Source organism: Oryctolagus cuniculus, chromosome 14 (genome assembly GCF_964237555.1).
Source record: "Oryctolagus cuniculus chromosome 14, mOryCun1.1, whole genome shotgun sequence".
NCBI lineage: Eukaryota > Metazoa > Chordata > Mammalia > Lagomorpha > Leporidae > Oryctolagus > Oryctolagus cuniculus.
In genome coordinates, this window is record NC_091445.1 from 34,619,127 (window position 1) to 34,691,215 (window position 72,089).

General features: G+C 39.8%; 1 protein-coding gene across 1 annotated transcript; it reads left to right on the plus strand.

The window, feature by feature from the left end:
• Positions 1 to 400: 400 nt before the first annotated feature.
• Positions 401 to 50,432, plus strand: BTNL9 (butyrophilin like 9). The gene is made up of 11 exons (XM_051853899.2): positions 401 to 882; positions 4,608 to 4,739; positions 7,419 to 7,766; positions 9,440 to 9,721; positions 16,817 to 16,945; positions 17,151 to 17,183; positions 17,461 to 17,481; positions 19,823 to 19,843; positions 20,069 to 20,095; positions 47,471 to 47,497; positions 48,848 to 50,432. Exons 2-11 carry the CDS (start codon positions 4,631 to 4,633, stop codon positions 49,468 to 49,470), a joined length of 1,620 nt encoding a protein of 539 aa, XP_051709859.2. The 5' UTR covers positions 401 to 882; positions 4,608 to 4,630; the 3' UTR covers positions 49,471 to 50,432.
• Positions 50,433 to 72,089: the final 21,657 nt, after the last annotated feature.

A 72,089-nucleotide genomic window follows, 5' to 3' on the forward strand; every position in this document is an offset into this window, starting at 1 on the left:
TAGCTAGACACGTGGATCATGGCACCTTTCTCTAAAAATCAGGCATTTCTAGGAGCCACTGGAGTGTCGTGCATGTGCTTGACTACCCTGTGTCATAGCTCTGACATATCCCCTAAGGAGGATGCCAGTGCCCAATGCAGCCAGATGGCTGGAGGATTGGTCTCTTGCACATTTCCACAAATTCCAAAATGGCACCAGGGCTTATGGCAACATTATATAGAGCATGATACTGATTGCTCCTTTACTCCAATGCACTATAGAAATCCCAGTACAAGACCTCCCTGTATATGAACAGGCCTTACAGATTTTACTCATGGCAATACTTGCAGGTTATCATTCCTGCAGACCTACAAAGAAGGGTATAGAGGGTTAAAAATTGTTAAAAACTCCTTTCTAACCCTTGGTGGATATTGCAATCCAGTTTCTGTCAATGAGAGGAAGGGGAATGCTCACTTTGCTTTCATGGACCTCCTGCTCAGCATTCCTTGAAATTCTGGCAGCCGGTGAGTACTACCCTTGCTCTGTTTCTCTGCAGCTTGCAGTCTACAAAATTCTCAAATACCTTTCCCCTTCTTCAAAGACCCTGGAGAGACATTTTCCATGGGAATTCAATTCACAGAGACAGGATGTGACGGGAACTTCCTCGTTTTGTTCTATCCATCTCGGTTTATATAGCAAAGGGCAGAGCAAATAGTATGAGTCTTAGAAGAAAGTAAATGAATAGTTCCATAACAAACAAGGTGAAAACCCTGGATTCAGCTGCCAGTCATGTCTAGAATATCATAGCATCTGGAACCAAAACACTTTGCAAGAATCATCACCCTTTTCAGAGATCTGTAGGACTCACCCATCCATCTGGACCTGTTGCTGCTACCTGCCCAGGTATGTGAATCATTCTTAATTCCTGTCTAAACCTTTACCTTTCAGAAACAGGAAGCAGAAATTAATTATAACAATGAGAGCCGTTGAGGAAAGCATGCTATGGGTGGCAATATTTTATCAGCTTCATGAGCTTGGCTGTGGAATTTGGTGTTTGAAGTACAGCCCAAAAGATTTAACTCTTCAGATAAGTCCCACCTGAGGAAGTAGATTTCTAATTTATTTCATTTCCCACTCAAATTAAAAGTATTTCAAGCCTCAGTAAGCCTTTCTTCGTGGGGTTGTCTATCTCCATTAGAGATTAGGGGTTGAAATTTTCTCTTGGGCAAATTGAAATCAAACCAGTCCTGGCTGGTTTAGAAGTCAGCGATAACTGACTTCTAAGGTCAGCATTGCAGTCTGAGTTGGAAAGAGAGAGGGTGAAGGCAGTCAAAAGCCCTATTTGCCTCTTGGGACTCATAGATTAGGATCTGAGGAATTAGAAAAGAGTAAAATAAATATCCTGAGCTTACAAAGGTAGCAGAAGCAAAATATAATTAAGTCAGATGCAAGGGCTGAGGGGCAGAAATCAAAAGAAATCAAGCTTTGTTCAAGAATTGGAGATGTAGAAGGAGAGAACAAGGGCTGGGGGCAGGGGAGAATCAGAAGGGAAGGGGAGGAGTAAAATTAGGAGGGAGAGGTAGGAATGTGTTTCCTGCAAGGGAGAGCATGGCATTTCCCCGGCATCATGACCCCTCATTCCTCCCTGGGACCCCAGGGAAAGCAGAGAATGCACTCCTCTGACAAACCTGAACTTTGGCCTGAAAGTCCTTTTCTGGGTTCTCCATCTTCCCCAAATACCTAACATGTCCAGCCTTTTCATTCCTTCCCCTAGGAATACCCCCTCCCTGGAAACAGAATCTGAAATCCATTTCAACTGTGATATGAAGAGCTGAAATAGGAAAGTGTTTCCTGTAATGGGTACTTGCAATTCCATAAGAAATGGAGCTGAATAAACAGAACATTGAGGTTGGAAAGGGTGTGCTTCTGGCAACAAATGGGAGCAGGGTGCTGTTCAGGGCATGAAAAGGTGTTCACCCCTCTGAAGTCACAGACTTTACCCTTCAGGATATTGCCAGACTACCTCTCTGTGATGAAAGGTTTTCAAGGCTGTGTCCTTGAGCACTTGAGCATATGCACCATCCATATGAAAAGCTGCTAACTCTGGGTTAAGTTGTTTTACCTGGCAGTGGGACTTTGTCATTTGTATTTATTTGTTTGTTTTGTAGTTGATACATTGTGATCCAGCCTTCTGTTTTGTGCATATGTGAGATGGTGTGTCAATGTAAGGGTGAGTGCTACAGTCTGTGGCCAGGAATTTCCTGATAGTGTTCATGAGTTGGGATAACAGGAGTGACTAATGGGTGAACCCAGACCAAACACATGTTCTGGTTGGGGATGAGTCTTTATCCATAGAGGCACAGAACCAGACAGCATAGCTGGAACTTCACTGTACCACCTAACAGCTGTATGTGCAAAGACAAGTTCTTAGCCTTCTGTTCTTCAGTTTCCTTATCAGTAATTTGGACCAATTAGTAATGATACAGTGGTAAAGTAAGTGCTTGGCAGATAGTAAGTTTCAAGTTCTTGTCAGTTTTTATTACTTTAGGCAAATATTCTGTGTGTGTGTGTGTGTGTTTACAACACACTCCCTGGCAGCTTCAGGCACAGGCATCACTATAGAAAACTATTATCCCTCTAGCAATTCCATGGTTCTGTACACAAAGCTCTAATATTCTGCCCCCTGAAAAATGACAATTTCCTCCAGTCTAGGGAGGAGTAAGGGCTCCTGTTGTGGGACCAAACTGCCCCTGTATAGCCTTTCTAATGGTCATCACTGTCTCATGAGAGAATCCAGGTTATCAGCTACCATATGTTGACCAACACCTCGGAATCTAGCCTAACCAAACACAGTCTGATTCCTTTGTGTATTGGAAGGTGCTACCTGGATTCTGATTCACTCCTCGTGACTCTGCCATTATGGGGCTCTAACCTCTACTGGAGGTTCAGGAAAAAAAAGACAAGGGCACAAAAGAGAAGAGAAGGGAGGAGAGTAAGAAAACCAAAAGCAATGTGGGCTTTCTGCTGAAGAGCCTTTAGCTGCTGAATTTCTGGCCTGCCACAGATAGATTCCAACTTTTGTCACAGAGAGTGAGAGGCCAGGTAGTCCACTCATAGCAACGACCACTTCTCAAGGTCCCCGCCCATACTAATTATTGCATGGACAATAGTTAAAGCAACTGCTAGTCATCAAAATGGCTAGGCACCATCCAGAGGGAACTCTGACCTCCTCCCTCTGAGGCCCTTTCTGAAGTATGAATAGAGTTTCCCCAACTTTCTCTGCTGCCTCCTGAGTTTGGGCTCCAAGAGTGGCAACCACTATCTATCCACTCACTTCTTAGACCATTCCCTTTTCCTTTCATTGTATTCCCATCAGCTCAAGCCCTTCCTGGCTCTGGATCACTTAAGATCCTCTCCATTAATTCCTTTCACCCCATGACTCGTCTTCTGTGGTGTGAGCCAGCACAGCTTTTAATGTCTATCATCTACATCATGCTGCTGGTAGTGCTGACCCTAAGGTGGGATTCAGTAGCTGCAGGTCACCAGGAGCAATTGCCATGCCAAGGGCCACAGAAAGAAGACCAAAAATGGGGATGCAGAGGGCAAAGGCAGGAGACGAGGACATGGAAAGGGCTAGAGAGTAAAGGCCCATGGTGGACTTTCCCTCCAACCTGGGGTTTTCTAAGGAGGGAAAGAAGGAAGAAGTAGTTTCTGGAAAAATATGGAGTGATATTTGGAAGATGGAGGGACAAGGAAGTTCTGACTTCTATTTAACGAACACCCAATGAGCTCATGGTGGAGTGGCATTGATTTTTTTTCTACCGTCCAGAAGAGATCAAAGCTCTGTCAGTTACAAAATCTGACTAAAACCTCACAACTAGATGGAGAATCTTGTCTTAATTCAAATATGTGTTGCCCACACCACACTTAATGGCCTAATATTGGACTGTGAGATAAGGATGGGCATTGTCTAGGCTGTGATTAGTGCCTTTGAAGGATAGATAGAAAGCATGACTCCATCACTGAGGCCTCGAAGATACTATAGATGCAGGGATAGTGATCAGCCAACAACTGTGGGTGACATGTGAGGTCTTAGCAACCCCAGAAGTCTTAAAACTGAAGGGAAGAGACCCAGAATGTCATTGGAGTTAGCAGGAACTCTCAACTTCTGAAAAAAACAGGGCTGTGTTTTTTTCCTCTGTTTTGTGGACCTGATGTTCCAGGGACAAAGGAAATAAGAGCAATGTTGGGCAGGTGGCTGAGCTACCAGGAGAATAAAAATACATCTGAAATTCCAGAGGAGGGTGGTGCTGAGCCCCCATACAATGTATGGCTCTATTCCTGTCTCAAAACAATATGCAGCTCAGAGGCTGTTTCCCCTGGGATCCCTAAGTCCTGGCCCTCTACAGCTTTGTGACTTAGAGCAATGCCAATGATGCTATCAACAGCACCATAAAATTAGAAGCAGCTGTCATATCCTGCCATAATTTGAAAGAATGCAGGTGTGATGCTGCTTAGGAATTTGAGAACCAGACCAAAAAATGACCGAGACAATAACAGACCTAAGGTCCACTGGGACATATTCCAGCTCCCCTGTGTCACTCCAGCCTCACTTTGTCATTCTCCAGGTAGCCTCCTCTGATGACAAGAGATGGCAGATTTCCCAGTCTCCATGGATTTCTCACTGACAGCACCTCTGTCGAGCAGTCTCTTCCTCAGCCACCTTCTCCTCCTATTCCAGCCTGGGAAGCTGAACTCAGGTAGGATGTCTGCTCTTCTGCCATCTGTAGCCCAGCCAGCCTGAGCCTGGATGTGAATACCTCAACTCTTTCCACCCTTACTAAGAAGTCCTCCCCAGGCCTGTGATCTTGTAACATGGCAATAAGTCTTGCTAGCTGTCAAAATAAAAAGAGATTTCCAACACAGTTGTTAAAGAGTAACTTCCTCTGGCCACCATCTAGTCCCTTAATGGTCCTCCACTGTTTCTCCAGTGATCAATGCCTCTGAGCCACTTGTTAAAGTTCACAAGAATATCAGGAAGCATAGTAGGAGAGCATTCCAGGAGACTCTTTTTTTTTTTGACTTTTATTTAATGAATATAGATTTCCAAAGTACAGCTTATGGATTACATTGGCTCCCCCCCCCCAATGACTTCCCTCCCATCCACAACCCTCCCCTTTCCCGCTCTCTCTCCCCTTCCCCGCTCTCTCTCCCCTTCCATTCTTATCAAGATTCATTTTCAATTTTCTTTATATACAGAAGATCAGTTTAGTATACATTAAGAAAAGATTTCAACAGTTTGCACCCACATAGAAATACAAAGTGAAAAATACTGTTTGAGTACTCATTATAGCATTAAATTTCAATGTACAGCACATTAAGGACAGAGATCCTACATGAGGAGTAAGTGCACAATGACTTCTGTTGTTGACTTTACAAATTGATACTCCTGTTTATGGCATCAGTAATCTTCCAGGAGACTCTTAATGGTCTGTGATTGTGCTGAACTAGTGAGAAACATTTTTATCTCCATGTAGTTTTTGAGGGACTTGAAAGACCTCACTCCATCCCACTATCTTTCGTGAAAAAAGCAGATAAAAGAGAGTATAAATTAATCATACAAACACAATTTCTAGACTAGGAACAAAAGAAATATGGGTGACAAGGATAACCTAAGCAGTTTGTGGTAAAGGGAGGGGGACAGACGTCACATAAATAGCTGCAAAAGAACCATGTCCAAAGATTTGTAGCTTAGCAGGTTAAGCCATAGCTTACAATACCAACATACCATATTGGAGCACCAGTTTGAGTCCCAGCTGCTCTACTTCTGATCCAGCTTCCTTCTAATGCTCATTGGAAAGCAGCAGATGATGATCCAAGCGCTTTGACCCTTGGCACCTGCGAGGGAGACCAAGATGGGATGAGATTCTGGGGTGCTGTCTTCTGTGTCAGCTATTCATTGCAGCCATTTGGGGAGTGAACTATTAGGATGGAAGATCTTCTTTGTCTCTCCTTCTCTCTCTGTTACTCTGTCTTTCAAATGAATAAATAAATCTTTCCTTTTATATAAAGGAAGCAAACTTTATGCATTCATATACACAATTTTAAGAACATAATGATTTTCCCACCCTGCCCTCCCTCCAACTTCCCTCCTACCTTTTACTTCTTTTCTTATTTTTCTTTTAATTTCTACAATGACATACTTTCAAGTTAGCTTATAAGTTCAAGCTTAATTCTCCACTAAATAAAGAATTCAACAAGTAGTATATGGGAAAAACCATTGTTCCTCAAGAGTATAGACAAGGGCTATGCCCAATAACCAAATCAAAAAATGTCAATTTCCCTAATATACATTACATTTTTGTACTCTGTGTACTATCATAAATTGGAGAAAACATGATATTTGTCTTGAGGGGACTGACTTAGTGAAATAAATCTTTTTAAAAAAGACAAATAAGTACAGCCAAAAGCAACTCATTTTCCCTGGAAAACCAATGAAAGTTATGGAGAGGTACCAGTATTTGAGCAGGATACATAGTCTCCAGGAAAATGCAGGTGAAAGGTGTAATGAGGCACGGTGTTCCCAGGCAGCCAGCTAGAAATCAGGTGTGTGGGGAGACAGCTGGAGAAGGCAGGCAGTAGAAAAGTGAATGCCAACAGGCAACCAAGAGGCCCAGGTGGGACTAAGAAAGCCAACTCCATGTTCTATGGGAAAAGTTAAGGATGGGAAGAGATTCACAAAGATTGAACTTTGATAAAGGGGTTTTAGCTGAGCTTGACAGGCAGGAAGCAGACTACTTTTGAGGTAAAAGAATGGCCACATACAGACAACAATGAAGAAGAGAATGATCAAGGGAAAGACCTTGATAGATAATTCTAAACAACAGGATTTGGTTGGTTTCTAGCCATAAAAACCTTCAGAGCAGAGAGCCTCCATGGAATATATATTTTTTGTTTTTATGTAATTCTTATATATGCATTACTGTAAAAACTGGAAAATCAGATAGGCAAAAATAAGAAAATATCTATGTCCATTGAGCAGAAATTACCATCTACAATTTGGTGCCTCTCATTTCAGATATTTTTTCTGCACATGTAAAGTATTTTTTCACTCAAAATTATTGTGGACATGTTGTTTTGAAACTTCCTTTTTTGGTGAAGTATTGCTGTTATCACATTTACAAAATTGTCATCAAAATAAACTTTGTACCTAATTGGTTCAAACCAATAACTAGTACTGTACTACCTACTATAGCTGGTTATATTTTTAAGTTTAGAATTTTTTTTCATGACAGTTGCTTGCTCAAAATAATCAGGCTGATTCTCCAAGGAAGTCATTGGGATGACTTATTGTAGAATTCTGGCCTACAAATTGAGGTAACTAAAAGTTAAATTTAAGAAGGAATGATTTGGGTCATTGCTCTTGCTTTTCATTCTAGAGGAGGTTAAGGTGTTAGGCCCTGACCGTTCCATGCTGGCCCTTGTTGGAGAAGAGGTGGAGTTCTCATGCCACCTGTCACCATACCTGGATGCAGAGCACATGGAGATCCGCTGGTTCCGGAGCCAGACCTCAGAGGTGGTGCACCTATATCAGCATGGACAGGAACTATACCACCAGCAGATGACACAATTCCATAACAGGACCAAACTCCTGAAGGATGACATTGCTGTTGGCAGCATGGTCCTGGAACTCCACAGCATCGTCCCATCTGATGAGGGTCCATATGGGTGTCGCTTCCTCTCCAGTGACTTCTCTGGTGAAGCTGTGTGGGAACTGGAGGTAGCAGGTATGTGATCCAGTCAAGTCACAGAGAAGAAAGGAAAAAGGGGTCAGTTTAGATAGAATTGCTTTACTCAGGAATAGAGAATGACAGAGGATCACAGAAAAAGAAGAATAACCCTAATTTTAAAATACACACACACACACACACACACACACACACATGCATTATTTAAAACAGAGGGCCAGATTCTTGAGCAAATTAATAAAAGAGATAAGCGGTGTACCAAAAAATATATTAGTGACCCTTAAGCATAGAAAAAAGGTCATTTTTACTTATAATAAAAAGGATTAACACAACTTCAAGTGCAAATGTTACCTATCAGATTGGCAAAAATTCAAAAGTTCCACCACATACTTTTGGTACAGCTTTGGGAAATGGGTCTCCTCCTGTCTAGTTAATGGAGTTCAAAGATGTAAAGCACCAGGGAAGAACGATTTGGCAACAGTAAAGATGAACACTTGCACATCTATCAGTGACACAGGAATCGTATCTTTGGGAATTTGCCACAAAGATATATACCCAACACTTACAATATGTAAAAGGCATATGTGTAAGTTTAATCTTTGTAGAATTATTTGTAATTACAAAATAATGGAAGCTATCTAACTGTTCACACATGAGAGATGAGTATTTTCCACCCACACAATGCATTGACCCATACTTTAAAGCTGGAAAAAAATGAGGAGAAACTCTATGAATGAGTGTGGAACAATTTCTAGGATGTGTTGTTAACAGAAAAAAATCAAGGATCAGGCATTTGGCCTATCAGTTAAGACCTCCATTGGTATTCCTGCATTCTGTCAGAGTATCTGAGTTGGAGTGGTGACTCCAAACCTGACTCCAGCTTCCTGACAATGCAGACCCTAGAAGGTAGTGGTGATGATTCAAGCTGGGATCCCTGCCACATACTTGGGAAGTTCTAGTTGAGTTCCCAACTCCTGACTTTGGTCTGGCCCAGCTGCAGATGTTGCAGGAATTTGGGAGTGAGCCAGTGGGTGGGATCTCTTTTTCCTCTTCACTCTCTAAAATAACTAAAAAATGCTTTTAAAAAACACAAAAAATGCAAAATAGTTCAAAAATATATTTTTTGTGTGTAAGTGAGAAGAACCATTTCAATGTAAAACATAGGAAGAATAAAACAGAAATTAATGAAATGAATTACCTAAGGATGAGAAGGTAATAGGACGCAAAGGATACAAAAAGGCCTGGAGATTTTCTGATATAGATTTAATAATAACAACATTTATCTTTAAACCATGTTAATGTTTTGCATATTCAAAATATAAACCTAATCCAGCAGTACAAGGCAACAATGGAGTGCATATAAAAGGCATTTTGGCTTTAATGAAAATCAAGAAAGGAAAATCTCTTGGAATTTATGGTGAGACAATTTTTCATTCCAGGGAAACTGTCCCCTTTATGTCTAAATGACTACAGCTTTTCACAAAATATTCCCCTTCATATTTCCAAACGTCCCTTAAGGTAGCACCGTAGCCACATGGCACTGGTAATCTAGACTGCCATTCATAAATGGGAGCTGTGAGCCCATACCTGTGTGAAGAGCAGCTCCCAGTTCATGATCCCTCATAGTGACTGTGCATGGAAAGGGTGAAATAGACTTTCTGCACAACTTGTAAAAAGGGTCTGATCTTTCCCACTCCTCCTGTCTCTCACAGGGCTGGGCTCTGACCCTCACATCTCCCTGGAAGTATTCAAGGAAGGAGGCATTCAGCTGAGGTGCAGCTCCCATGGCTGGTACCCAAAGCCCAAGGTTCAGTGGAAAGACCATCAGGGAAACTGCCTGTCTCCAAAGTCCGAAGCCATCAACCAGGATGCCCAGGGCCTGTTCAGTCTGGAAACATCTGTGGTTGTCAAAGGGGGTGCTCATAGAAATGTGTCCTGTTTCATTCAGAACCCTTTACTGGTGCAGAAAAAAGAATTTGTAGTCCAGATAGCAGGTGAGTAGGTGACAGCTCACATTCATTTTTCTCATCATCATGTTCTTCATGTCCACCGGCCCTAAAGTGGTCTATAATGAAACAATAGTACTGGGGCCTGGATATATACAGGGCTGGTTTACTCTGACACCTGGAAAGTCAGCAAATTCAAAATCAGGAACCTACTAAGAGTACAACTAACTACTCAAACAGTAAGTGTGGAAAGTTCCAGAGAGCTACATCAGTTGTTCCAATCGTCATAAGATACCCATTAGATGTCATCATGAGAGCCCATATGTCCTTAATTTCATCTCTCAAATGATACCCACTGACCACCCATAATATACCCTAATCCCTGCTCTCAGGTCCTCAGGAGGGGAGACAGACAATAAACAATCCAAGTAAATCATATCATGTGTTAGAAGGTGGTAGCTACAGGGAAAATGAAGCAGGCAAAAGTGCCCAGGAGTAGCTTGGTATGTCTGTGGGTTATAAGAGCAAGGAAGTAGATGTTTAGTCAATGAGCCAAAGGTGAGGTTACTGTTTAATATCAGTTTTATTAACCCTTAAAAGGGTTTAATGTTCATAGTTATAACTGGTTTAAATATTAAAGACACACCCAAATTTTCCATGTTGTTCCAAATCATTAGTGATATTTTTATAGCAGAAAGAAATCTCATCCCATGATATAGACAGACACATATATGTTCTCATGAAAAATGACAAATTGTTCTGAAATAAAAGGGGTTGGAAGTACAATTTGTGACAAATAATCCATTCTAAACTTCCTTGTCATCGAGATGGCCATCTGTGTTAGGAAAAATAAAACATCTGATATTTCCATAGTAAATATGGAGAGAGGTAAACATGGAGCCAAATAGGTAAGTCAACCTGCCAGAAGACATAGACATAGGAGTGCTTTTTCCCTGATGTTTACATTTCAAAGAGAAGATCCTTGAAGAAAAGCATTCCTAGTTTGAAAGATTTACAAGAGACTTGTATAGCTTTCAGAAGGATTTACACTCATCTCAAAAGAATAAAGTGGGGCCAGCGCCGTGGTGTAACAGATTTTTCTCTCTGCCTTCACATGCAGCACCGACACCCTACATGGTCATCAGTTCAAGTCTCTAGCTCCTGGCTTCAAATTAGCTCAGCTCCAGCCATTGTAGCCATTTGGAGAATGAACCAGTAGATGGAAGACCTCTCTCTCTGTCTCTCCCTCTCTCTGTCTATAACCCTGACTCAAAAAAAATCTTACCAAAAAATAATTAAGAATTTATAATTTTCTAAAAGAACTCTTATTTTTAAATAGATCTGGAGTTTTTCTTTTAAAAATGTGTTTATTTGTGTGAAAGTTAGAGTTACAGAGAGAGATTAAAAGACAGAAAAAGATCTTCCATCTGCTGGTTAACTCCCCAAATGTCTACAATAATCAGGGCTGGGACAGGCCAAAGCCAGAGGCTCTTCTGGGTCTCCCACATGGGTGCAAGAGCCCAACCACTTGGGCCATCTTCTGATGCTTTTCCAAGGCTATCAATTGGGAGTTGGATTGAAAGTGAAGCCAGGACACAAATTGGTGATATACAATGCTGCACTGAAGGTGACATTTTAAGCTGCTACACCACAATGCTAGACTCAAGAAATAATCTTTTTTTTTTGAAAGGCAGAGTTACACAGACAGAGGGTGGTGGGGATGGGAGAAAAGACAGAAAGAGAGATCTTCTATATGCTGGTTCACTTCCCAATAGGTGCAATGTCCAGGGCAGGGACAGGAATTAGCCCACAGTGGATACAACCCTCACCTATGTTGTCACATGACCTGCACAAAGGATCTGTGCAGTCCTCAGTGTGAGCACAGAACCTTTTGCAATGAACCACCCCAGACAGTCAGGGAGTTCTGAGCCTCTGACACCAGACACAGGGATTTCCCAGAGATCCACTCTACACTCCACTACGCTCAACTCTATCATGCAGTCACAGAATTCCCACAGTCATAGAGCACAAGGCACCCAGATCTTTCATCTCATCAAGCCTGTCCTGTTCATGGAGAAAGCAGAGAATTTCCCAGAGCCAGCTGCCTGTGGTTGCTCCGACTTGGCAGTTTGAGCCCCAGATCCTATAATAGGTTAAGAGGATGAGAGCACCCCACAATCCTAAGAATATGCCCAGCCCCCTCCCAGCTAGACTCAAAGCCCATGGGAAATACAGATTTTTCTCTCTGGCAGAACAACCTGGTTGCATACACAAGAGCCACCACAACTTCTACTGGTGTCAAATGGTGCATTCTCTACACTGTTGGTTGTCGGATGCCCTTGTGGAGGATGGGGAGAAAGAAATGTGCTTTTCTTTAGTGGGATTAGGTGTATTTCCTTTGCTGGATTACTCTTCTAGGGCTCCAGGCCAGACTTTAAGTCAGTGTGATCCCCAAGCTTCTTCCTCACATGATATCACCAGTGGCATGGGCTGCCACAAATCTCTCACCTTTTTCTTTCACATATCTGCTCTGTTAGTGCATTTTATACTGTAGTGTTCTTTCATGATTAGTCCTAATGTATGACTACCCACAGGACTCAATGTAAAACTGGTCTGGTGGTGATGAATTCTCTCCATTTTTGATTGTCCAGGAAAGACTATTTCTTCTTCAATTCTAAAGGAGACATTTTCTGGATGTAGTATTTTTGGTTGGAAGTTTTTTTTCCAAGACCTTGGATATATTGCTTTGTTCTCCTCTTGCCTGTAGGATTCGTACTAAGGAGTCCATCATTAATCTAATGGACTTTCCCTCATACTTAATTTGACAATTTTCTCTTACCTTCTTTGGTATTTTCTCCTTGTCCTTAATTTTTGACAATTTGACTATTTGATACCTTGTGGAAGGGTTTGTTGGGATGAATCTGATTGCTGTCCTCAGAGCTTCCCATAGCTGGATACCATATCTCTTTCAAGACTTGGCAAGTTTTCACTTTATTATTTCATTTGATATATTCTTAATGTATTTGTCAATCTCTTCTTCAGGTGTCCCCACACAGCAAATATTTGTCCATTTACTCATATCCCATATATTTCATGGTCTTTCTTCATTATTTTTTATTCCTTTCTCTTTATTTTTAAATGAGTAATTTTAGAAGTTTGTCCTCAATATGAGACATTTTCCTTCTATTTGATTTATTACGTTTTTAATATTTTACTTTTTCTTTTTTTCTTTCAAACTTTTATTTAATGAATATAAATTTCCAAAGTACAGCTTATGGATTACAATGGCTTCCCTCCCATAACGTCCCTCCCACCCGCAATCCTCCCCTTTCCCACTCTTCTCCCCTTCCATTCACATCAAGATTCATTTTCAATTCTCTTTATATACAGAAGATCAGTTTAGCATACATTAAGTAAAGATTTCAACAGTTTGCTCCCACACAGACACATAAAGTGAAAAATACTGCTTGAGTACTAGTTATAGCATTAAATCTCAATGTACAGCACACTAAGGACAAAGATCCTACATGAGGAGTAAGTGCACAGTGACTCCTGTTGTTGACTTAACAAATTGACACTCTTGTTTATGGCATCAGTAATCTCCCTAGGCTCTTGTCATGAGCTGCCAAGGCTATGGAAGCCCCCTGAGTTCACCAACTCTGATCATTTTTAGAAAAGGCCATGGTCAAAGTGGAAGTTCTCTCCTCCCTTCAGAGAAAGGTACCTCCTTCTTTGATGACCCATTCTTTCCACTGGGATCTCACTCGCAGAGATCTTTCATTTAGCTTTTTTTTCCCAAGAGTGTCTTGGCTTTCCATGCCTGAAATACTCTCATGGGCTTTTCAGATGGATCCGCATTCCTTAAGGGTTGATTCTGAGGCCAGAGTGCTGTTTAGGACATCTGCCATTCTGTGGGCCTGCTGTGTATCTCACTTCCCATGTTGGATCATTCTCCCTTTTTTATTCTATCAGCTAGTATTTGCAGACACTATTTTTCTTTATGTGATCCCTTTGGTTCTTAGTCCTATCATTATGATCAATTGTGAACAGAAATTGATCACTGGGACTAGTGAGATGGCATTGGTACATGCCACCTTGATAGGATTGAATTGGAGTCCCCTGGTATGTTTCTAACTCTACCGTTTGAGGTAAGTCAGCTTGAGCAGGTCCCAAATTTCACATCTCTTCCCTCTCGTATTCCCACTCTTACATTTAACAGCGATCATTTTTCAGTTAAGTTTCAGCACTTAAGAATAATTGTGCATTGATTACAGTATTCAATCAAAAGTATTAAGTAGAACAAACAAAAAAAATACTAAGAGGGATAACAAGTTGCTCATCAACAGTCAGGGTGAGGGCTGATCAAGTCACTGTTTCTCATAGTGTTCATTTCACTTTAACAGGTTTCCTTTTTGGTGCTCAGTTAGTTGTCACCTATCAAGGAGAACAAGTGGTATTTGTCCCTTTGGGATTGGCTTATTACACTCAGCATAATGTTTTCCAAATTCCTAACAGGGATCACTTTTCAGTTAAAATTTAAACACCTAAGAATAATTGTGTGTTAATTACAGAGTTCAAGCAATGGTACTAGAACAAAAAATACTAAAATGGATAAAGTATTACATTGTACATCAACCATCAGAACAAGAGCTGATCAAGTCACTGTTTCTCATAGTGTCCCTTTCACTTCAACGAGTTTCCCCCTTGGTGCTCAGTTAGTAGTCGCCGATCAGGGAGAACATATGATATTTGTCCCTTTGGGACTGGCTCAATTCACTCAGCATGATGTTTTCCAAATTCCTCCATCTTGTTGCAAATGACCGGGTTTCGTTGTTTTTGACTGCTGGATAGCATTCTATAGAGTACATGTCCCATAATTTCTTTATCCAGTCTACTGTTGATGGGCTTTTGGGTTGGTTCCAGGTCTTAGCTATTGTGAATTGAGCTGCAATAAACATTAATGTGCAGACAGCGTGTTTGTTTGCCAATTTCATTTCCTTTGGGTAAATTCCAAGGAGTGGGAGGGCTGGGTTGTATGGTAGGGTTATATTCAGGTTTCTGAGGAATCTCCAGACTGACTTCCATAGTGGCTTGACCAGTTTGCATTCCCACCAACAATGGGTTAGTGTCCCTTTTTCCCCACATCCTCTCCAGCATCTGTTGTTGGTAGATTTCTGAATGTGAGCCATTCTAACTGGGGTGAGGTGAAACCTCATTGTGGTTTTGATTTGCATTTCCCTGATTGCTAGTGATCCTGAACATTTTTTCATGTGTCTGTTGGCCATTTGGATTTCCTCTTTTGAAAAATGTCTATTTTACTTTTTCTTTACTTGAAGTTTTCAGCTCTGGAGATTCTCACAGCAGCTCTATTCCCTGTGAAATGTCCTGGTTCCCTCTCTGAGGTTCTCCAGAGGTGAAAAGGCTGCCTACATTCTGCTAAGACAGAGTGGAGTTTAGTAGTGTCTATGGTAGAGCAACTTGGATCTGGGTTTTGGGTTAGGAGTCAATATGGCTTCCTTTGTTGGAGTAAAACAGTGACTCAGGCCCCATTTAGCTTTCTAGACTAGATTTAAAGTCAGTGAAGACTATGAGAGTCTTGTTTAGTTGGGGCTGCCAATCTACAGTGATGGGAGGGTGTCGGGTATGTGGAACTTTCAGCTTATCTCTTCCTTGCATGACAGAATCCCTTGGATAGCATAAGAGTTGAATAAGCCAGGATAGGAGCAGAGGTGTACTTTGGTCCTCTCTATGCTGGCTCACCATATCTCTTGCTGTTTAGGGTTCATGTCTGTTCTTCACTGGTTTCTTCTCATTCAATCTCTTGGACATGTGGAACTTATTTGGCTATTCTGTTGCATCTCTGTGCTGCAGGCAAATGCAGAGCCTCTCTCCTTAGCCATCTTGTATCTCTCTTACTCTTTGTTTCTGTGTACATTTTTCTTTCACCCTCTGGCCACTATTCTAGGTGCCTTGGCAACCTCCTACCTCAGGGTACATCTTCCCTAGTGAACCTGGGTGGCAGAAGGGGAGTTGTATACATGTACTAGTATACATGTACTAGCCATCCCACCAAAGGTATGATGAGAACAGAGCTAAATAATCTGTTTGTCACCGAAGCAGACTTGTGGGATTCAACTGCATTGGAGGAGAGCAATAATCCCCCAGCCTTCAGACAAGGAAGGCACCTTGGATTCCCAGGTCCTTCAGAGGTAGATTAAGCCACAGTTTTAGATGCCCACATTCCATGTTGGAGTGCCTGGAATCCAGTCCTGCCTCTGCTTTTAATCCAGTTTCCTACATTTGAGAGACAGCAGATGATGGCTCAAGTACTTGGGCTTCTGCTACCTGTGTGGGGCTCCTGCTACCTGTGTGGGAGACCAGAATGGAGTTCCATGTTTCAGGTTTAGTTAATTAATTTAAAAGAGGGAGGGAGTGAGGAAGGGAGAGAGAGAGAGAGAGAGAGAAAGGAGAAAGTTGGGGGGAGTTAAGTCACTATGTCAGGAGCTCTAAGCTGGGAGGAGTGGGTGTCACTACTCTGCTGCCATTGATTTCTCACCAGTGTTGCAGTGGATTTTTTTCTGAGAGGAGCAGCATGGTGGAGGCAAGAGGCGCGGAGTCACCACACAGACCCCGGGAGTCGGATGAAAGCAGGCTTGAGGCGAGCAGCCCGCAGACTCATTTATTACAGTTGGAACAACATCTTATATAGCCAAGATCAGTCAATCTGGTCAAGGGGTGGTCTATGCCCCAACCAATCACAACCTGTTGCCAGGCAGGCTCTGTTGCCAGGTGGGCTTCAAAGCCATTCCTGAGTAACTGATACTCGCTTGCCAGTGGCCACCTTGGCATGGCCTTATTCCACCACACTACTCCTCTCCTTTTCCACCTGCAGCTGACAAAACTTCATCCCTCTTCTGAATTACTTCCATGCTACAACCTTTCCACCTGACCCCACCTGGTGAGAGCTCTCCCCAGCAGCTATCACTTCCAGTCAGCTCACATATGGCTATGTAGGGTCCAGAAAGTTTAGCAGGCTAATCTAAAGTCTCTTGAAAGATATTCTGGTGCATGGGTCTAGGATAGTCCTTTCTCAATGTTCAGAAGTACCTGAATAAAGACCGCTTCCCATATGGTGTTTTCCAGATGAAATTCTACCCAGCACTTCCCCCTGGAAGGGAGCTTTCCTGGGAGTTCTGGTGGCACTGCCTCTGCTTCTGGCTGTGCTCCTGACACTGGCACTATACTTCTTTCAGAAGCAACGGAAATCCCAAGGTAAGAGGCAAACCAGGAGCACTCCCTTCACATTGACTTTGCGCCTGAGGAAAGAAGTGGAAAAGGCAGAAAGCAGCACTCTGACAGGGAATTTCACCCCAGGGTGGGTTACCAAAGCACCATCCTTAGGGAGCCATGACTGGGTAGGACTTGTGGGGGTGGGGTGGTACATACTCAATCTTCTCCTCTCCCTTTTTCCTTTCAGAAAAGTTCAAGAAGCAGGGAAAGAATGAACAAGGTAAATAGAAGAGGACCACTGGCAACTACATCTCTGACAAACAGAAAAAATGGCTCTGGGTCAAAAGTCAAGGACCACAGGCCTGAGAGATTGCAGGAGCAGGCTGCAAAGGGTTGGCCAAGAATTCCATGTATTCTCTTCTCCTGTCTCACACACAGCCCAGCCTACACTCCCAAATGTGCAGGGCTGGTGTTTGTGCATTTCAGGCACATGAGGCCTGGGTATTCATCAGTCTGCCCTGTCTGACTTATGCCTCTTTTCTCCTTTTCCTTCCCAGGGAAACTAATGGCAGAGCTGGGTAAGTTCTGGAGGCTGTGACTACCATACAGGCCATGGGCCAGCAGAGTAAACCGAGCAGCAAAGAAGGGGTTGGTTCAGTGGTGTTAGGCTTTGTTTGGGAAGAGACAGGTGATAACTGTCTAATTCAAAATCCATCTTTCTGCCCCTTCTTCCTCTCCACTTCCACATAAGCTGAGAAGACTGCCTACTGTGTGTGGTTCACAGCAGGTCTACCCTTTTACCCTCTGGACAGACCATACCAGCCCCTTGCCTACAAACTACACAATTCAGTTGAAAACCTACCATCAAAGGATGAATTCCTCTAATTCATTTCCTAGAATATCTTTCTCATTTTAATGCAAATGCCTCTGAAAGGGGGGAGGCTCCTTTATCTCACATTGATGTCAGAGTGCAGTGTTGTCCTCCCTCAGGATCCCTGGGAAACTGTTTGCAGGACACATGTAGATACCAAATTCTGCTGAAGCTCACATCAGATATGAAGCAGCACAGTCTTTGCATTGAGCCTACAAACATCATCTGTATATTTAAATCATCTTGATATTTCAATACCTCATACAATGTAAATGCTATGTAAATAGTTATATTGTGTTGTTTGGGGAATAATGACAAGAAGAAAGTTTGTGCATGTTCAGTACAGATGCAATTTTTTGTAATATTTTCAGTCTAGTGTTAATTGACTCCATTGATATAGAACTCATAGAAATCTGATGATGCTTTATTTAGCAAGTAATTTTTCTCCCTAGGAGAACTCAGCAATTTGAAACCATGGTTGTGGCAGGGTATATGTACAGTAGAAGGGAGAGAAACCTAAAGGAAGGGGAGATGGAGAAGACCACCATAGTGGGGTGAGGGTAAGGACTCCAGGAAAAGCTGTGAGGTTGGAGAAGTTTTTCTTGCAGTTTATTTTATAATACTGCAGGGTAGCAGAGAAGAACCCTAATAACACCATAGTCCAAGTTGGTGTACAGTGTTATCTTTCACAGAAGCTTTAATTTTCCCTTTAAATATTTATTTATTTATTTGAAAGACAGAGTTACACACACGCACACACATACACACTCACATGCAGAGAGAGAGAGAAAGAGAGAATCTTCCATCTGATGACTCACTCCCCAAATGGCCACAGCGGCCAGAGCTGGGCCAATCCGAAGCCAGGAGCCAGAAGCTTCCTCTGGGTGTCCTATGTGGTTGCAGGGGCCCAAGCACTTGGGCCCTCTTCAACTGTTTCCCCAGGAAGGGAAATTAACAAGGAACTGGATAGGAAGTGCGGTAGCCAGGAATCGAACCAGAGCCCATATAGGATACCTGCACTGCAGGTAGTGGATTTACCTGATACGTCACAGTGCCAACCCCTTTTAACTTTATATGTTAACTATATAATATATATTAACTATATAATATAAATAAATGTATACATTTACATATACTATATGCTATACTATATATAATTTATATATATTATAATTTTATATTTATTATAATATATAATATATAAATATATATGTTTATATATAAATATATAGTAACTATATATTTTGTATATAGTTATATATTATATATTGTATCTTATAGATTATAATATATTATATATTAATATATAGTTACTATATATATGTATATTATATACACGTTTATTTATTTGAAAGGCAGAGCAACAGAGAGATATTTCTCAGCCACTAGTTCATTCCCCAAATGGCTTAAAAACCAGGGCTACTCCTGGCTGATGCCAGGAGCCAGGAACTCCATCCTGATCTCCCACATGCATGACAGGGGTCCACTGCCTTTCCAGTGCATTACCAGGTAGCTTCTTTGGAAGCAGTGCAGCCAGGACTTGAACTGGCAAGGAATATTACTTTCAAAAGGTGATGAAAGTGGAGACATCAAAGGAATGCATTGCAAATGGCAAAATGTTGTGGTCTTTGACATCTGGCTAGAGGAAATAATTGAGGGTGATGTCCTTCTAGTCCTTTAAGTAATGTATTCACTAAATTATCCTGAGGCTCTCATAGGCTATATTCAGCACAGGAACTTATTCTGGAGCTCCTCCTTAGGAAAATCTTTAGTTCAAAGTGAATGAGCAACAGGTCTCTTCAAATCAGATGTGAGATCAAGACCTATTTTCCCTTCCCATTATAGTACAGATTTCTGCCTTTGAGTGATAAGGAGGATGAGAACCTTGCTGATGAGTCTCCTTTTTCAGGGCAGTGCAGAGGCAAAGATGAGGTTAGAGTTAGTTGTGGTTTAAGACTGAAGAATCTCTTCTCAGTGACACAAGTGCCATGGGGAGGTGGTTCCATTCATGCAAAAGCTGATGTTTTCTCCATGTGTTCTGTTTGCAGAGAAGCTTCAAAAGGAACTTGGTAAGTGACTCCTGTAAGAACTACTTCTTGTTTACCTTTTTGCATCTGCTTATCCATGTATCCTCTTCTCCTAACCAAATATGAAGCCCAGGCTTGATGCCTACTGTCTGTGTGGTGTGCAGGGGAGAGGAAAAAGAGGCACTGGCATGTGCAAAATTCAATACATGAGCAGGAAAGCTGTGGTGTCCATGTGTTTTAATTTCCTGTTTTCCCTTTCTGCCTCAGATTGGAGAAGGACCGAAGGCCAAGCTGGTGAGTGAAACATGTTTCCCCAAAATACAATGGGATTACATTCTGATACCCATCATAAATTGAAAACATTGTAGAACAAAAATGCATTTAATAATTAACACACAATTATTCTTATGTGTTTAAATTTTAACTGAAAAGTGATCCCTGTTAAATATAACACTGGGAATAAGAGAGGGAGGAGATGTACAATTTGGGACATGCTCAATCAGACTTGCCCCAAATGGTGGCGTAAGAACAGTGCCAGGGGATCCCAATACAATCCCATCAAGGTGGCATGTACCAATGCCATCTCACTAGTCCAAGTGATCAATTTCAGTTCACAATTGATCACACTGATCGGTCTAAGAGTCAAAGGGATCACACAAACAAGACTAGTGTCTGATAATATTAACTGATAGAATCAAAAAGGGAGAGAACGATCCATCATGGGAAGCGAGATACACAGCAGACTCATAGAATGGCAGATGTCCTAAATAGCACTCTGGCCTCAGAATCAGCCCTTAAAACATTGGGATCTGGCTGAAGAGCCCATGAGAGTATTTTAGGCATGGAAAGCCAAGACACCCTGGAAAAAAAGAAGACCTAAATGAAAGATCTCTGTGAGTGAGATCCCAGTGGAAAGAACAGGGCCATCAAAGAAGGAGGTACCTTTCTCTGAAGGGAGGAGAGAACTCCCACTTTGACTATGACCCTGTCGGAATAAGATCAAAGCTGGCGAACTCAAAAGGCTTCCATAGCCTTGGCAACTCATGACTAGAGCCTAGGGAGATTACTGATGCCATAAACAAGAGTGTCAAATTGTTAAATCAACAACAGGAGTCACTGTGTACTTACTTCTCATGTGGGATCTGTCCTTAGTGTGTTGTCCAATGTGAAGTAATGCTATAACTAGTATTGAAACAGTATTTTACACTTTGTGTTTTTATGTGGGTGCAAACTGATGAAATCTTTTCTTAATATATACTGAATTGATCTTCCATATGTAAAGATAGTTGAAAATGAATCTTGATGGGAGTGGAATGGGAGAGGGAGTGGGAGATGGGAGGGGTGTGAGTGGGAGGGAAATTATGGGGAGAAGCCATTGTAATCCATTAACTGTACTTTGGAAATTTTATATTTACTAAATAAAAAATTTTAAAAAGCCATATAAATTAATAAGCTTTTAGAATGAATTCCTAAGAAAAAAGAGTAAACTATAAAGAGAATAAATGAAATAGTTGACATTATTAGTGACTTTATAAAAATAACATGTCATACAAGTGTGCAAAAAATGCATTTAATACACTTAACCCAAATATCAGAACTTAACAACTCAATGTACTGTATAATGGTAGTTATTTCCATTCATGGTCATCTGGCTGACTGGGAGCTGCTGTCAGCTGTTGCCCCACCATCTGGAGAGAGGATTGTTCTATCACTAGCTGGCCCAGTAAATATGAAAAAATCAAAATCTGCAGTATAGTTTCTTTTTCTTAACTTTTATTTAATGAATATAAATTTCCAAAGTACAGCTTATGGATTACAATGGCTTCCCCCCCCCATATGGTCTCTCCCAGCCGCATAACTCCCCTTTCCCACTCCCTCTCCCCTTCCATTCACATCAAGATTCATTTTCGATTCTCTTTATATACAGAAGATCAGTTTAGCATACATTAAGTAAAGATTTCAACAGTTTGCTCCCACACAAACATAAAGTGAAAAATAATAGATGATTTTTTAAATGATGATGAAATCAGATCAGACCTATTGTCATGTTTAATCCCAGTGAGAGTCAAGTTGGGAATTGATAATTTCTTCTTTTTTTTTTACAGAAGATCAGTTTAGTGTACATTAAGTAAAGATTTCAATCGTTTGCACCCACATAGAAACACAAAGCAAAATATACTGTTTGAGTACTCATTATAGCATTAAGTCTCAATGTACAGCACATTAAGGACAGAGATCCTACATGAGGAGTAAGTGCACAGTGACTCCTGTTGTTGACTTTACAAATTGACACTCCTGTTTATGGCATCAGTAATCTCCCTATGCACCAGTCATGAGTTTCCAAGGCTATGGAAGCCTTTTGAGTTCACCGACTCTTACCTTGTTTAGACAAGGTCATATTCAAAGTGGAGGTTCTCTCCTCCCTTCAGAGAAAGGTAACTCCTTCTTTGATGACCCTTTCTTCCACTGGGATCTCACTAACAAAGATCTTTCATTTAGGGTTTTTTTTTGTTTTTTTTTTTGTTTTGTTTTGTTTTGTTTTTTGTTTTTGCCAGAGTGTCTTGGCTTTCCATGCCTGAAATATTCTCATGGGCTTTTCAGCCAGATCGGAATACCTCTAGGGCTGATTCTGAGGCCAGAGTGCTGTTTAGGACATCTGCCATTCTATGAGTCTGCTGAGTATCTCGCTCCCATGTTGGATCACTCTCCCCTTTATTTATTCTATCAGTTAGTATTACCAGGTACTAGACTTGTTTATGTGCTTCCTTTGACTCTTAGTCCTTTCATTATGATCAATTGTGAACTGAAATTGATCACTTGGACTGGTGAGATGGCATTGGTACATGCCACCTTGATGGGATTGAATTGGAGTCCCCTGGTATGTTTCTAACTCTACCATTTGGGGCAAGTCAGCCTGAGCATGTCCAAAATTGTACATCTCTTCCCTCTCTTATTCCTACTCTTATGTTTAACAGGGATCACATTTCAGTTAATTTTTAACACTTAAGAATAACTGTGTATTAATTACAGAATTAAACCAGTCATATTAAGTAGAACAGACAAAAAAACTACTAAGAGGAATAATGTATTAAGTTGTTCATTAACAGTCAGGGCTATGCTGATCAAGTCACCATTTCCCATAGTGTACATTTCACTTCAACAGGTTTCCTTTTTGGTGTTCAGTCAGTTGTCACCGATCAGGGAGAACATATGGTATTTGTCCCTTTGGGACTGGCTTATTTCACTCAGCATGATGTGTTCCAGATTCCTCCATTTTGTTGCAAATGACTGGATTTCATTGTTTCTTACTGCGGTATAGTATTCTATAGAGTACATATCCCATAATTTCTTTATCCAGTCTACCGTTGATGGGCACATAGGTTGGTTCCAGGTCTTGGCTATTGTGAATTGAGCTGCAATAAACATTAGGGTGCAGACCGCTTTTTTGTTTGCCAATTTAAATTCCTTTGGGTAAATTCCAAGGAGTGGGATGGCTGGGTTGAATGGTAGGGTTATCTTCAGGTTTCTGAGGAATCTCCAGACTGACTTCCATAGTGGCTAGATCAGTTTGCATTCCCACCAACAGTGGGTTAGTGTCCCTTTTTCCCCACATCCTCTCCAGCATCTGTTGTTGGTAGATTTCTGTATGTGAGCCATTCTAACCGGGGTGAGGTGAAACCTCATTGTGCTTTTGATTTGCATTTCCCTGATTGCTAATGACCTTGAACATTTTTTCATGTGCCTGTTGGCCATTTGGATTTCCTCCTTTGAAAAATGTCTATTGAGGTCCTTGGCCCATCTCTTAAGTGGGTTGTTGGTTTTGTTTTTGTGGAGATTCTTGATTTCTTTGTAGATTCTGGTTATTAACCCTTTATCTGTTGCATAGTTTGCAAATATTTTTTCCCATTCTGTCGGTTGTCTCTTCACTCCCCTGACTGTTTCTTTTGCAGTACAGAAACTTCTCAATTTGATGCAATCCCAATAGTTGATTTTGACTTTGACTGCCTGTGCCTCCCGGGTCTTTTCCAGAAATTCTTTGCCTGTGCCAATATCTTGAAGGGTTTCTCCAATGTTCTCTAGTAACTTGATTGTGTCAGGTCGTAGATTTAGGTCTTTAATCAATGTTGAGTGGATTTTTGTGTAAGGTGTAAGGTAGGGGTCTTGCTTCATGATTCTGCATGTGGAAATCCAATTCTCCCAGCACCATTTATTGAATAGATTGTCCTTGCTCCAGGAATTAGTTTTAGATCCTTGATCAAATATAAGTTGGCTGTAGATGTTTGGGTTGATTTCTGGTGTTTCAATTCTGTTCCATTGGTCTATCCATCTGTTTCTGTACCAGTACCAAGCCCCGACCGGGACTAGAACCCGGTGTGCCGGCGCCGCTAGGCGGAGGATTAGCCTATTGAGCCACGGCGCCGGCCTAGGTTTTGTAATTTTCATCGTAGAGATCTTGAACGTCCTTGGTTAAGTTTATTCCAAGGTATTTGATTGTTTTTGTAGCTATTGTGAATGGGATTGATCTTAGAAGTTCTTCCTCAGCCATGGCATTGTCTGTGTATACAAAGGCTGTTGATTTTTGTGCATTGATTTTATACCCTGCTACTTTGCCAAACTCTTCTATGAGTTCCAATAGTCTCTTAGTAGAGTTCTTTGGGTCCCCTAAATAAAGAATCATGTCATCTGCAAAGAGGGATAGTTTGAGTTCTTCCTTTCCAATTTGTATCCCTTTAATTTCTTTTTCTTGCTTAATAGCTCTGGCTAAAACCTCCAGAACTATATTGAATAGCAGTGGTGAGAGTGGGCATCCCTGTCTGGTACCAGATCTCAGTGGAAATGCTTCCAACTATTCCCCCATTCAATAGGATGCTGGCTGTGGGTTTTTCATAGATTACTTTGATTGTATTGAGGAATGTTGCTTCCAAACCCAGTTTGCTTAGAGTTTTCATCATGAACGGATGTTTTATCAAATGCTTTCTCGGCATCTATTGAGAGAATCATATGGTTTTTCTTCTGCAGTCTGTTAATGTGGTGTATCACATTGATTGTCTTGCGCACATTAAACCATCCCTGCATACCAGGGATAAATCCCACTTGGTCTGGGTGGATGATCTTTCTGATGTGTTGTTGCATTCTATTGGCCAGAATTTTATTGAGGATTTTTACATCTATGTTCATCAGGGATATTGGTCTGTAATTCTCTTTCAGTGCTGCATCTTTTTCTGGCTTAGGAATTAAGGTGATGCTGGCTTCATAGAAAGAATTTGGGAGGATTCCATATTTTTCGATTGTTCTGAATAGTTTGAGAAGAATTGGCATATTGGAGATATTTGGTTTCTTCACTGTGGTGCTTTTTCTTGTTATACTATGACTCTAGGTTAAGTGGACTGTTTTTGATGGAGCCTTAGAGGCTTGAGATGGGTGTGGCCTGAGAGCTCTGTTTGGTGTGCCAAAGGTGACACTCCCAGGTTAGGCGTGGTAGATCTCTCTCTTTCTTTCTTTTTTTGATTCAAAAGGGAAGTAATTCCGCACAGCTGAACGAAGTTGGAGGTAGTTAGCAGGCAAATGATATACCCACAGGAGCCAGAGATCAGAATCTCTTTCCTAAGGACCACACAGGGAATCTGTTCTGCCCTCAGGGTGGCCTCAGATTCTCCTTCAGTCTCCCACTGGGTTGCCAAAGTTACAGAATTGTAGCGTCTCTGGAGAGTACTCACGTGAATTCCGTGAGTTCTCTCCCCCACCGTCTCTTTTTTCACAGTCTCAGTTCAGTAGCACCACAAATTTACTAGGTCCTAATCTCCTGTTAATTCGCCCCGCCCAGAGTCAGGTTTTTCTGCTAGGCTCAGGGCCGGTGCAGACCTGAGGTCGCTCTGCTTATGACATATGTCCAAGATGGCGCCTGCTCTTTGTTTTGCTCGCCCTTGAGAGGTGAGCGGAGAGAGAGAAACCCGTGTCCGTACCAGTCACCTTTTTTTTCTCTCTCTCTCTTCCAGTTAGCCTGGTGAACTTTTCCCCCCCGGGGGCCGTTCCCTCTAGTCTCCTCTCTCCGCTTGCCTGCTGGTGTCTCGGGCTATTGAGGTTTGGCTCACCTCGCGTTCCAGCGCTGGTGTCTTGAGTCTGCCGCTGGTGTCCTGAACTGTGGGCTCCCACGCTCTCCATGCAGGTCCACTGTGAATCACGCGTTCTGGAAGAGTTTCTTCTGCTGTTTCCTCCCCTACTCTTCCTTGAACCTGCAATATCTCCACTTTTATTAAACTATCTCTCCCCGGACTATCAGTGTGCTCCCTTCCAATTCCCGCAGTTTAGTTTCTACTAAAGGCATATTGCACCACATTAAAATCAAAAAACCGTAAGTCAAACCGTACATCTATATATCTCAGCATCTCAGTCACTTGCTCTGATTAACCAATCACTCTTCATTTGTATTTTATTCCACAGCTTCACATGGCATACGTTAATCTATGTCATTGGTTATATTCAAGTTTTGCTTTTGTATTTATTTTTATAGCATCTAGATGCCTGAGTATACTGGAAACCATTGGTTCCAATCCTTGTTACACATCACAAACACCTCGATTCCTGGTGCCATCCTCAAAGACTGACTCGAGTCTGGAGTGGACGTGTTACCATATACATAAACATTTCTGCCCATACCTTTGTCAATGTCTTCCACAAACAATGTTACCTTTGTCTTTCTTTACAAAATCAGAACTTCTATTTTGTCATATGCATTTCAGTCATGTACATGACACTCAGCCTTGCTTTTTATATGCCTCAATATTTTAATATTTACCCCATGTGTGCATGTACTGAATTTTCCTTCTTGCTGCAGAGAGCTACATTTTAGCCAGCCACCACCTGGAAGTAGGCCATCGCAGACAAAGATGAAAGAGTAGCCTCACAAACATGGCACTTTATTGCTCCATGTGGAGATTTCTCTGTAATGTATATCAGAAATGAATTGCTGTCCATGAGGGCTGTGCCTAGTGAGAGAGAACGATCACCTGAAGACAGAGCCATCATCCTGTCATCAACAGGGCATGGCAATTCTGTGCACCTGCACCCATGTCAGCCAGCTTTCTTAGTTTGTCTGTCAAGGGGCATAAGCGAGTGCTTATTGTTTTTTAGTTTCACTCCCTCAGATATTAAGAAATTTGAGTATCTGTATATTCTAGTTGGCTTTTGAGGTTTCCTCTACTGAAAATTGCCTCTTACTATCCATTGTCCATTTTTTGTGGGGTTGCTTTTGTTTTCTTATTCATTCACAGGGGTTGTGTGTGTCTGTGCGTATGCTATATTAAACATTACAAATTGCTTCTCTGTCACCTATTATCTTTGTCTTTGGTTCCTCTTATTAAATAGCAATAATTTTGATAAAAATCTAAGTTGTCCAATTCTTATATTATGGATTATGTTTTTGAGATTTTATTTAATATCCTTATCACCTATGTGTGATAAAGATACTGTGTTATATTTTATGCTATTAACTTTACTTTCTGTTTTACTTTTATTTTGTTAACTTTTATTTGATGAATATGAATTTCCAAAGTACAGCTTATGGATTACAATGGCTTCCCCCCCATAACGTCCCTCCCACCCGCAACCCTCCCCTTATCCACTCCCTCTCCCCTTCCATTCACATCAAGATTCATTTTCAATTCTCTTTATATACAGAAGATCAGTCTAGCATACATTAAGTAAAGATTTCAACAGTTTGCTCCCACACAGACACATAAAGTGAAAAATACTGTTTGAGTACTAGTTATAGCATTAAATCTCAATGTACAGCACACTAAGGCCAAAGATCCTACATGAGGAGTAAGTGCACAGTGACTCCTGTTGTTGACTTAACAAGTTGACACTCTTGTTTACGGCATCAGTAATCACCCTAGGCTCTTGTCATGAGCTGCCAAGGCTATGGAAGCCCCCTGAGTTCACCAACTCTGATCATATTTAGACAATGTCATAGTCAAAGTGGAAGTTCTCTCCTCCCTTCAGAGAAAGGTACCTCCTTCTTTGATGACCCATTCTTTCCACTGGGATCTCACTTGCAGAGATCTTTCATTTAGGTTTTTTTTTTCCCCCAGAGTGTCTTGGCTTTCCATGCCTGAAATACTCTCATGGGCTTTTCAGCTGGATCCGCATTCCTTAAGGGTTGATTCTGAGGCCAGAGTGCTGTTTAGGACATCTGCCATTCTGTGGGTCTGCTGTGTATCTCACTTCCCATGTTGGATCATTCTCTCCCTTTTTTATTCTATCAGCTAGTATTTGCAGACACTATTCTTGTTTATGTGATCCCTTTGGATCTTAGTCCTATCATTATGATCAATTGTGAACAGAAATTGATCACTGGGACTAGTGAGATGGCATTGGTACATGCCACCTTGATGGGATTGAATTGGAGTCCCCTGTTTTACTTTTAATTAAAAGTAATTGTACATATTTATTGGCTATAGCACAGTTCCAAGGCACATATATAATGTGTACTGAAGAAATCACTGAAATCCACATAATACTACTCATTGAGGACAAAGGTTCTGCATGGGGAGTTAGTGCCCAGTGACTCCTGTTGTTAATTTAATAATTAACACTCTTATGTATGATGTCAGTGACCACCTGAGCTCTTAACATGACCTTCTAAGGCTATGTAAGCCTTTTGAATCCACAAACTCTGCCAGTATTTGCACAAGACCATATGCAATGTGGAAGTTCTCTCCTCCTGTTAGAGAAAAGCACATTCTTCTTTGACAACCACTTCTTTCTGCTGGGGTCTCACAGGGATCTTTCATGTAGAACATTTTTTTTCCACAGTGTCTTGGCTTCCCATGCCTGAAATGCTCTCATGGCTTTTCAGACAAACCAGGAAGACTTATGGGCTAATTCTGAGGTCAGAGTGCTACTTAAAGCAATTGTCATTCTATGAGTCTTCTGTGTGGACTGTTTCCCATGTTGGAACATTCTCTCCTTTTTAATTCTATCTATTGTTATTACAAGGCACTTCATCCTATTTATATGATCACTTTAAAATGCAATCCTATCTATATGTTGTTCACTTTAACACTTAATTTGATCACTTTAACAATTAAGATGCCATATTACCCAACAAGTTTAACGGGATTTGGAGTCCCATGACAAGTTTTTAAACTTTACCCTTAGAAGTAAGTCTGCAGAAATGTGTGCAGAACTATACAGCTTTACTGATACAAACTTCCTCTTCCCTCTCTTATTACCACTCTTAGTTTTTACTGAATATATTATCGTATGACTTTATACGCATATGATTAAGTCTATGTTAAGAGTTCAGCGAATAGTATGAAGAAAAAAATGAGAGAAACAAAAAAATGAAACTGTTCCTCAATAGTCAAGACAAATACAACTCAAGTCTTCCCTACTTGAATGTCAATTTCATTTCTACAGATTTTGTTTTTATTTTAGATGCTCTATTAATTCTCTTAGATCAGGGAGAACATATACTTTTCCCTTTGGGACTGCTTTACTTCATTAAGAATGTTTTACAAATTCATCCATTTTATTGAAAATGACTGGATTTCATTTTTTCCTACTGTGTAGTATTCCATAGTGCACATATCCCATAATTTCTTTATCCAGTCTTAGATTGATGGGCATTTAGGTGATTCTATGTCTCAGCTGTTGTGAATTAAGCTGCAATAAATATGGAGGTGCAGATAAATCTTTTGTTTACTGATTTCATTTCCCTTGGGTAAATACCCAGAATTGGGATGGTTGGGTCGTACAGTAGGTTTTTATTCAGAATTTTCAAGTATCTGTGTAGAGTCTTCCATAATGGGTTTACCAGTTTACATTCCCACCAACAGAGAATTAGGGTACCTATTTCCCCACATCCTCGCCAGCATTTATTTGTTGGTTTTTGTATGAAAGCCATTCTAACTGGGGTGAGGTGAAACCTCATTGTGATCTTGACTCACATTTCCATGACAGCTAGTGATCCTGAACATTTTTTCATGTGTCTGTTGGCTATTTCGAGTTCCTCTTTTGAAAAATGTCCATTTAAGTCCTTAACTCTTAATTGGGGTGTTTGTTTTGTTGCTCAGATTTTGTTGATTTCTTGGTACATTCTGCTTATTAATCTTTTATGAGATGCATAGTTTTCAAATAATTTCTCCCAATCCTTCAGTTGCCTCTACAGTTTCCTGAGTGTTTCTGTTTCCATACAGAAACTTCTCAATTTGACTTAATTCCATTTGTTAATTTTGGCTTTCATTGCTTGTGCCTCTGGGGTCTTTTCCAAGAAGTCTTTGCCTATGATAATGTCCTGCAGGGTTTCCCCAATGTTCTCTAATAATTTGATAGTACCATGTTGAGATTTAGATCTTTAATCCATGTTGAGTGGATTTTTGTGTAAGGTGTAAGGTAGGGGTCTTGCTTCACACTTCTGCATGTGGAAATCCAGTTTTCCCAGCACCATTTGTTGAAGAGACTGTCTTTGCTCCACGGATAGGTATTAGCTCCTTGATCAAATATAAGTTGGTTGTAATTGTTTGGATTGATTTCTGGTGTTTTTATTCTGTTCCGTTGTCTATCCCATTATTTTTGTAGCAGCACCAGGTTGTTTTGATTATAACTGCCTTGTAGTATGTCTAGAAATCTTGTATTGTGATGCCTCCAGCTTCCTTTTTGTTGTACGAGATTGCTTTAGCTATTCGAGGTCTCCTGTGCCTCCATATGAATTGCAGTATCATTTTTTAAAATCTGAGTAGAATGTTTTTTGTATTTTGCTTGGTATCACATTGAATCTGTAAATTGCTTTTGGAAGAATGAACATTTTTGATGATAATGATTCTTAAAAACGAAGAACATGGAAGATTTTTCCATTATCTTTTCTTTTCCTGTTTCTTTTGCTAATGTTTGTAATTTTCATCGTAGACATCTTTGACATCCTTGCCTAAATTTATTCCAAGGTATTTGATTTTTGGCAGCTATTGTGAATGGGATTGATTTTAGAAGCTCAATCTTAGCCTTGGCATTGTCTGTGTATACAAAGGCTGTTGATTTTTGTGTGTTGACTCTATATCCTGATACTTTACCAAACTCTTATGAGTTCCAATAGTCCCTTAGTGGAGTCTTTTTGATTCCCTCTATGTAGAATTATGTCATCTGCAAATAGGGATAGTTTGACTTCCTCCTTCCCAATTTGCATAACTTCAATTAACTTTCTTTGCATAATGACTCTGGCTAAAACGTCTAGGACTGTATTGAATAACAGTGGTAAATGTGCATCCCTGTCTGGTACCAGATATCAGTGGGAATGCTTCCAACTTTTCTCCATCCAATATGTTGCTGGCTGTGGGCTTGTCATAAATTATCTTGACTGTGTTGAGGAATGTTCCTTCTATACTCAATTTGCTTGGAGTTTTCATCATGAAAGGGTATATTATTGTATCAAATGCTTTCTCAAGAATATTCATGGTATAATTTCAATTCTTTTGAAATTGCTGAGACTTGGTTTATGGCCTAGTTTATGGTCAATTCTAGAGAAAGATCCATGCACTTCTGAGAAGAATGTGTTTTCTTCAACTGTAGGATGAAAAGTTCTGTAGACATCTGTTAGGTCTATTCGGTGTTTCATGTCAATTAAATCTACTCTTTCCTTGTTGATTTTCTGTTTGGTTGATCTGTTCATTGCTGAAAGTGGAGTATTGAATACCCCAGTACTACTTTATTAGAGTTTATGTCTCCCTTTAAATCCATTAACATTTCTTTTAAATAGCCAGGTGCCCTGTAATTAGGTACCTATGCATTTATAATAGCTACATCTTCCTGTTGAATTGATTCTTAATCATTATATAGTGCCCTTCTTTGTCTCTTTTAACAGTTTTTGTGTTATAGTCTTTTGTCTGATATTAGGACAGCTACACCAGCTCTTTTTTGGTTTATGTCAGCATGGAATATCTTTCTACCCTTTTAGTCTGCATGCATCTTTGTTAGTGAGAAGTATTTCTTGTAGGCAACAAATAGATGGGTTTTGTTTTTTAATCCATTCAGCCAGTCTATATCTTTTAACTGGAGAATTGAGTTCATTTACACTCAAGATAACTATTTAAAGTAATGACTTTGTCCTGCCATTTTTCCAAAAATGTTCTTCATTTTCCTTTGGATTTACTTTGTACTTTTACTGGGATATTTTCTTCCTTTACCTTCCTTTGTAGTGATTACTATGTTTCCTGTGTGCAGCACATCCTTAAGCATGTTTTGTAGAGCTGGATGGGTGGTGACAAATCCGATTTCTGTTTTTTATGGAAGGTCTTTATTTCCCCTTCATTCATAAATGAGAGCTTTGCAGGGTACAATATTCTGGGTTCAGTTTTTTTCTTATAAGACTTAGCATATATCTTACCATTCTCTCCTAGCCTGTAGGGTTTCTGATGAAAAGTCTGCTATGAGTCTAGTCCTATCATTATGATCAATTGTGAACAGAAATTGATCACTGGGACTAGTGAGATGGCATTGGTACATGCCACCTTGGTGGGATTGAATTGGAATCCCCTGGTATGTTTCTAACTCTACCGTTTGAGGTAAGTCAGCTTGAGCATGTCTCGAATTGCACATCTCTTCCCTCTCTTATTCCCACTCTTATATTTAACAGCAATCACTTTATGAGTCTAATTGGAGATATTTTGAAAGTAATCTAGCAGTGAAGTAAGCCAGTCCCAAAGGGACAAATACCATATGTTCTCCCTGATCAGTGACAACTGACTGAACACCAAAAAGGAAACCTCCTGAAGTGAAATGGACACTATGGGAAATGGTGACTTGATCAGCATAGCCCTGACTGCTAATGGACAACTTAATACATTATCCCTCTTAGTAGTTTTTTTTGTCTGTTCTACTTAATATGACTGGTTTAATTCTGTAATTATCACACAGTTATTCTTAAGTGTTGAAAATTAACTGAAATGTGATCCCTGTTAAACATAAAAGTGGGAATAAGAGAGGGAAGAGATGTATAATTTGGGGCATGCTCGGGCTGACTTGCTCCAATTGGTAGAGTTGGAAACATACCAGGGGATTCCAATTCAATCCCATCAAGGTGGCATGTGCCAATGCCATCTCACTATTCCAAGTGATCAATTTCAGTTCACAATTGATCATAATGAAAGGACTAAGAGTCAAAGGGAGCACATAAACAAGTCTAGTATCTGCTAACACTAACCGATAGAATAAATAAAGGGCAGAGTGATCCAACATGGGAAGTGAGATACTCAGCAGACTCATAGAATGGCGGATGTCCTAAATCACACTCTGGCCTCAGAATCAGCCCTAAAGGCACTCGGATCTGGCTGAAAAGCCCATGAGAGTATTTCAGGCATGGAAAGCCAAGGCACTCTGGCAAAAAGATCTCTGTGAGTGAGATCCCAGTGGAAAGAACAGGTCTTCAAAGAGGGAGGTGCCTTTCTCTGAAGGGAGGAGAGAACCTCCACTTTGACTATGACCTTGTCTAAACAAGATAAGAGTCGGAGAACTCAAGGGGCTTCCATAGCCTTGGAAACTCATGACTGGTGCATAGGGAGATTATTGATGCCATAAACAGGAGTGTCAATTTGTAAAGTCAACAACAGGAGTCACTGTGCACTTACTCCACATGTAGGATCTCTGTCCTTAATGTGCTGTACACTGAGGCTTAATGCTATAACGAGTACTCAAACAGTATATTTCACTTTGTGTTTCTATGGGGGTGCAAACGATTGAAATCTTTACTTAATGTACACTAAACTGATCTTCTGTAAAAAAAAAAAAAAAGAAATTATCAATTCCCAACTTGACTCTCACTGGGATTAAACATGACAATAGGTCTGATCTGATTTCATCATGATTTAAAAAAAAATCATCTATTATTTTTCACTTTATGTTTCTGTGTGGGAGCAAACTGTTGAAATCCTTACTTAAGGTATACTAAGCTGATCTTCTGTATATTAAGATAATCGAAAATGAATCTTGATGTGAATGGAAGGGGAGAGGGAGTGGGAAAGGGGAGGGTTGTGGGTGGGAGGGATGGTAGGGGGGGGAAGCCATTGTAACCCATGAGTCGTACTTTGGAAATTTATATTCATTAAATAAAAGATTAAAAAAAAAAAAGAAAGTAATCTAGCACTTCTTTCATGTACATTTTAGAACCTATTCTTGGCCAGCGCCGCGGCTCACTAGGCTAATCCTCCGCCTTGCGGTGCCGGCACACCGGGTTCTAGTCCCGATCGGGGCTCCGGATTCTGTCCCGGTTGCCCCTCTTCCAGGCCAGCTCTCTGCTGTGGCCAGGGAGTGCAGTGGAGGATGGCCCAAGTGCTTGGGCCCTGCACCCACATGGGAGACCACGAGAAGCACCTGGCTCCTGGCTTCGGATCAGCATAGTGCGCCAGCCACAGCGGCCATTGAGGGATGAACCAACGGAAAAAGGAAGACCTTTCTCTCTGTCTCTCTCTCTCACTGTCCACTCTGCCTGTCAAAAAACAAAACAAAAAAAGAAAAAGAATCTATTCTTTATGTTTTACTGTGGTGCATTTGATTACAGTGTAAAGATGTTCTATGTTTTTCTGTACTTGATGTCCCTTTCTTTCTCCAAAATAAGGAAGTTTTTTGTTATTATTTTACTAAATACTCCTTCTAATACTTTCTCTTTTTCCATGTCTTCAGGTATTCCTAGAACACATATTTTGGGTCATCTGATAGTATTCTGTAGATTCCCAACGGTGTTTTTCAGTTTTCTAATTTCTTGTTGCTTTTGGTTTGACTGTATAATTTCTAATTTCTTGTGCTTTGTCTTCTTTTTTTTGACAGATAGAGATAGACAGTGAGAGAGAGACAGCGATAAAGGTCTTCCTTCCATTGGTTCACCCCATAAATGGCCAGCTGGCGCTACGCTGATCTCAAGCCAGAAGCCAGGTGCTTCTTCCTGGTCTCTCACTCAGGTGCAGGCACCCAAGCACTTGGGCCATCCTCCACTGCCCTCCTGGGCCACAGTAGAGAGCTGGACTGGATGTGGAGCAACCAGGACTAGAACCCAGCGCCCATATGGGATGCCGGCACTGCAGGCTAGGATTAGCCAAGTGAGCCATGGCACCAGCCCCTTGTGCTTTGTCTTCTAAATCCAATGTTCTTTCTTCTGTTCCACTGATTCTGTTGTTAAGGCTTCACATTGCATTTTTAATGGTTCTATTGAATTCATTTCATTTTGATTTCCCTTTATGATCTCAATTTCATGGGGGGAAATTGTCTTTTAGCCTTTGCGTATTTTTTTTAACTTTTATTTAATGAATATAAATTTCCAAAGTACAGCTTATGGATTACAATGGCTTCCCCCACCATAACATCCCTCCCACCCGCAACCCTCCCCTTTCCCACTCCCTCCCCCTTCCATTCACATCAAGATTCATTTTCAATTCTCTTTATATACAGAAGATCAGTTTAGCATACATTAAGTAAAGATTTCAACAGTTTGCTGCCACACAGAAACATAAAGTGAAAAATACTGTTTGAGTACTAGTTATAGCATTAAATCTCAATGTACAGCACACTAAGGCCAAAGATCCTACATGAGGAGTAAGTGCACAGTGACTCCTGTTGTTGACTTAACAAGTTGACACTCTTGTTTACGGCATCAGTAATCACCCTAGGCTCTTGTCATGAGCTGCCAAGGCTATGGAAGCCCACTGAGTAGTTCATGCATTTGCTTCTGATTACTTCTATGTAATCTTATGATCAATTTTTTGAATTCCATTTCTTGTATTTCTTCCATTTCATTATCTTCACAATCTAGTATTGAAGTGTTGTGTTCTTTGGGGTGGTCATTCTGTCCTTATTCTGTTTCTTGAATTGGTATATTTGTTGTTTGGCATTTGTGGAAGTACTGGTTTCTTCTTTGTGTTTTGTTTTTTGTTTATTTATTTATTTATTTATTTACTGTGGTGGCTCTTATGTTTTTACTTTTACTCTGTAGATAAGTGGAGTGTCTGCTTTCAGTGAATATCTTGAGGCTTGTAGTGGGTGTAGCCAGGGAGCTCTATTCAGTTATCCAGGGTGAAGGGCGTGTCAAAGGTGACACATCCAGGTTTGGCAAGGTAAATCTCCTTTTTTTTTAAATCAGAAGGGAAGTTTATTCTGCTCAGCTTAGCTCCTCTCCTCAAAGGAGACCAGTGCCTGATAGCTAGTCCCAGTGAATATATTTGTCTTCTCTGCCCCAAGAACCACAAAAAGGATCTGTGTAGTCCTCAGTGTAAGTTCAGATTCCCCAGAAATGTCCTTCACCAGGCAACCAGGAAGCCCTGAGCATGTGAAGTCTCCCACAGTGACTGCCCAAAATCCCAACCACATGGTGAGTCCTCCCACACAGCCTCAGTTTTTTTCACAATCTCAGCACAGAAGCCTCCCACATTCATGAGCTCCCAACCCCCCTGTTAGTTCTCCCTACTGGAGTCAGGAATCTCTACTCAACTGGTTGCTGGGCATGGACACAAGCTGGCACAGCTGTTACATATTTCCAAAATGGTGCTCACTCTATTGGCTTGTTACAGGATACCATTGAAAAGTGATTGGGGAGAGAAAAATTTGTCCCTCCTTTTTTTTTTTAAATTTTCTCCTCTAGTTTGGCAGGTACACTACCCCCCATGGGGATCTTCCTACAGCTTTATCACCAGCAGCTTTGGCTGCTGCTGTCTGGTGTCACCTCACTTTCTAACGCTGGTGCATAGGCTCTCAGTTACTGGAGTCTTGTGTTGTGGACACCCATGCCCTCTCCGTAGATCCACTATGTCCATCTAATTTGCATAGAGTTTCCTCTGCCATTTTCTCCTTAACTGTTCCTGAGACTGCATTCTCTCCACTTTTTATAAAGTATCTTCTGGACTAAATCAGCAAGCACCTTCTGTACTCTATCATCTTGGAACTTTGCAGGATTTTATTCTTTATATGACTGAATAATATTGCATTATACATACATATATATGTATTTAATATTTTTCTTTATGCATTACTGTGATAATGGACTCCATGTTGATGCCATATCTTGTCTATTATAAATAGTTTTTGCAATGCAAATGCTGGAAAAGATATCTCTTTAATATAACTGTATCACACCTTTTTGATATGCAGCCAGTAATGAGATTGTGGGATTATATGAAAGTTCTGCCTCTAGATTTTTAAGAAATATCTGTATGGTTTTCAATAGTGTCTGTACTAATTTATCTTCCTATAAACTGTGTATAATAATTTTTTCTCTACACCTTCATGAGCATTTGTTTTTCTTTCTTTTATTAACAGACAGGAGTGTTGTTAATATCATTGTGGTTTTGATTTGAATTTTGTTCTTGAATAGTGGTATTAAGTATTTTTCTTGTATTTGTTGGCCACTTGTACTTCTTTGGAGAAATATCTATTCAAGTCCTTTCTCCGTTCTTAACTAGATTCATTGCTTTGTTGTTGTTGACTTTTTGAGCTGCTGATATATTTGAGTGTTAATCAATTGTTTGTCAGAGAAGTAGCTTGCAAATATTTTCTCCCTTTCTGTTGAATGTCTCCTCACTCTGTTGATTGATAACTTCGCTGTTCACAGCTTCTGAGTTTTACATAATTCCATTTGTCTAATTTTGCTTTGATTGCCTTCATTTTGGGGTCTTATCAAAACATCGTTACTTACACATGTCTTAAATTGTTTTTTTTAACTTTTATTTAATGAATATAAATTTCCAAAGTACAGCTCATGAATTACAATGGCTTCCCCCCCATAATTTCCCTCCCACCCGCAACCCTCCCCTTTCCCTCTCCCTCCCCCTTCCATTCACATCAAGATTCATTTTCAATTCTCTTTATATACAGAAGATCAGTTGAGCATATATTAAGTGAAGATTTCAACAGTTTGCACCTACATAGAAACACAAAGTGAAATATACTGTTTGAGTACTAGTTATAGCATTAAATCACACTGTACAGCACATTAAGGACAGAGATCCTACATGAGGAGTAAGTGCACAGTGACTCCTGTTGTTGACTTAACAAATTGACACTCTTGTTTATGGCATCAGAAATCTCCCTAGGCTCTAGTCATGAGTTTCCAAGGCTATGGAAGCCCCCTGAGTTCACCAACTCTGATCATATTTAGACAATGTCATAGTCAGAGTGGAAGTTCTCTCCTCCCTTCAGAGAAAGGTACCTCCTTCTTTGATGACCCGTTCTTTTCACTGGGATCTCATTCACAGAGATCTTTCATGTAAGGTTTTTTTTTTTTTTTTTTTTGGCTAGAGTGTTTTGGCTTTCCATGCCTGTAATACTCTCATAGTTTTAGATCTCGTAAGTTTTGATCCACCTTGAGTTGATTTTATATATGGTTAAAAGTTGATAGCTCATTTCATTCTTTTACATCTGCATATCCCATTTTGCCAGCACCATTTGTTTAAAAGACTATCCTTTGTCCAATATATGTTCTTTACACCTTTGTCAAAGATCTATTGACTGTATGTCAATAGATTAATGTCTAGGTGTTCCACTGTGCTACATTGGTGTATGTATTGAATTTTGTGCCAGTATAATGCTGCTTGAATTATGATAGCTTGGTAGTATGCTTTGAACTCAGGTTTTGTGATACTTCTAGTTTATCATTTTTGCTTAAGATTGCATTGGCTATCCTAAGTCTTTTGTAACTCTATGAATTTGAGAATAATTTTTCTAGTTCTTAAAGAATGCTATTGTTGTTGAGATGGAGGTGACATTTAATTTGTAGGTTACTTTGGGTAGTATGGGCATTTAGTAATATTGGTTTTTCAACCCATTTTCTTGTGCTCCTGTTGATTTCTTTTTACCAGCATTTTATAATTTCCATTGTACAGATTTTTCACTTTTTGGTTATAATTATCTCTAAATATTTTTCTTTGTATCTATTGTGAATAGATCAATTTCACTTTAAGTAAGATTATCATTAGTATATAAAATGATACCAATTTTTGTATGCTGATTTTGCATCCTGAAACCTTTCTGAAATGAATTATCAATTTTAACATCTTTTTAATTAAGCATTTTGATTTTTCTAGGTATAAAGTTATGTCATCTGCAAACATGGATATTTTGACTTCCTCTTTGCCAATTTCCATGCCATTTATTTATTCCTCTTCCTTAATTGTTCTTGATAAAAATACAACAAATTATATTTAATAAGTGTAGAAAAGTGGGTTTCTTGGATACCTAATTTGTTGAGAGTGTTTATCATGAAGAGATACCAAATCTTATTAAGTGCTTTTTCTCTGCGTATTGAAATTATCTGTTAATGTGATCTATTAAGCTTACTAATTTGTGACTGTTGAACCATCCTTGGATATCTGAGATAAATCCCACTTGCATGTAGTATGATCTTTTGAATAGTATTAGATTGGATTTGCTAATATTTTGAGAATATTTGCATATATGATCATCAAGGATATTAGTCTGTAATTTTCTTTTTGTATTGTATCTTTGATTTTGATATCAGAGTAATTCTAATCTCATAAAAAGAGACAGGAAGAATTTCATTATTTTCATGTTTTTAAAAATAGCTTGAAAAGTATTGGAGTTATTTCTGCATTAAATTTTCTGCATTAAATATTCTACAGAATTTAGTTTAAATTTATCAGATCCTGAACTTTTTTTTTAGGTTACAGCTTTTGGTGATTGACGCAATCTCATTACTGGTGATGAGTTTGCTTAGATTTTCTATATTCTTCTGATTTAATCTTGGTAGGCTGCATATATTCAATAATTTATTCATTTTTAAAAGATTTATGTATGTATGTGTGTAAGGAAGAGTTACAGAGAGAGAAAGCTAGACAGAGAGATGGACACTCTCCATCTGCTGGTCTACTCCTCAACTGACCACAATAGCCAGGGCTGAACTATGCCATGCCAATGCCAGGAGCCTGGAACACAAAAAATTATGCCATCATCTGCTGCTTTCTCTTGTACTTTAGTAGGAGCTGCACTGGAAGTGGAGCAGCTGGGACTAGAACTGGCACTCATATGGGATGCCAACACTACAGGCAGCAGCCTTAGTCACTGTGCCAAACCCAAACCCCAGGAATTTATTCATTTCCTCAAGGCTTTCCAAATTTTTATAATAAAGCGTTCCATAGTAGTTTCTTTTTTTAAAGATTTATTTTATTATTTATTTGAAAGGTACAGTTACAGAGAAAGAGGAAGAGACAGAGAGAGAGAGAGAGAGAGAGAGAGAGAGAGAGATCATTCATCCACTGGGCTAGGGTGAAGCCAGGAGTTAGGAGCTTCTTCCAATTCTCCCACATGAGCACAGGGGCCCAAGTACTCAGGCCATCTTCTGCTGCTGTCCCAGGCACATTAGCAAGAGGATGTATTGGAAGTGGAGCAGCTGGGACTCAAAATTACTCCCAAAAGGTGTCCCAGCATTGCAAGCAGCAGCTTTACCCACTATGCTACAATGCCGAACTCCATAGATTTTTACGGTCCTTTGTATTTTTCTGTGTCAGCTGTAATGTCTACCTTTTAAAACCTAATTTTATTTGAGTTTTTTCACTTTTCTTCTTAGTTTAGCTAAAGTTTGTCTATTTCATTTTTCAAAACTAATTTTCATTTTGTTGACCTTTTTGACTATTTCATTTTAGTTTCAATTTTACTTATTTCTGTTCTGCCCTTTATTATTTCTTGCCTCTTATTAATTTGGAGGTTTGATTTGTTCTTTTCTAATTTCTTGAGGTGAAAAAATAATTATTTATAAAATAATAATTTTATTAATAAATATTTTATTTTATTTAAAATTTATTTATTTGCAAGTCAGAGTTAGAGAGAGAGAGAGAGAGAGACCTTCCACTCACTGGTTCATTCCCCAGATGGTCACAACCACCGGGGCTGGGACAGACTGAAGTCAGGAATCAAGAGCTTCTTCCGGGTCTCACTCTTGAGTGCAGGTCATCTTCTGATGCTTTCCTAGGCACATTATTGGGGAGCTGTATCAAAAGTGAATCAGCTGGGTCTTGAACCAGTGCACATATGGGATGCTGGTGTCACAGGCAATGGTTTTATCCGCCTTACCATAACACTGGCCACTATTTTTATTTTTAAATGTGTGTATTTACTGCTATTAACTTTCTTCTTTAATCTTTTCCTGTATCCACAGATTTTGCTAGGTTGTGTTTTCATTTTAATTTGCTTCATGGAACTACGTTATTTGCTTTTTCTTTCTTTAAAGAGCATGTTGTTAAATTTCCATGTATTTCCAAATTTACTATTGTTCTTTTTGTTGTTCCTACGTGACCTGAAAAGATACATGTTATGATTTCTTTTTTAGTTTATTTACTGAGATTTTATTTGTGATGTAATGTTCCATGTATTGGTGAAAAGGACACACTCTATATTTGCTTGGTGAATGTTAGGTAAATGTCTCTTGGGTCCACTTGCTCTATAATATAGCTCAACTTTGATGCATCTTTATTGATTTTCTGTCTGTATGATCTGTCTATTGATGATACTGGGGTATTGAAATCCCCTACTATTTTTACTTTGGATTATATCTCACTTTTGGATCTAACAACATTTTGTTTGCCTAGAAATCTTTTATTTAAGGTATACAAATGTAATTAATCTACATAATAGGTTAATATTGACAAGAACTAATTCCTGTGATTTTGTTGATTGCTTGCTAGTTATTTTTTTTAATTCTTTCTGTCTATCTTGTTATTTATCTTTGTGTTTTGGTAGTTTCTTCATGGTAAGATTGATTCACTTTTTTTCTTTTTCTGTATCTCCTCTGTTAGTGAATTTTATACAATAGTGTATTTTCATGGTGACTTTTATGATCTTTTTCTTTGTGATGTAGGACTTCTTGTAAAGATAATCTGGTAGTGATGAATTACTCCATTTTTGCTTGCCTGGGAGAAATTTAATTTCTCCATATTCTAAAGGAGAACTTCACTGGATAGAATGCTCTTGGTCTAAAGTTTTTCTATCAAGACCTTAACTATGTCATCCCATTGTCTCCTGGCCCATAGAGTTTCTTCTGAGAAGTCTGCTGTGGGTCTAGCAGATTTTTGATAGCTTGAAGTTACTCTGATTGTTATTAGGATTTCTCCTTTTAACTTTTGAGAATTTTGTTATTATTTGCTTTGAAGAATGTCTTTTTTCATTGAGTCTGGCTGGTGCCTTTTGAGATTCCTATATCAAAAGTTTTTGTGGTAAATTTACATTAAGTATACCTGAATACCTTTTTTAACTTTTATTTAATAAATATAAATTTCCAAAGTACAGTTTATGGATTACAGTGGCTTTTTCCCCACATAACTTCCCTCCCACCTGAAACCCTCTCAACTCCCACTCCCTCTCCCCTTCCATTCACATCAAGATTCATTTTCAATTCTCTTTATATACAGAAGATCAATTTAGTATAAATTAAGTAAAGATTTCATCAGTTTTCACTCACACAGAACATAAAGTGTAAAATATTGTTTCATTACTAGTTATAGTGTTAATTCACATTGTACAACACATTGAGGACAGAGATCTTACATGAGGAGTAAGTGCACAGTGACTCCTGTTGTTGACTTAACAATTTGACACTCTTGTTTATGGCATCAGTGATCACCCTAGGCTCTTGTCATGAGTTGCCAAGGCTATGGAAGCCTTTTGAGTTCGCTGACTCTGATCTTACTTAGACAAGGTCCTAGTCAAAGTGGAAGTTCTCTCCTCCCTTCAGAGAAAGGTACCTCCTTCTTTGATGACCCATTCTTTCCACTGGGATCTCACTTGCAGAGATCTTTCATTTAGGCTTTTTTTTGCCAGAGTGTCTTGGCTTTCCTTGCCTAAAATACTCTCATGGGCTCTTCAGCCAGATCCAAATGCCTTAAGGGCTAATTCTGAGGCCAGAGTGCTGTTTAGGACATCTGCCATTCTATAAGTCTGCTGTGCATTCTGCTTCCCATGTTGGATCATTCTCTCCTTCTTAATTCTATCAGATAGTATTAGCTGACACTAGTCTTGTTTATGTAATCTCTTTGACTCTTAGACCTATCAGTATGATCAACTGTGAACTGAAATTGATCACTTGGACTAGTGAGATGGCATTGGTACATGTCACCTTGATGGGATTGAATTAGAATCCCCTAGCACATTTCTAACTCTACCGTTTGGGGCAAGTAAGCTTTAGCATGTCCCAAATTGTACATCTCCTCCCTCTCTTATTCCAACTCTTATATTTAACAGAGATCACTTTTCACTTAAATTTAATACCTAAGAATAATTGTGTGTTAATTACAGAGTTCAACCAATAGTATTAAGTAGGACCAAAAAAATACTAAAAGGGATAAAGTATTAAGTTGTTCATCAACAGTCAGGACAATGGCTGATCAAGTCACTGTTTCTCATATTGTCCCTTTCACTTCAACAGGTTTCCTTTTTGGTGCTCAGTTAGTTGTCACCGATCAGGGAGAACATATGATATTTGTCCCTTTGGGACTGGCTTATTTCACTCAGCATGATGTGTTCCAGAGTCCTCCATTTTGTTGCAAATGACTGGATTTCGTTGTTTTTTACTGCTGTATAGTATTCCATCGAATACATGTCCCATAATTTCTTGGGAGAATTATTTGAATTATTTTTCATGCATTTCATAGATTTCCTTCAAATCAAGGTCTATTTCTGGAGAATTATTGTGTTACTTTGGATATATCATGCTTCTTTTCATCTTCATGTTTCCTGTGTCTTTATATTGTTATCAGAACATTTATGTAGCTGTTCTTTCTTTATTCATTAGCTTTCATTGGAAGACAGTTTGTTCAGATGGGATGCATCTTGTTCCTTCAGTAGTTTCCTTGGCTTTGGTTTTAGGTGATACCACAAGTGATTTTTTTTTTTGACAGGCAGAGTGGACAGTGAGAGAGAGAGACAGAGAGAGAAAGGTCTTCCTTTGCCGTTGGATCACCCTCCAATGGCCGCCGCTACAGCCGGCGCACCGCGCTGATCTGATGGCAGGAGCCAGGATCCAGGTGCTTTTCCTGGTCTCCCATGGGGTGCAGGGCCCAAGCACCTGGGCCATCCTCCACTGCACTCCCTGGCCATAGCAGAGAGCTGGCCTGGAAGAGGGGCAACCGGGACAGAATCCGGCGCCCTGACCGGGACTAGAACCCGGTGTGCCGGCGCCGCAAGGTGGAGGATTAGCCTATTGAGCCACGGCGCCGGCTCACAAGTGATTTTTTTTGAGAAGTAACCAATGTCACCCAGTATCTCTACGTTCCACATTTATTTGGTGGAAAGCAGTTCATGGAGTGTCTGTGTGAATTTTAAGTGGACATGGGTCTCCAAAAGTGTGTTTTTTCAGACCTTGATACTTGAGTGTCAGTCACAGTGGGGTTTGTAATAGCAGAAGTCACGTCCCTTTTGCTGTGGTACACAGAGAGGACTATTCATGCATCCCAACAGGAAAACATGAATGATTTGGGAGTTTGTGGCACCAATAGCTATGATCCTAGAACTTTAGTAAGTGGGGATCTTTCCCAAGTTCTTCAGTGTGAGCACAGTTGATAATGGGGCTTATTTCCCATAAACCTCAGTCCCAGAACTAGGTGATATGAAGGGTATTTTTATGAGTGCCACAGAATAAGTACACATTATGTTGTGGATTGGATTGTGTTCTGGCAGGTATGGAACTCAGACAGGTTATTCCTCAGGTTCCTTAGCAAGGTGGTAACACTGAGGAATCCATTACCTTCAGACACAGAACTGAATGATAGGAAATGTACTTGCCATGGTTCCATATAAAAATCAGGTTATGCTGTTATGCTGTGGATTATGTATTTATAGCCATGGGCCTTCAGGAACATAATGTACGGGCCTTTTCCAGTTCCCAAACTATAAGTCCTGATACTCATAAAACCAACAGTCATGGTCCAAGAATTGCAGGAAGCATTTCAGACCTTCCCCAGATGCCATCAGTTGAGCACAGGTTTTGCTGGGGATTACTTACTACCAAGAGTGGTCTAGAACAGTGGAATATAGATAGAGCCCTACCCCGATATACTGAAATGAACTCAGGTGACTATGAAATATGCCTCCAATAGTCACAGTCCCATATCTGTAAAACTCAGAGGGAACCTTAGCCAGTTCCGAGTGTGTCATTGCAGATTATGCTGGTACTGTGCCTAGCAGGTGTAGACTTGGAGCAGTGAAATGCAGATAGTCCCTTCCTCAAACTTTGCACTCAAATTTCCCTGGGAATTATAGAACCAATAGTCACAGACCCAGAGCTTCAGGATTCAGTGGGTTTTTTACCTACATCACACAGTTCTGGTGCCAGTTATACTACAGATTATGCACTGCTAGACATGGATCTGGCCTGGAAGAATGCAGATAGGCCACTCTTCCCCAGGACCCATGGAAAAGTATAGCTATCTATGGGGTTTATAAAACAAAGATAGACAATCCCAGAGCTGCAGTATGTGGTAAGTTTCTTCCCCAGTTCTCTGGGGCAAGATCAAGTTATGCTGTGAATTGTCGACTGGCAGCTGTAATCTTGAAGCAGAGAAATACAAATAAAGCCCTTCCAGTCTTACCAGTGAGTACAATTCTCAGGAAATTGTAACACCAAGAGCCACAGTCCCAGAGTTGCAGTAAATAGTGGGGACCAACCTCAGGTCCCAAGGGATATACTAGGATGAGTCTGGGGTTTGTGACCTGGCCACCTGGTGCCCTGAGTTTAGAGCAGCAGAAGGGACCTTCCTCTGGTCTGGCCACTAGGGCCTGTTGTATAGATTCCTGCTGCTGCCAAGCCCCAACAATGGAGAGGAACTCCCCTAAATTACATAAAGCAGGAAAGTATGGCTTGTGGGCCTTGTGTCCAGCAATCCTGCAGCAGTAGGAGGCACAGGAACCTGTGAAAAGCACTACTTCCAGGGGCTTCTCATGATGATGGGGTTGCCTACTGTTCCTTAGATAAAATGGGCTTTACCAGCAACTGCCATAGATACTGGGTCTGGGGCCTTGGGAGGGAGGAGGAAATGTTCTTTCCTTTGGGGTTTCTTATTGGAGCAAAGGAGCCACTGGGACCTTCCCCCCCACTAGCTTACTAGACTGGACTGAAAGCCAGTGAGGACTTTGGACTTCTGTAGGTGGGCCTCAGAGTCTGCATGAATAGTGGGAGTCATTGAGCTTCCCTGCATATCTCTTACAAGCAAGGTGAAGTTCCCCTGGCTGGGAAGCAAAGGTAGGAGTTTCAGTGTGCTTTGTTCCTCTCTGCTGAATTTTTGAGTCTCTGTGCCATTAAGGGTTTTGTCACTTTGTTCCTGAAGTCTTCCTTCAATTATTCTCCTGGAAATGTGGCCTTTGTTCTTCTGATTCTGCTCTGTGGCAGAGATGAGTGCAGAGTTTCTCTAGTTAGCCTTCTTGGATTTCTCCCCTTCTATTAATTTTATATGTTTTATGAGTAAGCCTCTAATCTTAGAATTCTCCATTTTCTGTGTTTTAAGTGAAAATCCAGTGATTTTTATCCATACAGTTTCCATAACGTGATTTACTACACCATCCATGATTTCCCCATTGATATGGGATTCACCTTCAGTGCATATCTAGATGGGTCTACCTCATTGTTTTTTTCTGCTGTGGCTTTTTTTTATTTGACAGGTAGAGTTATAGACAGTGAGAGAGACAGAGAGAGACAGAGAGAAAGGTCTTCCTTCCGTTAGTTCACTCCCCAAATGGCTGCTACCACTGGCGCTGCACTGATCTGAAGCCAGGAGCCAGGTGCTTCTTCCTGGTCTCCCACATGGGTGCAGGGGCCCAAGCACTTGGGCCATCCTCCACTGCCCTCCCAGGACACAGCAGAGAGCTTGACTGAAAGAGGAGCAGCCAAGACTAGAACCCGGAGCCCATATGGGATGCCAGTGCTGCAGGCAGAGGATTAACCAAGTGAGCCAGGGCACCAGCCCCGCTGTAGCTTTTAAAATATCTGAAAATAAAAGTTCTCCTCCCATATTTTTGCTTACTTTTTAAAGTTAGTGAACCTTTTAAAAATAGAAATTTTAAGATAAATTAGTGAGGTTCCATAAAAATACCCCAAAGTTGCTTTACATTGAATTTATAGATGACTTTGAGGAGAATTAACATTTTATAGAATGAAGTTATTCTATGTAAGAGCTATGTGTTTTCAAAGTTCTCCTGGTTATTTGGACATAAAACCAGAATGAAATGGTCCTGTTACACATTTATGGAGCTATGAAAACATCAGCTAATGCTTTTCCTATTATGACTTGTTCATCATACCATTGCAAAACAGACCATGATAAAACAGAAGTCTGCTCTGAGTGGCTCAAGTTCAGAAAGGGGGCATGTTGAAGACAGAGTTCCCATGTTCCATGTCAATGGTGCCTCCTGGGGACTGAGGCTGGCTGATCAGAGACAGGCTTGACTTCTTTGCCCACATACTCCATTCTCCTGCTTTTGTCAGCATAAATTCAGAATGCACATGCCTTTGGTATAACCTAGACCCCAACACAAACCCAAATACCTGAGAAAATATGGTGGACACCAAGCAGTCTGGGTCCAAACAAGCTGTGGAAATAGGGTTATTGAATCTCTGGATGTCCTTCAAGCCTCCCTTAACATTTCCTAAGTAAGTGACTCAGTTTTCTGACCCTCTTTTTCATCTTGATTTTCTTTCAGAGTGGAGAGCAGCTCAACAATATGCAGGTAACTGAAACAAAAAAACTATGATTTGTGACAGGCCAGATTTTTTCCTTTTGTAATTTTTTAAAGGTAAACAAATTTCATGCAATTTATATACACAGATTTGAGAACATAGCGATATTTTTCATCTTACCCTCTCTCCTGCCCAAGCTCCCACCCTTCCTCCTCCTTCTTCTTTTATTTTCTTTCTTACTTTCTACAATGATCTACTTTCAGTTTATTTTTTTAAACTTTTATTTAATGAATAGAAATTTCCAAAGTACAGCTTATGGATTACAATGGCTTTCCCCCCTCATAACTTCCCTCCTACCCGCAACCCTCCCCTCTCCCACTCCCTCTCTTTTTCTATTCACATCAAGATTCATTTTTAATTATCTTTATATACAGAAGATCAATTTAGCATATATTAAGTAAAGATTTCAACAGTTTGCACCCATACAGAAACACAAAGTGTAAAATACTGTTTGAGTACTAGTTATAGCATTAATTCACAATGTACAACACATTAAGGACAGAGATCCTACATGAGGAGTAAGTGAGTTTACTTTATACTCATAAGTTTAACCCTATACTAAGTATAGATTTCAAAAAATAGCAAGAATTAAAAAACACTGTTCCTCAACAGTAGATACAAGGGATATAAATGATCATCTTAAACAGAAGGCAGGAGAGATCTGAGATTAGAGTGAGGCAAGCACAAGGCCTGAATCCACAAAAACAAAGCACATATATCCAATATAACACATACGCTTGCATATGTATCCATGCATATACAAACATGCTGAATGCTATCTGGGTTTCACTAGCTTTGTTTCCACTAAGCAGGAAAGTTGCATCTTGGATCTGTTTGTAGGAGAGAATACAGAATCTGAAAGGAATCTCTCAGATCATCTGGAAGAAGGGATCCTCGGGTTTCCTATTCATCAGGGTGGGGTGTTGGAGTGCAGGGCACTGGACTAGATGATCTCAGAGGTTCCCTTCATTTTAAAAAATCCTGAAATTGCTATAACATGGAGTCCCAGTGCTCACCTGATTTTCTCAAAGTCACACAAGGGAACAGAACTGGCCCACAGGTACTAGTTCCTTCCCACAAACTTACCTGTTTGCTATCTTTTTTTCTTTGCCACCAAATATGGGTTTTGGGAATGTCCCAGTTCAGTAAAGAAATAGGATTCCTCTTAACAATTAAAAATGCTCAAAAAATAACACTTCTATGGGGGGTGGGAGAGAGTGTCCCAGAGTTGGGAGGACTGTGACAATTATTCCAATTGCTCTTTGTTTGCCTTTTGAGAGGAAGGGACAAAAGAGTCCCAGAACCGTCCTTACTGACATTAACCCCATTCCTCTCTTCAGTGAAGGTGACACTAGATCCAGCCACCGCACACCCCAGTCTGGAGGTCTCAGAGGATGGCAAGAGCGTGTGCTCCCATGGCATTGCTCCAAACAGGGTGCCAGACGACCCACAGCGGTTCTCAGAGCAGACATGCGTGCTGAGCCAGGAGCGTTTCTCTGTAGGCCGCCACTACTGGGAGGTGCATGTGGGCCGCCGTAGCCGCTGGTTCCTGGGAGCCTGTCTGGCCACGGTGTCGCGTGTGGGGCCCACGCGCCTGAGCCCTGCCGGAGGTTACTGGGTGATGGGACTGTGGAACGATTGTGAGTACTTCGTCCTGGACCCGCACCGTGTCGCCCTCACCCTGCGTGTGCCACCTCGACGCGTGGGCATCTTACTGGACTGCGACGCAGGGAAGCTGTCCTTCTTCAATGGCTCTGACGGCTCCCACATCTTCACCTTCACTGACACCTTCTCTGGGGAGCTGTGCGCCTATCTCAGGCCCAGGGCCCCGGATGGCACAGAACACCCAGATCCCCTAACCATCTGCACATTGCCGAAAAGAGGGCCACGTAGCCCCGAAGAGGACCATAACGACACCTGGTTGCAGCCTTATGAGCCCTCGGACCCCGCCCTGGGCCTGTAGTGAGCTCGCACGGTGGGTTCTGGGCCCCTTCCTGGAGACCCTGGCCGCTTTGCCCTGGTGCTTCTCTTAGAGTCACATATGACCAACCCAAATGTCAGCAGCTGGACAGACTTTTGCCAATTTAGGGGTCTCTGTGTGTGCGTGTGTGCGCGTGTGTGCGCGTGTGTGATTTTCTTTAAGGAAAACAGGAAGTTCCAAAGTTCATTCATTTATATTGTAGTACTGAGTAAAAGTAAAAATTAACTGATGCTTTTGTCAGGGAGTTTGCTGTGGGAGATGAGAAACTCAGATGGGGGAGAGAGGGAGAAGAATCTTGTTGGATTAACTTAGAGGGGGATTTATGTGGTTTCAAAATTTTGGATATATTTGCTGGTTCTTATAAGGTCCAGAAGCAATGACACCTCACAAGATGTAGGTTCACTTATAACCAGATCTTGGGTTTAAATACTATTTCCCACTAAAATGACGCTGGAGAAATGTCTGATTCCAAGGCTGGGGCAAGGATAGTACAAAATTAGCCTGAACCATCTTGTGTCATAAATAAACGTATATGGTGAAACTGAACTACAGGAGGCATAAATTCAGGAGCTCTGTGTTGTACAAAATGCATGTGTACTTGAAAATTACTGAAAGTATATTTTAAATGTTCTCTCCACAAAAAATGTTATGACTATGAGATAGGACACAGCTTAACTAGCTTTATTTAGCCATTCTGCAATGCATGTACATGTATATATGTATAAAAACATTATATTGTACACCATAAATATATACATTTTGTCAAAACAATGAGTAGATTAATGTAAATGTTTAAAACATATAAAAAGAAATTAATGATGACAAAAGTACATAGGTGACAGTGTGGAGGGGGCATATCATTTACCTATGGGGACAGTTTGAACATAAAAATTAGTAATGATGAGAATAGATTGTAAGGCACTGAATAAATAAAATATTCCTGAGTCCATGCTTATATTTACTTCTTTCTTTTCAAAGAGAAACAAGAAGTTTTTCTTTAAAAATGAAATCTAATAAATTCAGGTGAAAGAAATGATAGAAAAAAATGCAGCTACCCCACTGTGTCAATAATAACTGGAATAACCATTGAGTAAAAGCTTTTTAGAATTCAGGGTATTTCCACAATCTTAAAGTAGTAACCTCATACATTTATTAAGTTTGGAAGGGTAAAGATTGTTCCATCATTGGAGAAATCTGCCAAATTAATCAAGTAATTAAATTTAGCATTGCCAGTGATGCAACATATTCAACACTTGAGGAAAACAAAACAGGGATTGTATGTTAAGTGTTATGTGAATGTTAATTTTTAGAGTGAGACATTTTAATGTGGTTATATAGGAGAATCATCTTGATCTGGGTAAATGTATGCTGAATATTTTAGAAGTAAATTAGGACAGTGTCTACAACTGACTCTCAAATGCCTCAGTGGAAAATATATACATGTATGATGTATAGAGATAAAGCAATTGTGGCAAACTAATATTTGGTAAATGTAGATAAATAGTCTTCTGATGTTCACTGTTCTAGATATATAGCTTTGCTAGGTTTGATACTTTTCAGCTCAAAAGAGTTGTGGAAGAGGAGAAAAAATAAGGAAGGCAAATACAACATGTTCCTACTTATGTGTAGAATCTTAAAAGATGAACTCATTGAACTCAAGACTGGAATGATGATTCCCAGAGGATGGGGAGAAAAGAGCTTGTGGAAAGGGAAGATGTTGATCTAGAAATACAAAGTTTTGTTGGGAAAAAAAAAAGAGTAGTAATATATTGCAGAGAATGGTAACCATAATATTTTTAAAAACAAAACATATGTTCTGTGACCACATATAATCATTATTCCTTTAAGATCATTTTTATCATGCATTAAAGAAGAGCAAACAAATACATGACACGAAAGACAATATTAAACTGATTTTTAAAGAATCTGATTCCTTCAGCTCACTTTAAATAATGGAGAAATACAGACTTACAGCCTTCAGGGACCTCAGACATTCAGCTATACATTTTGTGAACCACAAAGGCCATGCTGGGGCAATCAGGAAGCTCGGAATTCAGAACAGAAATTCAAGTTTGGAAACACCAAGTACTTTATGACCCTCTAACAAGTTCCTAAAATCAGGACATAAGTGCAGTCATTTGGCCTAGTGGTTAAAATGTTCGCATGCTGGGTTAGAGTCCCTGGGATTGAGTTCCAGCTCTGCTCCTGACTCCAGTTTCTTGCTAATACAGACACTGGAAGCCAGCAGAGAAGCAATGCTGGCTCAGGTAGAATCTTTGTCCCCAAAATGGGAGACCTAAATTAAATTTCCTGCCCCTTGGCTTTAGCCTGACTCAGCCTCAGGTGCTATGGTCATTTGGGGAGTGAATCAGAAAATGAATCTCTCTCTCTCTTTCTCTAGCTCTCTCTTTCCAAAAAGTAATATTTTCTTAAAATATAAAAATAATACATGGTAATTCAGTACTCTGCAATGTTCACATTTTCCATGTATTTACCACTCAAAACTGAGAAAGGGTGAATGCAACATTTGTATATCACAATACAGTGTACAAAATACACTTGGTCTTCTATATCACAGGTTCCATATCTGTCAATTCAACCAACTATGGATAGAATATATTTGGAAAAAACTGTCCCTGTACTAAACACATAGAGACTGTTTTTTCTTGTCATGATTCCCTAACAATATAGCAGCTATGTACATAAAAGTTTTTAAATTGTTTTTAGTATTATAAGTAATCCAGAGATGATTTTTTAAACTTTTATTTAATGAATATAAATGTCCAAAGTACAGAATTTGGATTACAATGGCTTCCCCCACCATAACTTCCCTCCCACCTGCAACCCTCCCCTTTCCCACTCCCTCCCCCTTCCATTCACATCAAGATTCATTTTCAATTCTCTTTATATACAGAAGATCAGTTTACCATACATTAAGTAAAGATTTAAACAGTTTGCTCCCACACAGAAACACAAAGTGAAAAATACTGTTTGAGTACTATATAATTAAATCACACTGTACAGCACATTAAGGACACAGATCCTACATGAGGAGTAAGTGCACAGTGACTCCTGTTGTTGACTTTACAAATTGACACTCTTGTTTATGGCAACAGTAATCACCCTAGGCTCTTGTCATGAGTTTCCAAGGCTATGGAAGCCTTCTGAGTTCACCAACTCTGATCATATTTAGACAAGGTCGTAGTCAAAGTGGAAGTTCTCTCCTCCCTTCAGAGAAAGGTACCTCCTTCTTTGATGACCTGTTCTTTTCACTGGGATCTCACTTGTGGAGATCTTTCATGTAGGGTTTTTTGAGTGTTTTGGCTTTCCATGCCTGTTATACTCTCATTGGCTTTACAGCCAGATCTGCGTGCCTTAAGGGCTGATTCTGAGGTCAGAGTGCCATTCAGGACATCTGCCATTCTATGGGTCTGCTGTGTATCTCGCTTCCCATGTTGGATCATTCTCTCCCTTTTTTATTCTATCAGCTAGTATTTGCAGATACTAGTCTTGTTTATGTGCTCCCTTTGGCTCTTAGTCCCATCATTTTGATCAATTGTGAACAGAAATTGATCACCGGGACTCGTGAGATGGCATTGGTACATGCCAACTTGATGGGATTGAATTGGAATACTCTGGTATGTTTCTAACTCTACTGTTTGAGGTAAGTCAGCTTGAGTATGTCCCAAATTGCACATCTCTTCCCTCTCTTATTCCCACTCTTATATTTAACAGCAATCATTTTTCAGTTAAGTTTCAAACCTTGAGAACAACTGTGTATTGATTACAGTATTCAACCAAAAGTATTAAGTAGAACAAATAAACAAAAAAAGTACTAAGAAGGATAACGTCTTAAGTTGTTCATCAACAGTCAGGGAAAGGGCTGGTCAAGTCACAGTTTCTCATACTGTTCATTTCATTTTAATAGGTTTCTTTTTTGGTGCTCAGTTAGTTGTCACCAATCAGGGAGAACATATGGTATTTGTCCCTTTGGGACTGGCTTATTTCACTCAGCATAATTCTTTCCAAATTCCTAACAGGGATCACTTTTCAGTTAAAATTTAAACACCTATGAATAATTGTGTGTTAATTACAGAGTTCAACCAATAGTACTAGAACAAAAAAATACTAAAATGGATAAAGTATTACATTGTACATCAACAGTCAGGACAAGAGCTGATCAGGTCACTGTTTCTCATAGTGTCCATTTCACTTCAACAAGTTTCCCCTTTGGTGCTCAGTTAGTTGTCGCCAATCAGGGAGAACATATGATATTTGTCCCTTTGGGACTGGCTTATTTCACTCAGCATGATGTTTTCCAGATTCCTCCATTTTGTTGCAAATGACCAGATTTCATTGTTTTTGACTGCTGTATAGTATTCTATAGAGTACATGTCCCATAATTTCTTCATCCAGTCTACCGTTGATGGGCATTTGGGTTGGTTCCAGGTCTTATCTATTGTAAATTGAGCTGCAATAAACATTAATGTACAGACAGCTTGTTTGTTTGCCAATTTAATTTCCTTTGGGTAAATTCCAAGGAGTGGGATGGCTGGGTTGAATGGTAGGGTTATCTTCAGGTTTCTGAGGAATCTCCAGACTGACTTCCATAGTGGCTAGATCAGTTTGCATTCCCACCAACAGTGGGTTAGTGTCCCTTTTTCCCCACATCCCCTCCAACATCTATTGTTGGTAGATTTCTGAATGTGAGCTATTCTAACCGGGGTGAGGTGAAACCTCATTGTGGTTTTGATTTGCATTTCCCTGATTGCTAGTGATCTTGAACATTTTTTCGTGTGCCTGTTGGCCATTTGGATTTCCTCTTTTGAAAAATGTCTATTGAGGTCCTTGGCCCATCTCTTAAGTGGGTTGTTTGTTTTGATGTTGTGGAGTTTCTTGATTTCTTTGTAGATTCTGGTTATTAACCCTTTATCTGTTGCATAGTTTGCAAATATTTTTTCCCATTCTGTTGGTTGCCTCTTCACTTTCCTGACTGTTTCTTTTGCAGTACAGAAACTTCTCAATTTGATGCAATCCCAAATGTTCATTTTGGCTTTGACTGCCTGTGCTTCTGGGGTATTTTCCAAGAAGTCTTTGCCGGTACCTATATCTTGCAGGGTTTTTCCAATGCTCTTTAGTAATTTGATGGTGTCGGGTCGTAGATTTAAGTCTTTAATCCATGTTGAGTGAATTTTTGTGTCAGGTGTAAGGTAGGGGTCTGCTTCATGCTTCTGCACATGAAATCCAGTTTTCCCAGCACCATTTATTGAATAGACTGTCCTTACTCCAGGGATTGGTTTTGGATCTTTGATCAAATATGAGTTGGCTGTAGATGTTTGGATTGATTTCTGGTGTTTCAATTCTGTTCCATTGGTCTATCCATCTGTTTCTGTACCAGTACCATGCTGTTTTGATAACAGCTGCCCTGTAGTATGTCCTGAAATCTGGTATTGTGATGCCTCCGGCTTTGTGTTTGTTGTACAAGATTGCTTTAGCTATTAGAGGTCTCCTGTGCCTCCATATGAATTTCAGCATAATTTTTTCCAGATCTGAGAAGAAGTTCTCTGCTGAAGTAGAATTAAGTTGCTTTCTTAGCAGTCAATGCCTGGAACTTCAGGTATAGTAAGAAATAGATTAGACTTTTGCTTTTTGACTGAGCAACTGCTGGAGGCAGGGTATGAACCAGCTTCAGTTCAAAATTCCAGGAGGAACCACTTGGGGGTGGGGGGGGCATGATTTCCTTAGTTTCACCTGCCAGTGGCCCACCGGGCTCTCACTGTAAAGACTGAAGGAAAATTTTCTCTTGTTTCTAGCATGGGAAAGAGAAAAGCAATTAGTTTCAAATATGTCCTCTTTCATTTTTCTATTTCAAAGGGCTGCCCTCAAGGGAACCAAAACCTTACCTAACTTGAGGAGGAGTAATTGGCCAACCCTACCCTACTCAAGTCTTCCTGGAATACCTAAGAAGAGGGGGAAAAAGTTAAGGTGCACTTAGGAAGGTAATATCCCAGGGACACAGAATCATAAAAGAGTTAAACATAATCCTAGGACTATGGAATACTATGTTCCCAAATACCTCAACACCATGGCAACAGAATCACTGTGTAATAATATACAATCAAAGCTGAGAGAACTGAAAGGCTCAGATTCTATTTAAGGAAGATTTTCTATGGTAGAGAAAAACAAGGACTCTGGAAGAACTTAATGTCTCAGAAACCTGCAGTACAGCAGACAGGATACACAGTGTAAACACCTTATCAGATAAACATGAACTATCACACAAAATCCAATTTACTTCAATTCTATCACTCAATACACTATATTATGTTTTCAACATAAATTTACAGGGCATGCTAAAAGGCAAGGAAAATACTATGAAGAAAAAGGAAAGCAAGAATCCTAGACTCAGATTAAAATTTTAATAATGTCATATAATGGGTTAAGTCCCTGTCAGTAACACTGGTATCCCATAGAGGAGTGCTAGTTTGAGTCCTGCTGTTGGGCACCAAAAAGTATGTTGTGCCCAGATCGTTAGATCCCCGCGGAGACCCCCGAAGAGTCAATCACACTGAACTGCAAAAGCAAGGTTTATTCGGGAGTACAGGGACCCCATCCAACCAACCAGCACAGCAGAGGAAGGAGTGAGGCCCCAGTCTTTGTTAGAGAGAGTTTTTAAAGGAAAAAAAGAACTACATCAGCAGGAAAAAAGAGTTACATACAGCATGGAAGCTTTGGGTACAGGGAGTTACAGCGGGGGCTTACAGCATGGAAGCTTTGGGCACAGGGAGTTACTTTGTTCAGCAATCTCTACTGTGCTGTCCTTGGTCTACAGAGCTAGCTGTCCCTGGTAAGCTTTGATATCTCTGGAATGCCTGAATGTCTCCTTTTACGAGGACCCGGGTCTGCTATGGGAAACGAAGGCTGCTTTTTTTTATTGTTTAAAAATGGAGTCACAACTGCCCTGCAGTATGTCCTGAAATCTGGTATTGTGATGCCTCCGGCTTTGTTTGTGTTGTACAAGATTGCTTTAGTTATTCGAGGTCTCTTGTGCCTCCATATGAATTTCAGCATCATTTTTTTCTAGATCTGAGAAGAATGTCTTTGGTATCCTGATTGGAATTGCATTGAATCTATAAATTGCTTTTGGGAGAATGGACATTTTGATGATGTTGATTCTTCCAATCCATGAGCATGGAAGATTTTTCCATTTTTTGGTATCCTATTTCTTTCTTTAAGATTTTGTAATTCTCATCGTAGAGATCTTTAACGTCCTTGGTTAAGTTTATTCCAAGGTATTTGATTGTTTTTGTAGCTATTGTGAATGGGATTGATTTTAGCAGTTCTTTCTCAGCCGTGGCATTGCTTGTGTATACAAAGGCTATTGATTTTTGCGCATTGATTTTATATCCTGCCACTTTGCCAAACTCCTCTATGAGTTCCAGGAGTCTCTTAGTAGAGTTCCTTGGATCCCCTAAGTAAAGAATCATATCGTCTGCAAAGAGGGATAGTTTGACTTCTTCCTTCTCAATTTGTATTCCTTTAATTTCTTTTTCTTGTCTGATGGCTCTAGCTAAAACTTCCAGAACTATGATAAATAGCAGTGCTGAGAGTGGGCATCCCTGTCTGGTGCCAGATCTCAGTGGAAATGCTTCCAACTATTCCCCATTCAAAAGGATGCTGGCCATGGGTTTTTCATAAATTGCTTTGATTGTATTGAGGAATGTTACTTCTATACCCAATTTGCTTAGATTTTTCATCATGAAAGGGTGTTGAATTGTATCGAATGCTTTCTCTGCATCTATTGAGATAATCATATGGTATTTCTTCTGCAGCCTGTTAATGTGGTGTATCACATTGATTTATTTGCGAATGTTGAACCATCCCTGCATACCAGGGATAAATCCCACTTGGTCTGGGTGGATGATCTTTCTGATGTGATCTTGTATTCTATTGGCGAGAATTTTATTGAGGATTTTGGGTCTATGTTCATCAGGGATATTGGTCTGTAATTTTCTTTCTGTGCTGCATCTTTCTCTGGCTTAGGGATTAAGGTGATGCTGGCTTCATAGAAAGAATTTGGGAGGATTCCCTCTTCTTCGATTGTTCTGAATAGTTTGAGAAGAAATGGGATTAGTTCTTCTTTAAATGTCTGGTAGAATTCAGCAGTGAATCCATCTGGTCCTGGGCTTTTCTTTGTTGGGAGGGCCTTTATTACTGTTTCAATTTCCATTTCAGTTATGGGTCTATTTAAGTTTCTGTGTCTTCATGGTTCAATTTAGGTACATCGCATGTGTCCAGGAATCTATCCATTTCTGATAGATTTCCCTGTTTGCTGGCATACAACTCTTTGTAGTAATTTCTGATGATTCTTTTTATTTCTGTGGTGTCTGTTGTTACATTTCCTTTTTCATCTCTGATTTTATTGATTTGGGTCTTTTCTCTTCTTTTTTAGTTAGTTGGGCCAATGGGGTGTCAATTTTGTTTATTTTTTCAAAAAAACTGCTCTTCACTTGTCTGATTTTTTGTAATTTTTTTTTGGATTCAATCCTGTTAATTTCTTCTCTGATTTTAATTATTTCTCTTCTCCTACTAGATTTGGGTCTGGTATGCTGCAGTTTTTCTAGGTCTTTGAGATGTGCTGAAAGCTCATTTATTTGGTGCCTTTCCAATTTCTTGGTATAGGCACCTATTGCTATAAACTTGCCTCTCAGTACTGCTTTTGCCGTATCCCATACGTTTTGATATGTTGTGTTGTTATCCTCATTTACTTCCAGAAGTTTTTGATTTCTCTTTTGATTTCTTGAATGACCCAGTGTTCATTCAGGAGCATGTTGTTCAGTCTCCATGTGTCTGCATACTTTCTAGGGTTTCCTGAGTTGCAAATTTCCAACTTCATTCCGCTGTGGTCTGAGAAGCTGCATGGTATGAACTTAATTCTTTTAAATTTGTTGAGACTTGCTTTATGGCCTAGTATGTGATCAATCCTAGAGAAGGTTCCATGCACTGCTGAGAAGAATGTGAAGTCTGTAGATGTAGGATTGAAAGTTCTGTAGATATCTATTAGATCCATTTGGGCTATAGTGTCAATTAAATCTGCTGTTTCCTTGTTGATCTTCTGTCCAGATGATCTGTCAATTTCTGAGGGTGGAGTATTGAATTCCCCCAGTACTATTGTATTGGAATCTAAGTCTCCCTTTAAGTCCCTTAACATATCTTTTAAATAGACCGGTGCCCTGTAATTAGGGGCATATACATTTATAATAGTTACATCTTCCTGTTGAATTGAACCCTTAATTATATATATATAATTATATATATATAATATAGTGCCCCTCTTTGTCTCTCTTAACAGTTTTTGTATTAAAGTTTGTTTTGTCTGATATTAATATGGCTACACCTGCTTTTTTTTGTTTCTGTTGGCATGGAATATCTTCTTCCAACCTTTCACTTTCAGTCTGCATGCATCTTTGTTAGAAAGATGTGTTTCTTGTAGGCAGCAAATTGTTGGGTTTTGTTCCTTAATCCATTCAGCCAGTCTGTACCTTTTAACTGGAGAGTTAAGCCCATTAATGTTTAATGTGACTATTGACACATAGTGATTTTGCCCTGCCATTTTCACAAACATATTTTCTAGTATATGCTTTGAGCTTCCTATGCTGTTTTACTGGTAGGCTTTCTTCCTTTACCTTCTTTCATATTGATGGCCGTGTTTCTGTGTTTCTGTGTGTAATACATCTTTAAGCATCTGTTGCAGGGCTGGATGATTGGCCACAAAGTCTTTCAATTTCTGTTTGCTATGAACGGTCTTTATTTCACCTTCATTCACAAATGAGAGCTTAGCAGGATATAATATTCTGGGCTGGCAGTTTTTCTCTCTTAGTACCTTGGCTATGTCTCGCCATTCCCTCCTAGCTTGTAGGGTTTCTGATGAGAAGTCTGCTGTGAGTCAGATTGGAGATCCTCTGAGAGTAATCTGACATTTCTCTCTTGCACATTTTAGGATCTTTTCTTTATGTTTCACTGTGGTGAGTTTAATTACAATGTGTAGTGGTAAGTATCTCTTTTGCTCATGTTTACTAGGGGTTCTATAAACTTCCTGTATTAGGTTGTCTCTGTCCTTCTCCAAACCCAGAAAGTTCTCTGCAAGTATCTCACTGAAAAAGGCCTTCTAATCCTTTCTCTCTCCATGCCTTCAGGAACTCCTAGAACCCGAATGCTGGGTTTTTAAATAGTATCCTGTAGATTCCCAACAATATTTTTTAGAATTCTAATTTCCTCTTCTTTTCTTTGGTTTGACTGTATCCTTTCCTGTTCTCAGTCTTCTAGGTCCGATATTCTCTCTTCTGCTTCACTGATTCTGTTTATAAGGCTGTCTAATGTGTTTGTCATTTGATCTATTGAGTTCTTCATTTCATTTTGATTTCTCTTCACTATCACACTTTCCTGTTCTACTAGTTTCTGCATTTCATTTTGATTCTTCCTTAAAATTTCATTTTCACGAGAGAGATTTTCTATCCTGTCCAATAAGGATTACTGTAGTTCAAGGATTTGCTTTTGAAAACTTCTAAGTGTTCTTATCATAAATTTTTTGAAATCCGTATCTTGCATTTCTTCTATCTCATCATCTTCATAATCTTGGCTTGGGGTGTTTTGTTTATTTGGAGGTGTCATAGTGTCTTCCTTGTTCTTGTTCCCTCGATTTTTGTGTTTGTTGCTTGGCATTCTTAATTCTTCTTCCCTCACTGTGAGTTTTTTTTTTTTTATACTATGTCTGTGTTAAGTGGACAGTCCTCTGTTGAAGGATCCTTGGAGGCTTGCGATGGGTGTGGCCAGAGAGTTCTGCTTGGTTCTTCTGGGTTAAGGGTGTGCAAAGGTGACACCCTCAGGCTATGCGTGATAAATCTCTCTTTTTATTTATTTATTTATTTATTTTATTCAGGAGGTAAGTTATACCGCACAGCTGAGCAGAATTGATGGTATTTAGCTTCCGATCTCTGGCTTCTACCCAAAAAGTCTGTGCGGGCTCAGTTTCTCCTATGGACTCCCACTGGGTTGCCTAGGCTACTGAATTATAGCCCCTCAGTTCCTTAGCTCTACCCTTTTATTATATATATCCAATGGAGCCTGCTCTTTGTCTCTTGCTCGCCTTTGCAAGGTCGGTGGAGAGAGAAACTCACCCATACCATACAACCCGCACTTTTTTTTCTTCCTTCTCTCCTGTTGTCAGTCTGGTGAACTTTCACTCCTCAAGCCCGCTTCCCTCTAGACTCTGCCGTTTCCCTGCCAGTGTCTCCCGTTACTGAGCTCACCTCCCCTTCCAGCACCAATGTGTGGATTCAGAGCCATGGGTACCCCTGCTCACCCCACTGGTCATCTGTGTCATATCCACAGATCCAGAAGGGTTTCCTCTGCATTTTTCCCTGGAGCCTTTCCCTGTGATTACTGTAATTCCTATATAATCAACCTATCTTTTCCTGGACAATCAGTGCACGTCCTCACTATTCCACCATCTTGGCTCTGCTGAATGTGAGCATTCTAACCGGGGTGAGGTGAAACCTCATTGTGGTTTTGATTTGCATTTCCCTGATTTCTAGTGATTTTTTTATTTTTAACTTTTATTTAATGAATATAAATTTCCAAAGTACAGCTTATGGATTACAATGGCTTCCCCCCATAATGTCCCACCCACCCAAAACCCTCCCATTGCCCTCTCCCTCCCCCCTTCCATTCACATCAAGATTCATTTTCAATTTTCTTTATATACAGAAGATCAGTTTAGCATACATTAAGTAAAGATTTCAACAGTTTGCACCCACATAGAAACACAAAGTGAAAAATACTGTTTGAGTACTAGTTATAGCATTAAATCACAATGTACGTCACATTAAGGATAGAGATCCTACATGAGGAGTAAGTGCACAGTGACTCCTGTTGTTGACTTAACAAATTGACACTCTTGTTTATGGTATCAGGAATCACCCTAGGCTCTTGTCATGAGTTTCCAAGGCTATGGAAGCCTTTTGAGTTCACCAACTCTGATCATATTTAGACAAGGTTGTAGTCAAAGTGAAAATTCTCTCCTCCCTTCAGAGAAAGGTACCTCCTTCTTTGATGACCTATTCTTTCCACTGGGATCTCATCACAGAGATCTTTCATTTAGGTCTTCTTTTTTTTTTCTAGGGTGTCATTTCTTTCCATGCCTGAAATACTCTCATGGTCTTTTCAGCCAGATCTGCATTCCTTAAGGGCTGATTCTGAGGCCAGGGTGCTGTTTAGGACATCTGCCATTCTGTGGGTCTGCTGTGTATCTCGATTCCCATGTTGGATCGTTCTCTCCCTTTTTGATTCTATCAGCTAGTATTTGCAGACACTAGTCTTGTTTATGTGCTCCCTTTGGCTCTTAGTCCCATCATTACGATCAATTGTGAAAAGAAATTGATCACTGGGACTAGTGAGATGGCATTGGTACATGCCACCTTGATGGGATTGAATTGGCATCCCCTGGTATGTTTCTAACTCTACCGTTTGAGGTAAGTCAGCTTGAGCATGTCCCGAATTGCACATCTCTTCCCTCTCTTATTCCCACTCTTATATTTAACAGCGATCGCTTTTTAGTTAAGTTTCAACACTAGAGAACAAAATACTAAGAGGGATAACGTATTAAGTTGTTCATCAACAATCAGGGCAAGGGCTGATCAAATCACCATTTCTCATAGTGTTCATTTCACTTTAACAAGTTTCCTTTTTGGTGCTCAGTTAGTTGTCACCGATAAGGGAGAACATATGCTATTTGTCCCTTTCGTACTGGCTTATTTCACTCAGCATAATGTTTTCCAGATTCCTAACAGGGATCAGCTAAGTGAAATAAGCTAGTGATCTTGAATAATTTTTCATGTGTCTTTTGGCCATTTGGATTTCCTCTTTTGCAAAATGCCTATTGAGGTCCTTGGCCCATTTCTTAAGTGGGTTGTTTGTTTTGATGTTTTGGAGTATCTTGATTTCTTTGTAGATTCTGGTTATCAACCCTTTTTCTGTTATGTAGTATGCAAATATTTTTTCCCATTCTGTCGGTTGCCTCTTCACTATACTGATGGTTTCTTTTGATGTACAGAAACTTCTCAATTTGATGCAACCCAAATGTTAATTTTGTCTTTGACTGCCTGTGCTCTGGGGATTTTCCAAGAAGTCTTTGCCAGTACTTATATCTTGCAGGGATTCTCCAATGCTCTCTAATAATTTGATGGTGTCGGGTCCTAGCTTTAAGTCTTTAATCCATGTTGAGTGAATGTTTTTGTAAGGTGAAAGGTAGGGGTCTTGCTTCATGCTTCTGAATGTGGAAATACAATTTTCCCAGCACCATTTATTGAATAGACTGTCCTTACTCCAGGGATTGGTTTTGGATCCTTGATCAAATATAAGTTGGCTGTAGATGTTTGGATTGATTTCTGGTGTTTCAATTCTGTTCCATTGGTCTATCCATCTGTTTCTGTACCAGTACCATGCTGTAGTATGTCCTGAAATCTGGTATTGTGATGCCCCCAGCTTTGTTTGTGTTGTAAAAGATAGCTTTAGCTATTTGAGGTCTCTTTTGCCTCCATGTGAATTTTAGCATCATTTTTTCCAGATCTGAGAAGAATGTCTTTGGTATCCTGATTGGAATTGCATTGAATCTATAAATTGCTTTTGGGAGAATGGACATTTTGATGATATTGATTCTTCCAATCCATGAGCATGGAAGATTTTTCCATTTTTTGGTATCCTCTTCTATTTCTTTCTTTAAGGTTTTGTAATTTTCATCATAGAGGTCCTTAAGGTCCTTGGTTAAGTTTATTCCAAGATATTTGATTGTTTTGTAGCTATTGTGTATGGGATTATCTTAGAAGTTCTTCTTCAGCTGTGGCATTGCCTGTGTATATAAGGGCTGTTGATTTTTGTGCATTGATTTTATATCCAGCTACTTTGCCAAACTCTTCTATGAGTTCCAATAATCTCTTCGTAGAGTTATTTGGATCCCCTAAATAAAGAATCATATCATCTGCAAAGAGGGATAGTTTGACTTCTTCCTTCCCTATTTGTATCCCTTTAATTTCTTTTTCTTCCCTAATGGCTCTGGCTAGAACTTCCAGAACTATATTGAATAGCAGTGGTGAGAGTGGGCATCCCTGTCTGGTACCAGATCTCAGTGGAAATGCTTCCAACTTTTCCCCATTCAATAGGATGTTGGCCGTGGGTTTTTCATAGATTGCTTTGATTGTATTGAGGAATGTTCCTTCCAAACCCAGTTTGCTTAGAGTTTTCATCATGAACGGGTGTTGTATTTTATCAAATGCTTTCTCGGCATCTATTGAGATAATCATATGGTTTTCCTTTTGCAGTCTGTTAATGTGGTGTATCACATTGATTGTCTTGCGCACATTAAACCATCCCTGCATACCAGGGATAAATCCCACTTGGTCTGGGTGGATGATCTTTCTGATGTGTTGTTGCATTCTATTGGCGAGAATTTTATTGAGGATTTTTGCATCTATGTTCATCAGGGATATTGGTCTGTAATTCTCTTTCAGTGCTGCATCTTTTTCCGGTTTAGGAATTAAAGTAATACTGGCTTCATAGAAAGAATGTGGGAGCATTCCCTCTTTTTCAATTGTTCTGAATAGTTTGAGAAGAATTGGAGTCAGTTCTTCTTTAAATGTCTGATAGAATTCAGCAGTGAATCCATCTGGTCCTGGGCTTTTCTGTGTTATGAGGGCCTTTATTATTACTGTTTCAATAATTGTCTCAGTCACGAGTCTGTTTAGGTTTTCTGTGTTTTCCTGGTTCAATTTAGGTAGGTTGCATGTGTCCAGGAATCTATCCATTTCTGATAGGTTTCCCTGTTTGCTGGCATACAAGTCCTTGTAGTAATTTCTGATGATTCTTTTTATTTCTGTGGTGTCTGTTGTTACGTTTCCTTTTTCATCTCTGATTTTATTGATTGGGATCTTTTCTTTTTGTGTTAGTTGGGCCAATGGGGTGTCAATTTTGTTTATTTTTTCAAAAAACCAGCTCCTCATTTGGCTGATTTTTTTGTAATTTTTTTTTATTCAATCCTGTTGATTTCTTCTCTGATTTTAATTATTTCTCTTCTCCTACTAGATTTGGGTCTGGTTTGCTGTAGGTTTTCTAGATCCTTGAGATGCAGTGAAAGCTCATCTGTTTGTCGCCTTTCCAATTTCTTGATGTAGGCACCTATTGATATAAACTTTCCTCTTAATACTGCTTTTGCTGTATCCCATAAGTTTTGGTATGTTGTTCTGTTGTCCTCACTTATTTTCAGAAAGCTTTGATTTCTCTTTTGATTTCTTGAATGACCCAGTGTTCATTAAAGAGCATGTTGTTCAGTCTCCATGTGTTTGCATGTGCTCTAGGATTCCTTAGTTGCTAATTTCCAACTTCATTCCTTTATGGTCTGAGAAGCTGCATGGTATGATTCTAATTCTTTTGAATTTGCTGAGACTTGCTTTATGGCGCAGTATGTGGTCAGTCCTAGAGAAGGTTCCATGTACTTCTGAGAAGAATGTAAATGCTTTATGTGTAGAATGAAAAGTTCTGTAGATATCTGTTAGATCCATTTGGGCTATAGTGTCATTTAAATCTACCTTCTCCTTGTTGATCTTCTGTGTGGTTGATCTATATATTTCTGAGAGTGGAGTATTGAAGTCCCCCAGTACTATTGTATTGGAGTGCATTGTATTGTTGGAAAGATGTGTTTCTTATAAGCAGCAAATAGATGGGTTTTGTTCCTTAACCCAATCAGCCAATCTGTGTCTTTTCACTGGACAGTTCAGGCCATTAACTTTCAATGTGACTATTGATAAGTAGTAACTTTGCCCTGCCATTTGCCAAAGACATTTTCTAATGTATGCTTTGAACTTTCTGTCATCTTTTGCTGTGAGGTTTCCTTCCTTTACTTTCTTTCATATTGATGACCGTGTTTCTGTGCGTAGCACATCTTTAGGCATCTTTTACAGGGCTGGACGAGTGGCCACAAAGTCTTTCAATTTCTGTTTGCTATGAACGGTCTTTATTTCACCTTCCTTCACAAATGAGAGCTTAGCAGGATATAATATTCTGGGCTGGCAGTTTTTCTCTCTTAGTACCTTGGCTATGTCTCGCCATTCCCTCCTAGCCTGTAGTGTTTCTGATGAGAAGTCTGCTGTGAGTCAAATGGGAGATCTGCTGAGAGTAATCTGACGTTTCTCTCTTGCACATTTTAGGATCTTTTCTTTATGTTTCACTGTGGTGAGTTTAATTACAATGTGTAGTGGTAAGTATCTCTTTTGGTCATGTTTATTGGGGGTTCTATGAGCTTCCTGTACTAGGATGTCTCTGTCCTTCTCCAAACCCGGGAAGTTCTCTGCAAGTATCTCACTAAAAAGGACTTCTAATCCTTTCTCTCTCTCCATGCCTTCAGGATCTCCTAGAACCCGAATGCTGGGTTTTTAAATAGTATCCTGTAGATTCCCAACAATATTTTTTAGAATTCTAATTTCCTCTTCTTTTCTTTGGTTTGACTGTATCCTTTCCTGTTCTCTGTCTTCTAATTCTAATATTCTCTCTTTTGCTTCACTGATTCTGTTTTTAAGGCTGTCTAATGTGTTTGTCATTTGATCTATTGAGTTCTTCATTTCATTTTGATTTCTCTTCACTATCACACTTTCCTGTTCTACTAGTTTCTGTGTTTCATTTCTATTCCTCCTCAAGATTTCATTTTCATGAGAGATTTTTTTCTATCTTGTCCAGTAAGGATTTCTGTAGCTCAAACATTTGTTTTTGAAAACTTCCAAGTGTTCTTATCATAATTTTTTTGAAATCCGTATCTTGCATTTCTTCTATCTCATCATCTTCATTTCTTGGCTTGGGATGTCTTCTTCATTTGGGAGTGTCATAATCTCTTCCTCGTTCTTGTTTCCTCAGTTTCTGCGTTTGTTGCTTACCATTGTGGAGATATTCTTTGGATTAGGAGTAGAGCTGGTTTAAAACAGCAGGCTGGTGTAGAATAGGTAGTGTTTCTAAATGGAAATTTATGTTTTACTGACCATAAGCCATCCCCTCAGTAGCAGTGATTAGAGTTGGAAGCTGGGCCGAACTAAGGGCTTTTGGGCTTGGGGCCAGGGGTCTGTGGTTCTGACCCAGGAGTCCTTTGACACTCGGGATATTTCCAGTGGCTTTGTTCTTGGCCAGTTTATGTCATGACAGCTGCTTGTCCAATGCCCTGGTTCCTAATATCAAAAACAGGTGCCATTTGGGGGTGGACTGGCCTTGTTGGGTCTCCTTGAAGACAGATCACTATATAAAGCAGATGTTAATTGGCCTGTTGCCTATCCTTGCATTACTCCCTCTTCCCAGCTTGCTCTTTCTCCTGGTCTCTAATAAAGTGGACCACGGGGCAACCTTTGTCAGTCAAGGGGGTGCTCAACCCATCCCTAATTTTTGAAGATTTCTTTTAATATCAGAGTGAGCTAGAAAGCTATGGTCATGGGCAAATTCTGACACTTAGTATTTCCCTGTGAGTTAAGTCAGTACCTATGAGGAGAAGTATGACCTTTCAGATAAGATCAAATGCAGTGACCTGTCTATATATATATATTGTGGTCATTAGTACAACTTCCTATCTTCCCCTCAGTTTGGTTTAAAAGGGGAGTTCTGCCTATTTGCTGTGGACACAGAAAAACAAATATAGGTGTAAAATCATTTTAAAGTTTAATGTCTCATTTTCTGGCTATGTTATTTTGTCCTCTATATTGTTGTTAGGCATTATCACAGAAAAGGTCAGTTATCCCTTTTGCAAGATCCGAGGGTCAAACTGTACATCACAGTGGAGAGTCCTGTGGAATAGAGTCAAGTTCCCATTTGGAAGGGAAATGAAGAGAAATGAGGCAGCAAGTCAGGCCTCCCTGATTTTGGGCTTTTAGATTTAACTGGTGTTCAACCAGTGCTTACTGTGTAGTCTGACTTAGAGAAATTGTGGCAGACATCTCTGTCATCCTTAGACTTGCAGATTTTCACTGTATAGCTGGTAGGTTATGGGCCTGGGTTGCTGGGTTTAACTGGTGTTACCATGTAACCTGTAAGTTTGTACTAGAACTTACCACATAACTCAAAATGGAGTTTTTGGATTTATCTAGTAAGTTTTTTTGGCATCTGAATTTTCATTGTGTAGCCGGTGGATACTAGAGTTTTCTTGGGCTTCTGGAACCCAGTTCTCTTGTTGCTGCTGCATAACCATCTCCAATTGTCTCTAAGTCTTCCAAAGAAGAACACTTTTTCCTTCTTGGCTGGACCTCTGATACATAATTTGAACGGGCTATAAATGGTTATATTCATGGTTAGCTGTACTGAGACTTTGTCAGTGAGTACCTTTAAAGAATCTGGCTTCCAAGCCAGAGATTGGAGGACCTATAAAGAAGCATGCTTAAACTGAAGTTTAGCATCATTTTACATCTTGGCAACATTTTAAATCCAAATAGCCTAATGGTTATTATCTCAGAAAGATGAGAAATATATATTTTGACATTTTCAGAAGCCCATCTGGAAATATCAAAGTCCAGAGAATTAAGAACTTTGATCCTTTTTTTAAAACTTTTATTTAATGAATATAAATTTCCAAAGTACAGCTTATTGTTTACAATGGCTTCCCCCCCAATAACTTCCCTCCCACCTGCAACCCTCCCCTTCCCCTCTCCCTCCCCCTTCCATTCACATCAATATTCATTTTCAATTCTCTTTATATACAGTGGATCAGTTTAGCATATATTAAGTAAAGATTTCAACAGTTTCCACCCACATAGAAACACAAAGTGAAATATACTGTTTGAGTACTTGTTGTAGCATTAAATCACAATGTACAGCACATTAAGGACACAGATCCTACATGAGGAGTAAGTGCACAGTGACTCCTGATGTTGACTTAACAAATTGACACTCTTGTTTATGGTATCAGTAATCACCCTAGGCTCTTGTCATGAGTTGTCAAAGCTATGGAAGTCTTTAGAGTTCACCAACTCTGATCATATTTAGACAAGGCCATGGTCAAAGTGGAAGTTCTCTCCTCCCTTCAGAGAAAGATACCTCCTTCTTTGATGACCTGCTCACTAGGCTAATCCTTCGCCTTGCGGCGCCGGCACACCGGGTTCTAGTCCTGGTCGGGGCGCTGGATTCTGTCCCAGTTGCCCCTCTTCCAGGCCAGCTCTCTGCTGTGGCCAGGGAGTGCAGTGGAGGATGGCCCAAGTCCTTGGGCCCTGCACCCCATGGGAGACCAGGAGAAGTACCTGGCTCCTGCCATTGGATCAGCGCGGTGCGCCGGCCGCAGCATGCCAGCCGCGGCGGCCATTGGAGGGTGAACCAATAGCAAAGGAAGACCTTTCTCTCTGTCTCTCTCTCTCACTGTCCACTCTGCCTGTCAAAAAAAAAAAAAAGAACTTTGATTCTTATAAAGTCTGCTAAAGATACCAATAGAACTTAAAGTATCTGGTCAAAATGTAGTTCCTTAACATCATGAAATAATATTCATCCATTAAGTGTGACTTTAACAACCTCAGAACTGATTTAATCACAATGAGAAAATGACCAAATTTTAAAATTTTTTTTCAACTTTTATTTAATAAATATAAATTTCCAAATTTCCAAAGTACAACTTTTGAATTATAGCGGCTTTTCCCTCCATAACCTCTCTACAACCCGCAACCATCCCATCTCCCGCTCCTTCTCCCGTCCCATTCACATCAAGATTCATTTCTAATTATCTTTATATACAGAAGATCAACTTAGTATATACTAAGTGAAGATTTCAACAGATCACACCCACACAGATGCAAAAAGTATAGAGTACTGTTTGAGTACTAGTTATACCGTTAATTCTCATAGTACAACACATTAAGGACAGAGATCCTACATGAGGAGTAGGTGTACAGTGATTCCTGTTGTTGATTTAACAAATTGACACTCTTGTTTATGACATCAGTAATCACCCGAGGCTATGGAAGCTCTTGAGTTTTCCAACTCTGATCTTATTGAGACAAGGTCATAGTCAAAGTGCAAGTTCTCTCCTCCCTTCAGAGAAAGGTACCTCCTTCTTTGATGGCCCGTTCTTTCCGCTGCAGTTTCATTCACAGAGATCTTTCATTTAGGTCATTTTTATGCCATAGTGTCTTGGCTTTCCATGCCTACAAAACTCTCATGGGCTTTTTAGCCAGAATGACCAAATATTTTTAATTAAATGTGTATTTAAAATAACTTTTAAGACAATGCTTTCCAACAATCAAAACTTAACAGTGAAAGTAGAGAATACAATAGATTGCTTTAACAGAACAGAAAATTTGCATCTCCGGTCATCAAGTAAATCAAAATAAAAACCTCAAATATAAGAGCTAGCACATGAAATCACCACATAATTTGGCACAATTTAATAGAGTCACAAAAGAGCTTACAGGACCTAACTACAAAATTGGCACAGAGTAACCAACTAAACAGAAAATATTAAATGGAGATGTTTCAGGTTTTTTTTTTAAAAAAACAGATTTACTTTTTAAGATCAAGACTATTTCTAGATATTTACTAACATTAATATACATTTTCAAAAACCTCATTGCTATAACAGAAGATAGAACTTCTATCCCAGGTCAGTATAACTTTAGTATTGACACTCAACTTGTAGAAAGAAAACTCTGTAAATAATATTTAAAATCATAAGCTATTTTTTCTAAGATTTTGTTCTTACAAACTTTTTGTGACTTGCTCACATCTTCTGAAACTTGCTAAAACTTTTCTTTTTTATTCCACTCTAAACTAGTCATTAAGATAAACTAATTCTTACAAACTACGTACTTTCTTTATTTAAAAAGCCTCTTTCCTTTTAGCCTTTCTTACGAAGAACACATTTTTTTATATTTGTGCCCTTTTTACATTTGCTGATTTTTTAACTTTTATTTAAAAAAATATAAATTTTCAAAGTACAGCATTTGCATTACAGTGGCTTTTCCACCCCATAAATTCCCTCCCATTAGCAACCCAACCATCTCCAAATCCCTCTCCCATTCCATTTGCATCAAGATTCATTTTCAGGACACTATGAGAAACGGTGACTTGATCAGCATAGCCCTGACTGTTAATGAACAACTTAATGCATTATCCCTCTTAGTAGTTTTTTTTTGTCTGTTCTACTTAATATGACTGGTTTAATTATGTAATTAATACACAGTTATTCTTAAGTGTTGAAAATTAACTGAAATATGATCCCTGTTAAACATAAGAGTGGGAATAAGAGAGGGAAGAGATGTATAATTTGGGACATGCTCAAGCTGACTTGCCCCAAATGGTAGAGTTAGAAACATACCAGGGGATTCCAATTCAATCCCATCAAGGTGGCATGTACCAATGCCATCTCACTAGTCCAAGTGATCAATTTCAGTTCACAATTGATCATAATGATAGGTCTAAGAGTCAAAGGGAGCACATAAACAAGTCTAGTACCTGCTAATACTAACCGATAGAATAAATAAAGGGCAGAGTGATCCAACATGGGAAGCGAGATACTCAGCAGACTCATAGAATGGCAGATGTCCTAAACAGCACTCTGGCCTCAGAATCAGCCCTTAAGGCATTCGGATCTGGCTGAAAAGCCCATGAGAGTATTTCAGGCATGGGAAGCCAAGACACTCTGGCAAAAACAAAACAAACAAAAAAAAAGACCTAAATGAAAGATCTCTGTGAGTGAGATCCCAGTGGAAAGAACAGGTCTTCAAAGAAGGAGGTACCTTTCTCTGAAGGGAGGAGAGAACCTCCACTTTGACTATGACCTTGTCTAAACAAGATAAGAGTCGCAGAACTCAAGGAGCTTCCATAGCCTTGGAAACTCATGACTGGTGCATAGGGAGATTACTGATGCCATAAACTGGAGTGTCAATTTGTAAAGTCAACAACAGGAGTCACTGTGCACTTACTCCTCATGTAGAATCTCTGTCCTTAATGTGCTGTACATTGAGATTTAATGCTATAACTAGTACTCAAACAGTATATTTCACTTTGTGTTTCTATGTGGGTACAAACTGTTGAAATCTTTACTTAATATATACATATACATCTACAGCCAACTTAGATTTGATCAAGGATCCAAAACCAATCCCTGGAGTAAGGACAGTCTATTCAACAAATGGTGCTGGGAAAACTGGATTTCCACATACATCAGCATGAAGCAAGACCCCTACCTTACACCTTACACAAAAATCCACTCAACATAGATTAAAGACCTAAATCTATGACCCAACACCATCAAATTATTAGAGAGCACTGGAAAAACCCTGCAAGATATAGGTATCGGGAATGACTTCTTGGAAAACACCACAGAAGCACAAGCATACAAGTCCTTGTAGTAATTTCTGATGATTATTTTTATTTCTGTGGTGTCTGTTGCTATGTTTCCTTTTTCATCTCTGATTTTATTGATTTTAGTTTTTTCTCTTCTTTTTTTAGTTAGTTGGACCAATGGGGTGTCAATTTTGTATATTTTTTAAAAAAACCAGCTCCTCGTTTGGCTGATTTTTTTGTAATTTTTTTGGATTCAA

Bases quoted from the DNA above. Each gene is read 5' to 3' on its own strand.
- BTNL9 (XM_051853899.2), top strand. From the start codon at position 4,631: ATGGCAGATTTCCCAGTCTCCATGGATTTCTCACTGACAGCACCTCTG. The intron at 7,767-9,439 runs GTATGTGATCCA...TGTCTCTCACAG, and splicing joins GTGGGAACTGGAGGTAGCAG to GGCTGGGCTCTGACCCTCAC. The intron at 17,482-19,822 runs GTAAGTTCTGGA...TTCTGTTTGCAG, and splicing joins GAAACTAATGGCAGAGCTGG to AGAAGCTTCAAAAGGAACTT.